This window comes from Hemibagrus wyckioides, unplaced genomic scaffold, assembly GCF_019097595.1.
Source record: "Hemibagrus wyckioides isolate EC202008001 unplaced genomic scaffold, SWU_Hwy_1.0 Contig1, whole genome shotgun sequence".
Lineage (NCBI taxonomy): Eukaryota > Metazoa > Chordata > Actinopteri > Siluriformes > Bagridae > Hemibagrus > Hemibagrus wyckioides.
The window spans coordinates 480,268-537,428 of NW_026690769.1; the positions used below are offsets into that span (position 1 = coordinate 480,268).

Consider the following 57,161-nt stretch of genomic DNA (forward strand, 5'->3'; position numbering starts at 1 on the left):
TGTCACTGATACTGTGAAGTGATGATCTGTGTAAAATTATGCTCCAACAGCATCACTTCCTGGGTGTGTCCTTCTAGAGACGTGTAAAGTTCAGCACATACAGCACTATTATACAGAATCCTCACAGAGCTGTGTTCAGAAATGGATCAACTATACAACTTACTGTACATAGTGAGATACATACCACTGATTCTCACTCTAGTTACAGGTAATTCATTTTTATCACTTTGTATTAAGTAATATTTATGTTTTTAGAGTATATTGTAATTTTCTAATTTTCAGGTCAATATCTGGTTTTTAAAATGCCTTACAGTTTTTTTCTTAATGTTCTTTACAACAGGTAGTTTTGCAGATAAAATTGAGCCAACAAATGAAGATACCATCGTTAGGAAGGAAACAGACACTGTTACTCTGAAATGTTCATATGAGTCGAGCAGTGAAAATATTCGGCTTTACTGGTACAAACAATATCCTAACAGCGCACCACAGTTTTTACTGTATAAAGGTGCAAGGTCAAATAGTGCTGATGGGAGCACTCCTGATGATCGTCGATTAGAGTCGAAAACAAGCAGAGACTCTACTGAACTTACTATCAGAGGACTAAAGCTCTCAGATTCTGCACTCTATCATTGTGCTCTTCATGTAGCAGCACAGTGATACAGAGTCACTGAAAGGCTTTACAAAAACCTATAAACCAGTATAAATGAAGATTCTAAAACCACATCAAAGATCCTTCCTTTACCAACCTGTTATCAGAGAACCACAGACACAAACAATGTTTGTGGAAATTCTGTGGTATAACTGAATAAATAAAAAAGTAAGCAAGTAAACTAATAAATAAAAATAAAATGTGTTTAAAAACCACATAAGCCGCACATTCATCACATTAAAGTCACAAATCTACATTGTTATGAACAAACAGTATTTTATAGACACAGATCCATTGTTTTGGATGTTTGGGTGCATATGACATGAAATTAAATTTATTTATCTTTTCTTGCCAGTTTTGTCCATGATTCACTGTAATTAATAGTCATTTAAAACAAACAAACAAACAAACAAACAAACAAACAAATAAATAAAATGGTAGATTCATTTATTCCTTCAGTCTTGTGTGTTTTATGTTTGTACAGATCACTGTTACTTTGTTGGATGTGAGCTAGAGCAATGACCTTTTACAAACCCCTCAGAACAGATGTGAGTTTGATTGTAGAACAATGAGATTCATTGTACAGATACAGTTGTACAAATGAAATGGATAAATAAAGAAACTCCTATAGAGAGTAGAAAGTTCAGTAGAAAGTTCATTGTCACATTAACTGCATGTACATTTGATTAATAAAGCTTAATGTGTCTTTTACTGTATATATACTAAAACATGACTGTGGGATTATGGATGTCTCTGACATTTGAGTTAACTCTATTCTGTTCCCACTAGAACTGTGACATTCAGGATTTCCTGAACAGATTCTTATCAGCCAGTATTTGTTATGTTGCAGCTGCAGGACACTAAGCACCTGTTTATGATGTTTAGAAGGTAAAGTGGGTTTATATGTGATTATATAATATGTTTATGTAGTTTTATTAATGTCAGAGACACGCTGATAGATATTAGGTTACACATCTAATATGTTTAAGATAAAATAACTTACTTTTGAGGAAATACTTGACACAGTTATGTACATTTGTCAATTTCCAACAAACAGTACCACTAATTGACCTCTTATAGCCAGCAATGAATAAAGTCTTAGGGTTTAACAGAAGTCAGACAATAGTATGATGTTAAGGGTGACTTTATGAAACAGCTGAAAGGACAGTGTTCTGTACTGATACATTGTGGCTCTGGTGTAGTGGAATGCCTGTATTGAGTCACATTAGGTGTTTTCAGGGTAAAATAATGAACAAAGCCTGCTACTGCTTTCAGGTCAGCTGTGTTGAGCAAAGCTATCACCCCACTCAAAATACCAGTGACTGCCTTGTCACACTCAGTGGACTTGGTGCCGTCAAATTTATAAATGATAAAACCCACCCCATTTTTCTTTGTGTTTAGAAAATGCTTAAGACTGGTTGTGTGGTGCAGTAATTACAGTTAATAAACCCTGGTGTCCCTCTGCCCCCTGGTGACACATATTCTGATCAACAGTGTCAGCTGCAGGAAGTGTGGAGCTCCACAGGCTATGACAGTAAACTCCTTCAGCTTTATCTTTCAGCAGATTACCATCTCTATCGTGCTGATCTTTAATCTTATTCTGTTAATGCTTCTACTAGGTATGTTCGTTTTAATAGAATAATTACATTTTTTAATATTTCATTCAGTTTGTACATTTTTCTTTTCTCTTTTTTCCACAGGGAACACATCAATGTAAATGACTGAGCATCTTATAGCAGAAGAGCATGTCTTGGAAGATAATTATGTCATTCTGTCCTCCAATTTCACTGCTACTGCAGGTGATTATATACCAGAGTTTTGTGTCTCCATGTATTTGATTCTGGAAAGCAGTCAAAGCTGAGAGATTGTGATTTTTTTTTACATTGATATTTTTCAAATAAATAACGTACTTGTAAACATATTCTGTATTTTAATTTTGTTATTCAGTGTAAAGAATGTAAACTCACTTTTATGCTGATGTATGCCAGGCAGCTGTGGAATTGTGTAAATAATACCTTACTTTGGATAAAATTAAATGAAAGTGTGTTTGAGTTATGGTGTAGTATATGTACTACATGTGTAGCTTCTGAGAAAATCCATCAGATATTACTGTGAATAAACTCTGGAAAACACTCAAACATTATGAAAAAGATTGTGCTTGATAAAGACCCATATTAACAAATCTAGCAGTAAATGCAGTCAGTCTGCCTAAAGTTGTCTAAAACCTGTTTAGTTATGCTGCATTTCTTCAGTAAAGACTTTATCCTGATCAGGGTCACGGTGGCTCCAGAATCTATCATGGACACACTAGGCACAAGGAGGAAACACACCATATCACAGGAGTGGAAAAAGTACTGAGAATCAAGCACATGGACACTAACACACATCATGAAGCCTTGTACATTGTTACTCTTTGTGTATGCCTATTTTTTATGCTGGCTACTGGAACCAGTGCTAGTCTATAGCATTAATGATGAAAAGAAACTTGTAATCAGTTATTTGTTAGCTGAATTTGTACATATTGTAAGACTTTTTCAAATTTAGATGGTGTTCATACCTTCTGAGACAAATGGGACTCATTTAGTCAAGTATTTGTTTACTCCAGCATAGTGAAACATTTTATGTAGGGAGTGCTTTATCAAGGGGAGGCTCATAGCATTAATTACATTGTGTAGCATGTAGCACTACAGAATAACTTAAATTAATTTAAATATATGGTTGAATGCAGTTATTAAATACAGACACAATATGAGATTAATAAAGGGTGTCTTATTCTAGTGAACTGCTTAAAATTATCATTAAATTTAGCAAAAATCAGCCTTAACAGATTTAAACATGACATAAAATATATTATGAACATTCATTGCTTGTTTCAGTCAATTAACTTAAACAATGGATTTATTACATATGATACCAGAACTGACATGACTATGAGTAAGTAAAAGTGGGTGGAGCTAGATGTGGTAAGATACAGTTTAGAAAGTTTCACAGAGATCCTGCCATTTATACCTACTGCAAGAGAGACACAACAGTCATGTTACTCTTCTTTATTTTCATAGTTGTTAAAAACATTGGTAAGTCATTTATATTATACACAAACTTTAGGTGAATGCTGGAAATGAACTGATACTTAATCTGATACCTAAACATGATTAATTAACTTACACAATGAAAGTAGAAATGTTTATGTTGTTGTAATGTTTTACAGCAGGTGCTGTTGACAGCAGCATTACACCAGACCAAACCATCATATCTTCAAGTGAAGGCAGCAACATCACACTGACCTGCACATATGATGACTCAGCAGACTATCTCCACTGGTATCGACAAAAACCTCAATCAGAACCAGAATATCTCCTGCTGATTCATAAATCCTCAGATGGTGTCACTAAATCTGAACATGACCCACGACTATCCACCAAAGTTCATAAAAAGGACAAGAAAGTAGATCTGGAGATCTTTCCTGCTGCAGTATCAGACTCTGCACTGTACTACTGCACCATGAAGCCCACAGTGACACAAAACTCAAACAGACTGTACAAAAAGTCAAGCTGCATTTGTTTTTTTTTTCTCAGCAGGGGGAGATGTTTACCTGTTTCATTCAAATACACTTTTCTTTCTTAATTCTCAGACTTTGACGTTCATTTGCTTGAATATCAACAATGATCGTCTTGGATATGTTGCTAATGCTTATTGGTTGAATAACCAGAGAAGAATAGATCCGTTAAAAATAAATGTTAATATTTAATAAAAAAAATATTTTTGCTAATGCTCATGGTGTTATTTTGTTATTCTCCTGATGTAATAAAATATAACACAAGGTTTACTAACAATATGTATTTAAGTATTTTAAGGTGCTGATTTTTAATGTAACACTAGTGAACTGAAGACTTCACTCTTCATTATTTGGCAGATTATAAAATAGCACTTGAAATCACAAGTTGTGGTTGAAATGGAAATGGTTGCTCCACTCCAGACTCTCACTGTGCTGCCACATGTTCACTCAGTCTCCACAGCACTAAGGGCAGTTCTCATAGCCAGTGGTGGCAGCTTTATTAATATTAATTCTAAAATATGAATTCTTTGATGAACAGTTATTTCTGTGTTTATTGTGCTTGAGATCTGACATGTTCAACATATGTTTCTGTGCAGGTTTACTTTGGTCTTGAGTCTTGAATAATAAGAATGTCCACTAGTTTGATTTCCCAGTGTGTTTTTGACATTGATTGAAATACTTCAGCACTTAATTGCTGTGGGTTTTGGGAATATGTCTGTTACCCTCTGAGACCCTGCATCTGTGGAACCTGTAAAAGAAAAACCTGTCTGTTTAGGAAACTCAGTCAGATTTTTGTTTCAGGCCCCAAGTCACAGATGATCCTAATTATATTTGATAATAAATCTGTACTACTGTTAATAATTAGGGGTGAATCAATACTTTTCTGTGAACTGCAAAGTGCAGCTGCTGTGCCTGGATCCATCAGCTAAACTAATTTTTTCACAGTGGCTTTATTAAGCAGATGTCTATATCAATTACATTAAAATCAAAGTCAGATCAGAGTCAAATGACAACATAAAATAGACAAAGAAAGAAAAGAGGCTGGTTTGTTCATTACCTCAGTGAAATACAGTATAACAGGTTTATCACAACAAACAAATGTATTTTGGTTTCAAATATTATCTTGTGATTAATAATCAAGTATTTAAGTAAATTTAAGGTAATTTTGTGTCTTTACTTCCCTGTTAGGACAAGATGTAGGACAAGACATTCTTAATGGCCAATTCAGTGGAGTTGAGTTTTATAGCTGCTTTCAAACATGAAAATGACAAATTCAGCAGTATTTAAAGAGAAATATATGGGGGTTATGAAGACATACTTTTGTATGAATATTTCTTCTGTATTCTCAAATAAACCTTATTCTTTTAATGGTTCTAACAATAAGCCACCTTCTGCTGTACAAATGACACACAGAGGAAGGTAAATAAACAAAACAAATTTCTACACACAAAACCAATAAATACCACTGCTAAGTACATTTAATCCAGTAAAACTGTCTTAGATAGAATTTCACAGAACAATGAGGCAATAGAACAATCTGTAAAATTACAAATGGAAAGTAACACTATGCAAAAGACACTGTGACAACCGTGTGACCCAGTGATGGGTTTAGTTTACACACCACCAAAACCAGGGTCAAACAGTGCAGTCACAAACACCAACTACTAAAGAAAGGACTTTATTGAATGTCCATCTCATTTTATTAATGAGAGAGAGAGAGAGAGAGAGAGAGAGAGAGAGATCCAAAAACAAGTGATGTAACTAACAATGTCAAAATATCACAGGAAAATTGAGTAAATGGTATGAGTGAATCCATGGCTTAGGACCTTAATACAAAAACATTTCTACAGATTTTTATGAACAGTATACAGTATAGAACAGTTATCATGAATATACATAAATACAAGTAGGTGGAGCTAGAGGTGGAGATGTACATCAAATAGTAACACTGACATTCATTTCTAAAGCTAGAGGTTTGAACTAAACACTCAGGAAAACAATGTTGTTCCTCTTCGTGGTGTTTTTCACACTTGCTGATGTTGGTAAGTCATATACACTGCACACAAAATATTATTTTTTCTAAATAAGAAAAGGCAGCAGGAAGCAACATCTCACTGTCCTGCACATATACTGGATCAGTTAACAGACTCCACTGGTATCAACAAAAACCTGGATCAAGACCCAAGTTTCTGCTGCTGATTGATGAAAGCAGTGAATATGTCACTGAGGCTCAACCACCTCATCCAGGATTGTCCATACAACTTAAAAAAGAGCAAGATAAAACGAATGAGAAAGTGGATCTGATCATCTCCTCTGCTGCTGTATCAGACTCTGCTCTATACTACTGTGCTCTGCAGCCCACAGTGACAGGAAATCCAGCTGCACTGTACAAAAACCTTCACACAGTTTTGTTATACTGAAAGAAGTTCTCCCAATGCTTTAGAGAAAGGTACATGTCCTTTTGGGGGATTCTGTCAGGGTCATGGTTGATATGGTATGAACTTTGTTCACATGAGGTAGGAAAACACCCTTTGGAGAGCTCCATATACAAACCATATACTTACCCTTTCACACACTCATTCACACAAAAGCATTATTTCTCCTAGAAAAATGTCCTACTGTCATGTTTTTGGAGGTGATGTAAAACTGCACACAAACTGACAGTAACCTGAACTCCTGCTTTCAGTATGTGTTTACTTAAATGTGCTCTGGACAGGTTTCCCATATGAGGCTGAATGTAAAGCCAGGATGTTTCAGTAAGAATCAACAATCTGACAACAACATTGGTGACACTGTCATGTGATGCTGTGGGGTGGAGCAATTTTGAAGCTTTATGGTGTTAACATATTAGATTACAGAAAGATCTCCACTATTTTCACTGAGCTAAGACCAGTCATCATGTTCACTGTTATATTCATGTATCTGTGGCTTTCACTAGGTGAGTTAACATTGACTTTTTGTTATTGTGGAAATATTAACTATATTATATTAAATATTAGTCTATGTGGTGATGCAGTGTGAAAATGTAGAGTGTGGGTCTGACTTAAGTATTTCCTGTTGATTATTTAAAGTTTAAAAACATTATGTTCTCTTCTCTATGACAGGTGACTCCATGGCAGATTCAATAGAGCCAGATTTCCCTCATAAAGCTGTAGATGAAGGTGATGATGTTACTCTGTCCTGCACATATAAACCAAGCTATACTACAGGAAACAACCTGCATTTTGTATAATAACCATTGTCCATTGACAGATATCAAAAAAAAGACGGTCATTTCATGTACTCTTGGGGGCCCCTGGTGGCTACGGGGCCCTAAGCAGCCGCTTAGTTCGCTTATGCCTTGGGCATAACCACTTCCTGACTCAGTATCTAACAGTCAATATTACTAATGTAATGTTGTATAATATTTAGGAATGATCATAAAATTATCTAAACTTCCGCGGATTTCTGCAGGACTTGAAGAGCTGGACACTGGGTGAGATCGCCTGTGCTGCGGGTCTGTCAGTGTGTGTGTGTGTGTGTGTCTAAATAGTGCCCTTTGCACTTGGAAATCACTGGTTACTATGGTTACCGCGTCCTGCGGGGAGATAGAGCTCCTTCTGACAACACTCAGCCCCTCACGGTAGGACGATCTTTATCCTTTAATGTCACACTGATTTTACAATAAATATACAATAAACAATAAATATACAATATAATATAACATAATATACAATACAATGTAATATTTACCCCAGTAGTAGGACACCTTTAAGAACCCTGGCTACTGTTTAAAACTTAAACATGCTAAGTCTTGTGATTGGGCAGCTTGCTAGCTAGTGTAAATAATAAATTATAGATTAATGTTATCTACTGAGAGAGCTTGTCTGTTTGTTGTAATTATTACACAGTTGTTTGGTTCAGTTGATGTAAATATAATATTTAGTTAGCCTGCTAGCAAACTTGCCTACTGGTGCTAATGCTAAACTCCTGAACCAAGCTGATGAGCTCGGCTAACGAGAATTTATTTCCACATTATAATATTTACCCCATCAAACAGGTCACTTTTCCCAACCCTGAGTACTGGTTTCACACTAAATCATGATTAGACTAGTGATTATCCAGTTAGCGCCCCAAAGGACTTGGTTACAGATGTATGTTATCTAGCTAGCGAACCTCGCTAATCATTTCATTTACACAATATCATATAGAGTGTAAAGCTTGCTGAACTCGGGTGAAGGTTTTAATAATTATTCCGTATAATATTTAGATAGATTTCGGATGATGGACTGGGACAGGAGGTTTTTGAGACTTTAATCAGTCACCATGTACGGTGAATTTACACAAGCTAATGCTAACTAATGCTAATATTTGTCTGTTTATTCTCAGCTTAACTAGTTTACAAACTCACAGGTTCATTAACGTTTCGGCGTTAAAACAGAAATTTTTGTTTTTTTACTTCTCCCCTTTTTTTTAAAAAAAAAAAAATCAAAATCCTCTATTTCTGGGTGTGGGTGAAAAAAACACTGGTTTATCTACACTGTTAGCAAGCCTGGATAATTAACTTGGTAGCATCATTAAGATAAATATCGTAATGAGTAATGCAAACCTTTTAACCGGTAAACAAACCTTTCCTTTATTTTACTCAAGCTGTTTTTACTGTAAGGAACGTGACAGAATGTTAGATGTGTTATTATGAAACTGTGATGAGAAGAAGCACTTATGATGGGGCGGCGGGAGGAAATGTACAGTACATCATCTTTTTTGGAGAACAGGACATGTTTAGGCTTACATCCTGCTTCGTGTTAAGGTGTAAATTAAGTAGCCATCTAGAACACCATAAGTGAATTACAGAGATTTTTTTGTTTTTTACGTTTTAACAGGATGCAGTTGGCGTACAGCTGGCCTCCGTGGCTCCGATTCGGTTCCTGAGGACTCCTTCTCATCGGGACTCCATCAAAGCAGAGCTCTCCGGGTCCTGTGTAAGCTTTTGAATGCCTGTGTAACATGACAGCTGTTTAAATCTGAAAGACTTTGATAATAGAGAACTCCATTAGGACTCCATTATGGAAAGTTAATTTCTTTTTGTAACTTTTCTGCTCTCTGCAGGCCTACCAGTACAACCTCGTGGACGTGTTTTACGAGCTGCTTCTCTGCGGATACTTCACGAAGGGCTTAACGCCTCAGCCAGTAAGCGTCTTATCGGGAGATTTAAAAGCGATGCTTGAATGTAGTTTGAGAACAGGATCTATTTTATTTCATTTTCTTTTCCCATATTTTAAACCCTGGCATTAACAGAGCTTGTCGTCTCCCTTTCCTAAAGCTTCAGGGAGGACTCTCGGAGCGCCTGCTTGCGCTCATCAAGTGGGTTGTAGACGTTCGGGAGCCTGGAGCAAAGATCTACTTCACAGTGCTTATTGTAAGTGTTCAAATATCTTCTGATGCCACGATACACAAATGGTCAGCATTGTATCTCTAAGACAGTGACATTACACTGGATTTGTGTTTGTGTCATTTGTTGATAGGATCAGCTTACAGGCCTTTTTGTGGTACTGTTCTCTCAGCCCCTGGAGCTCTACACCGACCCGCCAGCTTTAGCCAGCACGGTTAGGCATCTCCTCGGGCAGCATGTCGAGAAGAAGATGGTGAAGACTTTGGAGAGGCTCTTGGCAATGTCCTTCCCTTACTTCTACACCTTCCCAGTACCCCCCAACACACACACACACACAAAAACACAATTTATTGCACAAGTTCCCATTCCATACTTTGTTACAGTTCATATTTTGTCCCTACATTGCTCAAGCGCTCCACAGATGAGTATAAATTGATTTTGTAACATTTCAATTGTCACATTTTAAAATATCTCTCTTCTTTTTCCCCTTGACAGGTCTGCACAACGATCCCAGGACTTTAGGACCAGAATTGCACAGTCAGTTGTAGCCTGTGTAGCATTTTATCATTCTCACTAGAAATAATTGCTTTCTCGTTACATTTCCAGGTTTAGTGTTAATGAATTATCTGTGTTTGTCTTTCATCTAATTTCATTTCAACCATTATTAACCCTCCTCTCATCATCCTCCTATCCTAACTCTAATAAAGTATTTCATTTGCATCTATTACAGCCTCGGTCAGATCATTTCTATACATCAAGATATGTGTATATATATAAAATGTTGATTTTCAACTCAACTCAAATGCATGACATTAGGTTTAAACTTTAATTCATGATAAAGGCACATGGTTACTTTTTGTTTATTCAGTACACTGTTACTCTGAAATGTTCATATAAGTGAAGCAGAGACAACATTCTGCTTTATTGGTACAAACAATATCCTATAATTATATATCCTGTAATTTATTTTCCATTCATACATTTATTTATTCTTTCATGTGTTTATTATACCTGTGTGTATAAATGTATGTTACTTTACCAAATGTGAACTAAGATCCAGAACAAAATGTGAGCACTCCAGACCATAATTCCATTGTATAGTTACAAGAAGTTAAAATGGATGAATAAGGAAAGTGTTAGTCAAATTTGCTTTCCTTTTATTGATCATAATGAAATTCATCAAGATTGAGTGAAAATGAAATGAAAATGGAAATTGTGTATTAACATTTGTATTTTCAGTTAAATGGATGTACAATGTCTGCCAAATTTTAAATGGATCAGCAAAAATCCATTCACAGTTGCATTTCCCAGGTCTTAAGTGTTACGACCCTGACCTGTGGAAACAGTACTTACTCTTCCCTGCACCACCTTCCATTCACAAACCTGTGCTCCACCTCAGTCCTGCCTCCACATATGGCTTTCATGGAGGAGGTGAGAGGAAGAAGCCCTTTCTCTCCAAAAAAACATGGCAGCATCTTAACAAATTCGGGAACAATATTTTTTTGGACTGATGGTTAATCATTATTCATAGTTTCATGTTTGGTGAAGGTCAAACAGAGTTTATCACAACAAACACCTCATACCAAGTGTCATGTTGGTGGAGGGGTGAGGATTCGGTTGTTTTGCAGCCACAGGCTCTAGAAAACTTTTAATCATTTGGACATTGATGATCTCCACTTTATATTAGAATATTCTTGAGACAAATGTAAGACTATCTGTCCATGAGCTTATGTTGTGCTGAAACTGGGTCATATTAAAGGACAATAATCACAAGCACACCAGCAAATTTGTCTCTTTAAGGATGCTGAATCTGAGGACTTGTTTTTGTCTAGGTTAATGTCAGAAATACAGATAAAAAAGAAAAAGACGGGTTATTCTTGTGTTCTGATACGCTGAAATGCTGTAATGATTCCAAATGAATCTGTGAATTGAAACTGTGAACTATTCCCAGCGTGGTGAGCAATACTTTTGTTTTAAAATATATTGATGGTTCTTGATGTAAATAATGTATATGTCTATTTAAATTCAGCTCCTGCAGATGGCAGTACATGACATGAAAATACTCTAGAACTGAACCTGATTGGACCTGGACACAACAGAACCATGTGGAGTGTTAAAGTAGCCATGAACATTAAACCTGAACAAAGCTTCAGCACAGATACATGGTGTGTGGAGTGCAGTCCGACTGAAACACTTGAATTACTGCAGAATCTTGAGCTTAATACAAGATGCTTATGTATTTGTGCACATGCTCTCAAACACAGGTTTTCTGTGTTTCTGTTTTTTACCATGTTCATAGGTAAGCTTATATTTTATTTATCCCCATATATCATGTTTAAATGTTTTATAACTAGTAAAGAAATGTTTCCATGTGTGAGTGTTTTAGATTGTAAGCATGTACTGTATGTATACTGTATAATATAAAATGATAATATTCTGAAATAAATGTCCTCTTCAGGTGAGAGCACACAGGACAGCATTACTCCAACATCTTCTGCTGTCTATGGTAAAGAGGAGCAAGCAGTTACACTCTCCTGTGATTATAAATACACTGTTTCTATGAACAATCTACAGTGGTATCGACAATATTCCAATGCAGCACCAGAATTCCTCGTTCTGTTGACGGAATCGGGAGGGAATCAGACAGGTGATACTCCTCATCCTCATTTGTCTGCTAAAGTTCATAAGAGTCTGAAGCGTGTGGATTTGGAGATCTCGCCTGCTTCAGTATCAGACTCTGCACTGTACTACTGCGCCTTGCAGCCCACAGTGACAGGAAAGTCAACTTCACTGTCCAAAAACCTACAGAGACCTCAAACATGAAAGTGTTAAAGAATCACAATAAGAAGAAAAGACTGGAAGCTATGCATAACATCAGCATTCTGATTATTGATCCAATAGAAATATATGTATATAACCATATATGAATACTTTATTTGAATTGAATAGACAAAACATTCTAAGTGAATCCAAATACAGATAGAAAAGTTAGGTGTGTGTTTGAAGAAGCCACATGTTCACTCCCTCTGCAGTATTAAGTGCAGTTCTCATAAACAATAGTGGCAGGTTTGATGGTTTATTTACTTAATGACAGTGTAAAGATCACATGCTGGAATTTGATTCTGTTCTAGGAATAAAAATGTGGATATTGTAAACTCTTTTGATAAGCAGCTGATCTGATTTATTTTTATTTTATTTTATGTTTGTTTGTTTATTTTACTGAGCATGCTATTTAATGTGTTCATCATGTGTGTCTTTGCAGGGTGTTTAATATATTTTTGAGAATTACAGGATACCTGAAAGTATGTATAACTAAGAATAAGAATTGTGGAAAATAAAAACACAGTTTCCATCACACAATCCGGAAATAAATAAGCTCTACTGAAATAGTGCTCCATAATCAATTCTTGAGGTAGATGAGCTACAACAGCTAAAGACCACATCGGGTTTCATTCCTGTTCACCAAGAACAGAAATCTAAGACTACAGTAACAACCCTGTAAATGACATAATTTGGCCCAATGGCAAGAGCTGCTTACTTGGTTCACACTTAGCGTCTGGATTCCAAAAAGGTTCAAATCCCACAGGAGCCTCGCTTTATTGTTAACTTGACTTTGTGTAACCGAGTTCCTTTTACTCGGACCCCAGTCCATATGAGCAAGAAGGTCATACAGTTACAGAGTACAGTGAACCTTCATTGGTGCACATCAAGGTAACAGGGATGACCTGGCTCGTTGGTCTAGGGGTATGATTCTCGCTTAGGGTGCGAGAGGTCCCGGGTTCAAATCCCGGACGAGCCCTGGTTTTAAATGGAATAGAGTGGTTGGGATAAAACTAATGGAAACTTGCACTGCTGGCTTGGTTCTCGCTTGGAAGCTTGTTTCTCCAGAGGTCCAAGAAGGTTCAAATCCCACTGTAATTACCTCTGAAAATTAAAGCTCCAACCTGGAGCCTATCTCTGGAATATAGGGAGCGGGATGGAGAATGTCTCACTTTGTGGAGACATGAACCTCTGAAATATTAATATAATAGAGTACAGAAAGACCTCAGAATATTGTCATTTTACTAACACCATTCATCATGATCACTGTTATATTCATGTGTCTGTGGCTTTCATTAGGTAAGTTAACATTGACCTTTTCAGAAAGGAGGGTAAAAGGTAAAACCCTATGCCACCACGTCTGTCTGCTAAAGTTGATGATAAAACTAAACAAGTGGATCTGATCATCTCCTCTGCTGCTTTTAATGTTTGATAATATACAATTAGAAGGTAATTTATTCATAATCACACTCTCTGGTATCACCCAGATGAGGATGGGTTCACATTTGAGTCTTCCTCATATCGTCTCACAGAGTTTTTTCTTGCCGCTGTTGCCTCAGAGTTGCTCATTAGGGGTAAAGTTAATTTTCAACTTTGTAATTTCTATTCTGAATTTCTGTATTTCTGTAAAGCTGCATTGAGACAGTGTCTATTGTTAAAAGTGATATGAATGAAAATGAAGTGAACTGAATTTAATTACCTTTTGGGAACAGACACAGCAAATTTACTTATGAGAGATTGGATCCAGTTTCCTATGATTTTTGTCATAGGAAATTATCATAATTATTTATAAATGTACAAATAATTAAAAAAAAACACACAAACAGATAAAGGCTTATAGTATGGTATAGATGATGAATCTTAAAATACAACACAGCCATATTAATGACTCTACACTACAACTGCATCACTTCCTGGGTGTGTCCTTCTAGAGACGTGTAAAGTTCAGCACATACAGCACTTTTATACAGAATCCTCACAGAGCTGTGTTCAGAAATGGATCAACTATACAACTTACTGTACATAGTGAGATACATACCACTGATTCTCACTCTAGTTACAGGTCATTTTCAATCAGTTATTAATTATTACAATGATATTTAATCAGTTAAATAATTGCATTAATTAATAAGCATGTTTGTATTAATCTAGTAATTTCTTGATTCCTTAAGTCAATATTGGAATTACAAAAAAGACTTCACTGACATGTTTCTTTATATTTTTGTCACACCAGGTAGCTTTGCAGATAAAATTGAGCCAACAGATGCAAACATTGTCAGGAAAGAAGCAGAGACTGTTACTCTGAAATGTTCATATGAGGCAAGCAGTGAATACATTTATCTTTACTGGTACAAACAATATCCTAACAGCGCACCACAATATTTACTGTATAAAGGCGCAAGGTCAAATGCAGGTACTGGGAGCACTCCTGATGATCATCGACTAGAGTCGAAAACAAGCAGAGACTCTACTGAACTTACTATCAGAGGTCTAAAGCTCTCAGATTCTGCACTCTATCATTGTGCTCTTAGAGTAGCAGCACAGTGATACAGAGTCACTGAAAGGCTTTACAAAAACATCAACATGGTATATTAAGTTTCTAAAACCACAGAAGACGAAAGAGACTCACTTTACCAACTTATCAGTTAACCACAGATACAAACAACATTTGTGTAAACATTTGCAGCTGGAGCTAATAGCCTGAAAAGAAAATGAGGGATTAACACAACTATAAATAAAAAAATCTACATCTACATTAATTTATTAAATGTTTATTCTGCATGTTCATTTGAACAGATGTGAGTTTGATCATACAGATAAAAAAAAAAAAATAATAAAAAATTAGTGACAAGGTTTGATTGCACATAAGGGTAATGTCTATAATCTTAAACATAATTATTTGATGGAGGGATGATGACTCTTGCCTTTTGAGCTTGTCCTCTGTTTTCTTATTTGTACTGTGATTTAAACGTTCCAACTTAAGGTGGACTGCTGACACTAAATTTCCCCTAAGTCTGAATGAGTGTGTGAATGTGTCTGTGCATTTTGTCCTGCATTAGACTGCTGTATCATCCAGGGTGTATTCCTGCATCATCCCTAGTGTTGCTGGGAGAAGCTCCAGATTCACCTGCCCAGGACAAAGCATGAATGAATGAATGAAGGTGTGTATATATAATGTATATAGACAGTTGTGGAAGTGTGACCAGGATAAAGTAGGTACTAAAAATAAACTCTGATTGAATGACCATTCATTAGGTTGCAGCTGCAGCTTATGGATCTGGGGCTTGGTTTTACTGTAGTTTTAGCATACTAAGATTTGCTAATTGTCTAGTAGATGAGAAAGAGTTGCTGTGTGAGGTAAAGCAGAGTTGTCATGAATATGAATAAATATGATGTTTATTTCAAAAGATAAACACAAACTAACTAAACACTCAGGATAACAATGTTATTATGCCCACTTGGTTTTCTTCACTATTGCTGATATTGCTAAGTCCTTTAGTTTGCAAGTTACAAACCAAAAGAACAAGTATTTTAATTAAGTTGCTTAATAATAAATTGTTGTCAATAAATTCTAATAAATTGGTGTATTTATAGTAAAGGCTGTTGACAACAATTCATCCACCCAGAATACACTGTTTAATGTAATCACAATCATCTTTAAGTAACCAAACATAACTATAAAATAAATACATCAGTTTCTGATTGCCAGTGAAATGTAGTTAGAGTGAGAATGTTCTTTTAGCTGATTGTTTATAACAGACGTGTTCTTGAACATTAATGAGGAAAGGCTCAGGTGCACAGTTTATTCTCCTTTTGTTGGAGGAAATTGTTGGAGGAAAAGTTTCTGTTCCTCTGCAGCTCTTTTTCTCTATAGACAATATTCTGTTTGTGAGACCTGTATGATTGTAATTAACACCAGTGCAATCATAGCTCCAGTTTTGTTCTTTGGTCACTACACTTAATTAACCCTACTGAATAAAATCAGATGGAAAAATATTTGAAGTGAACTGGAACAGCGATTTAGTCCAGGGACTCTATGGAACTCTGTATGGGAAGGTTATACAAAGAAATGCAAAAAATACTAAATATATACATTATATAATATTAATTATAGTTCAGAAGTTTATTTATTAATGTCATTAATAAATAAATTACCTTCAATTACCTTAAAAACCAAGTCTTTCTTATTTCTCCACAAGATGGTGTAGTGAGTTATCTTATTGTGGGTCAGGTGCTAGGACTCTGCTCACATCCTCCAAAGATGTAGACTCTGTTATAAATACTTCTTTGCAGAATAATATGAAGTCTAATAAACATGCTTTATCACAACAAACAAATAAATGCCACAAGTCAAGACACTACTTATAAAATATAAAAACTAAAATATTTACTATTTTATATTTGTATAAAATTGAATAAATACAATAATAGAATAATTTCTTTGTTTACTATGTAAACAGTTTCAGTAGAGTTTCCCAAACAAGGCAGAATGTTTCAGTAAAGATCAACAATCTGTCAGTAACACTGGAGACACTGTCATGTGATGCTGGGGGGTGGAGCTTCGTGAACATTTATCATGTTAATATTTCAGAGTACAAAAAGAGTTCAGAAGCTTTTAGCTTTCATTCAGTTAAAATCATTCATCATGTTCACTGTTATATTCATGTGTCTGTGGCTTTCACTAGGTGAGTTAACATTGACCTTTTGTTAGTTTATATATTATGTGTTGTTTATTAATTCTGAGCTGTTAGAAATCATGATTTCTGTATGTAATTCTGGCTTGATTCTGGCATAAAGTTTTGAATTTTTCTTATTATTAAAATATGTGTTGATTTCGTGATTAATTAGTCCAAGGCAAAATATGAGTTTGACTTTTGCAGTTTAGGCTTTATTATGTAAAGTTTAAAAACATTATGTTCTCTTCTCTATGACATGTGACTCCATGGCAGATTCAATAAAGCCACTTTTCCCTCATAAAGGTGTAGATGAAGGTGATGATGTTACTCTGTCCTGCAGCTACAAAGACTTCAGTGATACTGTACAGAATCTGCAGTGGTACAGGCAATATCCAAAATCTAAACCTGAGTTCCTTCTTTATATTTATCACAATGGAGATCTAAGTCCCAACACTCCCCCAAGAATGTCTGTTAAAGTTCATGATGATAAACAAGTGGATCTGATCATCTCCTCTGCTGCTGTATCAGACTCTGCTCTATACTACTGTGCTTTATGATTACACTTTACACTTTATCTGTTGTAAATACAACTTGCACATACCTATCTATCTATCTATCTATCTATCTATCTATCTATCTATCTATCTATCTATCTATCTATCTATCTATCTATCTATCTATCTATCTATCTATCTATCTATCTATCTATCTATCTATCTATCTATCTATCTATCTATAGATGTTAAAGGACGCCAGCCTTCTAAGGAAGTCCAGGCGGCTCTGTCCTCTCCTGCACAGAGTGTCTGTGTTGGCAGGCCAGTCCATTTTATCATCCAGCTGTACTCCAAGGTATCTGTAGGGCTTGGCAAACTCCACACAGGCACCGTTGATGGTCACAGGCTCGGTTGAGGCCTGGGCCTCCTGAAGTCCATCACCATCTCCATGGTCTTTGTTGTGTTGAGGTGCAGATGGTTACAGTCACACCATGCAACGAAGTCCTGTATCAGTTTTCTGTCCTCCTCCTCCTCATAGCAAGGTTGGGGATTTTTCAGGGTGGATCTGGGACTTGGTTCCACAAGGTTTAAAGCTGTAGTTTTTTTTCATTCTAGGCTGTGCTAATGGTGTAGTAGATGAGTGAAATATTACATTTCAGTATGTAATAAATATGAATAAATATGAGTGGGCAGAGCTACATTTGGAGACATCTGAGACAGAAAATCAAATATTATTATGGTTAATGTAACTGTGTGAAGTGAAATATTGGAGCTGAAATTAATGAATGGATATGAGATTAAAGTGCAGACTTTCAGTTTACTCTCACTTTACTAAACACACTCTAAGTGAAAACCAATGCACTAGAGATGTTAGAAGATGGTGTAGTGAGTTATCTTATTGTGGGCCAAATACTAGAACCCTGCTCACATGCCCAAATATGTAGACTTCTGTGATTATACATAATTCTTTGCAAAATAATATAGACTCTATCTGTTGTTCAATCCTACATACATAGTGCTAGACCTATATGTAGAATTTACATACAATTTCATTAAAAATGTTTGTCTTATATTTGTAATATATTTGTCTCCAGCAAGGACAAGCACATTACAGCTGCATTGAATAAAATGGGCTCTGGACAGATTCTCTCATCATAGGATAAGAAACTTTACCCTTTCTTTATAAACACAGTTTCATGTTTAAATGACCAATCAGCAGATATGAGATCAAGTCAACTAGTTTTACACAGCGGTTTTATTAAGCAATGAGTTAAATGACAATAAAGAATAATAGATAACAGAATGAAAAGAGCCTGGTTTGTTCCTCACCAAATAAAATACCACCTCATGAAAATGTAATCCTATTTAATAAACATGCTTTCAAATACCTTATTGTCCAGACACCACTTATAAAATATAAACAATAATAAAATCAAATATTTACTCATTTTAATTATTAGTATTATTTTTTCCTGCTGTCAGTTTTTGTTTGTTTATTATGTAAAGAGTTTCAGCACAGTTTTCCAAACAAGGCTTAATGTAAAGCCAGGATGTTTCACTGTCATCAACACTGGAGACACTGTCATGTGATGCTGGGGGGTGGAGCTTCCTGAACATTTATCATGGTAATATATTAGAGTACAGAAAGAGCTTTTTCATTCAGCTAAAACCAGTCATCATGTTCACTGTTATATTCATGTGTCTGTGGCTTTCACTAGGTGAGTTAACACCTTTTGTTAGTTTAGATATTATGTATTGTTTATTAATTGTCTGGTGTTATAGAAAGCATGATTTCTGTGTGTAACTCTGGCTTGATTGTGTTAAACTTTATGTTCTCTTCTCTATGACAGGTGACTCCAGGGCAGATTCAATAAAGCCACTTTTCACCCATGAAGTTGTAGATGAAGGTGATGATGTTTCTCTGTCCTGTGAATATGAAACAAGTGCTATAGGATTCTCCCTGCACTGGTACAGACAATATCCAAAATCTAAACCTGAGTTCCTTCTTTATATTCACCAATATGGAGCTCTAAGTGCTAACATTCCCCCAAGAATGAATGCTACACTTAAAGATAAGAAAGTGGATCTGATCATCTCCTCTGCTGCTGTATCAGACTCTGCACTATATTACTGTGCTCTGGCGCCCACAGTGACAGGAAATCCAGCTGCACTGTACAAAAACATTGACACAGTTTTCTTTCTCTCTCAAAATGTATATTTTTAATTTAGTTTATATTACTGGTAAATGTTGTATTATTTAGAGACAGCTCATTTCTTGATGGGTTGCCAGTCTTTCACAGTGCATCATGCACACACATTCACACTCTCCTTCACTCTTAGGGGCAATTTCTAATTAAATTAGAAGTGCACTAAAGACAAGCTATGGCTCCACATATATAACATTGAACTATATATAGCATCTAGGATAATTCACTCAGACCAGTGATGAGGTAATGAGGAAATCTCCAGAACTAAGGAATGAGTTTGAGGCTTTGCAGGATATAAGAATTAGACCTCTCATGCTTTGTTGCTTCTGTTGGGATGGAGTATATCTGTGTAATTTAACACTGCAGTGTTTTGTCGATTCATTTTATATGTTGTGTGTACTTTAATCTGTTTGTGTTAAAGCATTACACAGGAAACCTGCACTTCACATAGAATTATCTCTTCAGATGGTATAACCACTACAGACCAATTCCTGGTATTTTTACACAAGTGACTAGAACTGCCTTATATATTAGTCCAGCATTTTTTTTTTCTCTTGTGCACAGTGTCCAGTTTGAGTTCAGTTCAATTCAATTCAGTTTTAACTCTGAACACTGTTACAAACCCAGAGACCACAGATATTAGGTATGCTCTTGTCATGTAATGTTTCTGAAACAACCAATACAGTTTAGTTATTGAGGTTTATCACTGTTTTCAACAACTCTTTAAAACAATAACATGCCCAAATACAAACTCAGCAACATTTAACATAGAAATACATTGGGAATTATAAATCCATCACACTACCCAGTGCTGTAAATGCAATTTTATATGATCTAATATAAAATTATTAATAGAGAACATGTGGATGACGTGGATGACCAGAAAAAAATGAACCATGTCAAGCATGTCATATAAACATACATACATATATAAATATGTATAGGGATGTAGTTTCTTTACAGTTTATATGATTCATTGTAACAAATGTTTATTCATCTATTCAGACAGTCATTATGCATGTACACACAACTGCATGTTACTTTGCTGCATTTAAGCTAAGACAATGTCCTGATAATATTTGACCTGATTATAATACTAGTACTCATGCTTTACTGACAACATATTTTCATCCACTAACATTTTTAAGCTGCAGTTGCAGGACAGTAAGCAGCTGCTTATATTGTTTATGAGGTAGAGAGGGTTTGTATGCACTTATCATGTATGTATACATGATTACACCTACATAACTATAACTGCTGTTGGTAGTGTCAGGAATCACTGGGACAGTTCCACTGGAGAGGTGCTGACAGGTGGATCAGCAGAGCCTGCTTTTCTGTTTGTTTTCCCTTGCACTTTGTGCCACACCCTTCCTATTGTTCTGTCTTCCCACCTTGTCACTGTCAAATGTTACTTATCCACCCTGTTATACCAGCTGTTATTAATATCAATAAATCTATATTAACATGACGTACTAATTTCTATTTGAATGTTTTTAAGTGATTCATATTGTATGTGTATATTCATGTGTAAACAAGATTCAGACAAATACATCTGAAATGCATTTAAATACAAATAGTTTAATAAGAGAAGCTCTGAAGAAGCATACTACAGAATATATGAGCAAAGAATTGTGTTTAATAGAGAAAATGTATTCAGTCATAGATTTATTAACTGCTGTTTATATTCTTATTGTATTATCTGACTGCAAATGAAAGACAAAAGAACAATAATTCCTGACTGTAGTTATTCAGCTGTAGTGGAATAATGTTGTATTGTGATGGTGACAGTTCACTGATACTGTGTGAAGTGGTGATCTGTATACAGTTACAGCACAACAGCATCACTTCCTGGGTGTGTCCTTCTAGAGACGTGTAAAGTTCAGCACATACAGCACTATTATACAGAATCCTCACAGAGCTGTGTTCAGAAATGGATCAACTATACAACTTACTGTACATAGTGAGATACATACCACTGATTCTCACTCTAGTTACAGGTAATTTTCATCAGTTTATCAATTAATTAATGGAATTAACTAATATTCATAGAATTAATTCATTTATTTTTAATGTCAGTGTTTTTGGTGTTACACAAAAAAAGATTTTTAGAATGTTTCGATATTTGTATTATGTCTTTATTAATAATTGTTCAATACAACAGGCAGTTCTGCTGATAAAATTTGGCGAAGGACAAAGATGTCAACATTGTGGGGAAGGAAACAGACACTGTTACTCTGAGATGTTCATATGAATCAAGCAGTGATAGCATTTGGCTTTACTGGTACAGACAATATCCTAACAGCACACCACAGTTTTTACTGTATAAAGGTGCAAAGTCAGCAAGTTCAGCTCAGCACAACCCCTCTGGCTCTCGATTCAATGCAGAAACATCCCCAGACTCTACTGAACTCACTATCAAACATCTGCAGATCTCAGATTCTGCACTCTATCACTGTGCTCTTACAGTAGTAGCACAGTGATACAGAGTCACTGAGAGACTGTACAAAAACCTATGAAATAATTCATTTGAAGTTCAACGTTTAATATCAAAGATACTTCCTTGAGCAACTTATCAGTTAACCACAGACACAAAAGACATTTGTGGTAACATATGCAGCTGAAGAAAGAGAATAAAATAAAGAGACACTGTGTCACTTGTTGCTGGTGTGTACTGTTTAAAATTTAATTCATTGTACTTTGCTGCAGTTTTTCCCCATGATTAATTCGAATGAATTTTCATTCATGTATATGTACAAACACAAATTAGGATTTGTCATGTATTCTAAGAGGCACAATATTGTACAACTTGTTTGGGGATTCACAACATTCAGAAGTGTCTAATTTAAGAGGTGTAGTATAATCTAGGGAAGGAGAATAATATTTTCAAAGGTGTCCCAAAGTAACATTGTCAACCTTGCAGAAAATATCCCAATGGCATTTTCCCCATTGTTCTCTTAAAGGTTTTGTGGTGGACAGGGAGTCAGGGAATCAAACCTGAGGTAAATTTTATGCAGTGTGCTTGATGATGATGATACTTATGTATTTTGATTTAAAAAGCACTTGTCTGGTGCCTCCATTGTCTTGGACTTCCAAATGTCATCAAAATGCAGACAAAAGCCATAAATATCATTAAAATAAGTTCAGGTGCTCTAACTGGCAGACTGTTACAGATTTGCAGTTGCAGGTCACCATGTCAACATGACAGATGAAGAATATCAATATTGTATTTATACTACACACTTATACTGATCAATGCGTACTGTATCAGTGGCCGAGCAGAAGATACTGAATCAGAAGCAGTAGGTACTGATAAAGTCATTGAAAAGTAAGGAACAGGTGTGCAGCGGTGGGGCAGTAGGGTGCATACAACGTTAACAAAAAAACATGGGAACATAATTAAACCCTGCCAGACCGCCCTCTGGTGTCCTGGCAGGGAACTGTCCAGCAGTCCATGACAGTAAATGCAGTCAGTCTGCCTAAAGATTTCTAAAACCTGGTTAGTTATGCTGCATTTCTCATTCTATAAATGTCACACTTTGATCAGTTTAATTATGTCTGTGATGGACCTGTATTGCCAGAGAGAAGAGCTTACACACTCTGTACAGATGGCAGTAGATAAAGTTTTAAAATGTTTTACTGACCTAAACAGAAGACAGGAAATTTTGCCAACAGAACATAATTCCCAGGCTACAACACAAACATGTTAATATGACTAATTATGTATTTACATGTGTATCATTACATAACTGAATTCCACAATGGGTTCATTCATTAATCTTCCTAATCAGAGTCACTGTGGCTCCAGAATCTATCATGGACACACTAGGCATAAGGAGGGAATACACCAGTGGTGGGCTGTCAGTGCCAGCAAGGCCTTCTCTGCTGGCCTAAACAGCAGTGATCTGAATCACTGACTTGCATTTTAATATATTTAATATATTTTTCCATGAAAGTGTACTAAATTATTCCCAATTGTCTATTCTCTACATTTCATAGCTTTTCTCTTGGTTGCGCTGCTTCCAGTAGTGTATATTTATGATAAGAGTATTTATCCAGTCATATTTCAGTCACTGGCTGACATCATGTGTTGCCAGGGTGAAAGAAATCTGCCTTAAGGCCTTCAGAATCAATAGTGCAGGCGCCCATAGCTTAAAATAAATGGCAATGGAATTGTTAAATTAACCAATCAGATTTCGAGTTGGTGTCACTGGGGCCATCTATCAGGCATACAATTACGTCAGCAATTTCCCGTCCTTTAATTGGATAATCAGAGAATATATACTTTGCTATTTAAAGGTTGATTAGTATCTATTGCCGTGGCGTCATAATGATGGTATAGAGGTGGATTAATTCAGGAAGGACACCAGTGAAGGCCTAGGTGTGAAATGCACAGCCCACCACTGGAATATACCATATCACAGGTGTGGAAAAAGTACTGAGATTGTACATGTACATGAAGCTTTGCACATTGTCACTATTTGTGTAAGTATTTTCATCTCTACTGAAACCAGTGCTACTTAATGAAAAGAAATTAATTTATATTTAGTTAATGTTGATTGTTTGCATGAAATGAACCAAGGTCCTGCCACTTAATATTGGCTTCCTTTCATTCCTTTCTGTTCTTTGGGCACATCCCCAAGAACACTGCTTGTTGATGTCTCCTTTCCAACAAAATGGAGTTAGTGAAATTATTACAATAGTCATCAACTGAAAAGTTTAGCATGAGCCCATAGAACAGGAAGATGTACATTTGCAGGGTACAATGAAATTGCATCAGTGCACAAGTTCCCTGTCCAGGGCAATCTGGCTCATTGGTCTAGAGTTATGATTCTCACTTTGGGTGTGAGAGATCCCAGATGAGCCCTTCCTATATTGTTAAAATGTTACATGGAATAGCCTGAGTGGGACAAAACTAATGGAAACTTGGAGTGCCGGCTGCTTGGTTCTCATTTGGAAGCTTGTTTATCGAGAGGTCCCAGGAGGTGCAAATCCCATGGTGTATTTCACCAAATAACCTCTGAAAATCAAAGCTCCAACCGTGAGCCTATCCCAGGAATGCTGGGAGTAGGGTGGGTCCTTGGATTGAAGCCTCTTATAGGACACCATGCATGAACCGGGGCCTTTTCGTGTTAGGCGAACGTGATAACCACTACACTACAGAAACTACAAAGAAGCTATTCGGGCTCTCATCTTCAAAATAAATCAATTAAACCAAAAAAGAAAACAAAAAAAAGACAATATCAAGACTTTTGTTCGCCAGTGCAAATGAGCAGAAAACGTGAAAACAGTCACGCTACAGAAACTATGTGGGAGTGGGGCCGGATCTCAGTTTCAGCTTGTTCCCAAGGCACGGGTGCTACAGAGCGCAAAACTCGAGTCTAATTCGACGCAAAGCACAAGCCCCTGACCGCCAAAGGATGTTTCTGCCCGGTTTCGAACCGGGGACCTTTCGCGTGTGAGGCGAACGTGATAACCACTACACTACAGAAACAGAAGCGAAGGAAAGTGTTTCCTTTTGGCGGGGGAACCGCAAAGTAAGTAAATAAATAAATAATCGATCAACGCAAAGGCTTAAGCGTTCCTTCAACCGAGTAATGAGCGTGCGGCCTCAGGCGTTGGTGGTATAGTGGTGAGCATAGCTGCCTTCCAAGCAGTTGACCCGGGTTCGATTCCCGGCCAACGCACTACATTTAAGCCGCATGTTTGAGCGTGGCAAATGTACGAGGGCCGCCCTTGAAAAGGCAAACGGAACAGGAAAGTCCGCCAGCTGCGTTTAGCAGGCTTTGGCAAGAGTGTGACGAAGGCTTCTCTGCTTGTGAGAGGTCTTTCCACAAGTGATTTCCACTTGTGTTCTAAGTGGTTGCTTGCTGCCTGAGGCCAAAAAAAAACAGCCCTACTTGTTGCTCGACTCAAACAAGCAAACACTTGTTCATGCACTAAAGCCCATTTGAAGCTAGGCACCACATAGTGGAGAAACTGCTCTAGTCACCTTCAGGGTCCTGATTAGGACAAGTGGGCTCTTACTGGAGCAAAGCTCAAGGCTTGTTTCTGCCCGGTCTCGAAAGTCAAAACGGAACGGCAAAGTCCACCAGTTGCATTTGACAGGCTTTGGCCAGAGTTCTTTGGTGAGAGCTCTTTCCGATTTCCAATTGCGGTGTAAGTGATGGCTTGCGGCCTGCAGCTAAAGCCCCTAACCGCTGCTTGATTTGAAGTAGACACTTGTTCATTTTCTATGCACTAAAGCGCATTTCAAACTAGGCATCACATTGTGGAGAAACTGCTCCAGTCACCTTCAGGGTGCCGATTAGGATGAGTGGACACATACTGAAGCAAAGCTCAAAAGCCTTGGGTTGTTTCTGCCTGGTTTCGAACCGGGGGCCTTTCGTGTGTTAGGCGAACGTGAAAATATACAGAAGCAGCTCGGGCTCTCATCTTCAAAATAAATCAATTATTACAGCTGGCATTATTGATATTAGAGAAATACGCTGACCAGCTGCTGTTCAGAGCAGTTCTGTATCTAAGCAGGTGTTCAGTGTAATCTATAGAGTGTACAGATTTGCTGGGTTTCCTTTATAATTGCTAAAATGGTCACTCTGACATCTCTTGGTGGGGACATGTTTTTTAAAATGGCAAGGTTATAGCTAGGTAGAACCTAGGGAAAGTTTTGTAGACTCAAGAATATAAATAGCATAAATAGAGGAAAAGAAAGATATGTTTCTTGATGAACACAAGATGGCGAACTTGGTTATCTTATGGTCTGACAAGTACAAGAGCACCTTCTGTAATATAGGCTCTGCCTGTTCTTCTATCATTCATACTGCACAAATATTTAACCCTTGCCATTGTTAATCTCAGGAGCTAAACTAATTTCAGACATATAAAACAACTGTTCACTTTAGACTAAAGTGTTTTTTCTGATTCAACATTAAAGTCCATGGAGAAAAAAGGGGGATTTGTTCATCTCCTCTGCAACTGTATCAGACTCTGCACTATGCTACTCTGCTCTAACTCTAACCCACAGTGACAGGAAATCCAGCTGCACTGTACAAAAATTTTGACAGTTCTGTTATATTGAAAGTTTTACTGAATTGAAGATACATGTTTTAAGGTTTTTCTTCTTGATAAATAACCTGAACAGGCTGTGCTGGTTCAGCACCATCAATGTTTTGGATAGCAGAGGAGCACATGGCTGCGGTGTGGAGCGAGTGAAGCATGGCAAAGCTGTTGGAGACCGAAGAAGACATCCCTAAGCCATTGCACTCGTCACTGCTCCACCGTACCTGGACCCCTTTCAGCCCCTTTCAGCCATCAACCAAGGCTGTGTAACCATGTTTTCCCTATTTTGCTCCTTTTTCTATTTTCACTGAATTTTGTACTCAAAGATTCTTTTTTTCCCTATGTGCACCAAATAAATACACTGTGAATTTTAACCTTCGCTGTCTCATGTATGTCTGTTAAGCCCTCACTGCCTGAGTAGTGTGGGAGATAATTTTGTAAATGAGGATATATGTATGCGGTGTGTGTTTGATGTAGTGTGAAATAATCGGGGGACAGCAGGAGTGAGTTCTCAGGTAAGGTTTACTCGTTAGGTCGTTTGAGCTTAAGAACAATATAAGGTTTAACACGGCATGTTGGCCTGTCACGGGCCTTGCACACAGGCTGCAAGGGCTTTGAAGAACAAATAGTTGTATGAATGATGTCAGTCTGGCAGGCCTTCTCTGCGGTACCAGGCTTTCCAAACTTGGACCAATCAATGGCAGAGATGCACCCTAGATTAATATGGTCAATCTTCGCTCCGCTGGTACCTGGAGTGGCAGTGATCTCATCATGAAGTAAACGCAGCGCGTGCTGGATGGCAATGGTGGTACCAGGCGAAATATCTAGAGTACATACGTAGAAGACAGTGGATAAATCAGAAAAGCCGTGAAGTGTAGAGTGTAATAAAAGAAAGGGTGTTGGCCCCTGAAGGACTGAGAACTTACCCATGCTGTCTCCTGAAGAAGAATGAGGTGTTGGCAAGAGTGAGGCCGAAGACAATCCCACTGGTGGGGGCGGAAACGCCCAATTTGTTAATATAATGATGTAGGGAAGTTTTAATTATAATGGTATTTGAAAAGTTGTAAATTCAAAGATAATGGTGTAAAAAAGAGTCTAAAAGGTCTAAAAAAGAAAGATGGGTGGGATTGTCTAGGCAAAGAACCAGTGACGTGTTGCATTGGGAAGATAAGGGAAATGTATATAAAGGCTGTAGTTGGAGTTCCCCGAAGAGAGGTTGTTGGGACGTTCATGCGTGAGCATCTCAATTCTTGTGTCAGCGCTGATTACAAAATAAAATCTCTTATCTGCATTCATCTGCATTCTAGTCTGCTTGATTGGCTTATTTAGTTTTGAGGCCTTACTAACTATGAGTCTCACTTAGACTGAGCTGTCGGGTCAGTGTGGAGCTGGAGTCAGATTTTAGTAGTGAGTACAGTAGAATTTTTATTCCACAGTAGCTACAACCTGTATTCTCTAATAAGTTAAAGTCATAAAGTTTCTTCCTCATGTCATCTCAAAGGTTTCCTCCATGTAACTGTTTCCTTTCGGTTACTCATGATTGATTTAAATCTACAATTGCAAAGTATTTCATTAAATTAAAGTTTCTGACTCTGTTCACGTTCATTACATTAAAGTATCTATAATTATGTTATGAACCTGTTTACCCAAATAAGTAGCTAAAAAAATTTAACAACCATGAAACCAGGACAACAGAGAAACTAGTTTCACCAAGAAAAGATAACATGGGACATGCCAAAGAAATGAACAAGTGGGCCAGAAATAAAACCAGATTAGTGACCAAAAAACACATTTCCTCTTGAATCCGTTCATTTATCAGCATCTACATACTATATTCTGATTGTACACATGGATATATCGCCAACATACTGCATAATCTATTGAAAGACATACTGCAAAGAAATATACATTTTTAAGTGCTTATATATTTTTTTCACATTTTGTACTGTTACAACCTGGACCTGAAATGAACTTAACTGGGATTACACAGTATATCATGATTATATATATAATACTGTATATTAAATCATGTTTGTTGACTTATTTTGCCACCTATTGGGATAATAGAGATAAGATAGTGTTTTTCCCCCTGAATGTTTTCATTCAATTACTTTCAGAAATGATCATGATTTATAACAAAATTCATTTTTGTGGGCCATATTAGCCAATATCAAGCTATGAACATGGACTTCGAGCAGTGACAGACTGTAAAATTACATCCAAATTCTAACAGCAACATACTGTTTTTCCAAACAGTACGATACAGTAACATACTTGTAAAATCTTAAGCAGGTTACCATAGAATTTAACAGTAATATACAGTATTTTCTTTTTGTGGTATAGACCAGTCAAACACATGCACTGTAAAAAGTAATTGTTGAATCTACTCAAGAAAAACTTGTAAATTTAACTGACTTTAGAAAATTTGTTGATTTAAATTGATTAGACTGTGTAGTGTGAACTAAACTTAAGAGTACTTAAGAGTATTTATTTATTTATTTATAGGTTCTGGGTATTTTTCCCCTTTGCGCTATAAAATAACCTGGAAACCAGTAAGATTTAAGCTTATTGCCAATCAGCTGCTGCTACATCACAATCCACCATATTTGTATGAACAGAGCTTGATATATTTACTGGCCTTTGGTTAAGTTTCAGCATAGGACGAAACAATTACTATTACAATTATTATTACTATCACAATTAGAATTACTCTTCTAATTTCTTAAACACGCTTTTGTCTCATGCATGCGCAATGTGACAGAACACAGGTGTTTGGAGAAGACATTGACGAAGAAGAACTCAAAGAACAGCACGTTTTAGGGATGTAGTAGAATGACTAGGTATGCTCACAATGATCTGTTTATAAACATCAGTGTCTCTTACAACTTAAATACAATTTTATTTGCTAGTTGTGTGGAAAGAGGAAAAGACATAAAAAGGCACACTGAAGTAGTTTTATGTCAAATGCGACCAGTGCTACGTTGCAAAAATCGACTTTTACTGAACACTTGTTTTATTACATTTCTAAGCTATTTTAATCGGTTGTAAGTTCATGGTTTATCATTAATGATATGTAAAAACCTGTGCGGCCTTTATGAACATTCTTTCTAGAACGTTTGATCCGCACGTGTGGTTCACATGGAAATGAACAACATGATGCCTGAATTAAGATAGCTTAATTAACAAGCATGTACCATATTTTGTGTTTTTTATTTAGTGTATGCTTATTTTGGGGACTTAAATTCATGCAGTGGAAGTGTAGGTTTTGCTTGTTTTCGTGTGAAAAGTGGGCTCAGCTGTTGAAACACTACAGAATAAAACATGGAAGCTACACTAGAAGTACTCCAATTCCATGTCTCTACACAGATTGTCTGTGCTCATTCAAATCATTTAATGCAATAAGTGTACACTTAACAAAACATCATTCACATCAGGCACATGGTAGCCTATCCAGTCCATGTGATAACATCCCTTTGATATTTCACTGCCCACTTTGCAGTTTTGAGGAGCCCTGCACAGAGTCTATTTTTTTTCTCATTTGCGGCAGCATCTCAAAAATCATAGAACTGTGCAGTTTCCCTACAACAATTGCAATTTTGAGAGCAATATCTACTCTACATTTAATTCCCATAAATGTAGAGAGCATGGAGCATTTGATCAGAGGCAGTTAAAATCTGACGTTCTCTTGTATGTTGCTACACACAGTGTAGATAATGTGCAACAAGAACAGCCCTTGAGCGCTGATCCTGTAGATGAACTTTTGGAGATAAATGATATAGAGATTGAAAACTTTGATGAATTGCGTCCTCAGTTGGAGCCTCACTCTTTCTCAAATTATAGCCTCACTCTCTCAAAATGCAGGTGATTTTGCATGTTTCTGATTTGGCTGCACAGGAAATAATTCAACATATAAATCAAATTTTACTTCTTTCATCTTGACAATGACCAAAGATGGTGAGCCTCTTTCCACAATAAGCAGAGGAGCATCATATTTTCAGAGTGAATTTCTGATTGCCATGCCAGTTGAATACAAGCTTGATTCAGAGTCAGTCTCTTATGTGCCAGTTCTGCAAATGTTGCAGAAAATGCTAAACTGGGCTGACATTCTATATAGGGTTCTTTGCAATGATCGATTAGTTAATGAATTTAAGACTTACAGAGATGGCACTCAAGATTCAAGATTCAAGAAGCTTTATTGTCATTTCAACCACATATAGCTGACGCAGTACATAGTGAAATGAAATAACGTTTCAACAGGACCTGGTGCTACAGAAACATACAACATAAAGATCAAACACAAAAAAAACACAGAGCTAGGACAGAAGTTTGTCTTAGCCACATAAAGTGCACAGTGTGCAGCTAGGTGCAAACAGATCGAAGACAAGACAGTGCAAAAATAATAAATACAAACAAAAGGCAACACAAAAACACAGGACACTTAGTGCCGAAAAGAAAGAAAAGAACATGTGTAATGGAATATAAGTGAAATAAAATAAGATAAAAAGAAATTATGTAAAAAATATTGTGCAAAATAAATTCAACAGCAGCAGTTGAGGTAGTGCAAATAGAAATAAACATAAGTATAACTATAGCAGCGTATGACAGGTAGTGGTAGTGCCACAAGTAATGAACAATTTAAATTATGTGTGTGTGTATGTGTGTGTGTGAGTGTATCCATCCAGGTGAGAGAGAGAGAGAGAGTGTGTGTGTGTGTGTATGTGTGTGAGACAGACAGAGAGTTTTGTACAGTTCAGTCTTGAGTGTGTGTGTGTGTTTATGTGTGTGTGTGAGAGAGAGTTGTTCTACAGTTCAGTCCTGGGTGTTGAGGAGGCTGATGGCTTGAGGAAAGAAACTGTTCAACAGTCTGGTTGTGAGGGCCCGAATGCTCCGGTACCTCTTTCCAGATGGCAGGAGGGTGAAGAGTGTGTGTGAGGGGTGTGTGGGGTCATCCACAATGCAGTTAGCTTTGCAGATGCAGCGTGTGGTGTAAATGTCCGTGATAGAGGGGAGAGAGATTCCGATGATCTTCTCAGCTGTCCTTACTATCCGCTGAAGGGTCTTGCGATCCGAGATGGTGCAGTTCCCAAACCAGGCAGTGATGCAGCTGCTCAGGACGCTCTCGATGGTCCCTCTGTAGAACACAGTCAGGATGAGGGGAGGGAGATGGGCTTAACTCAGCCTCCTCAGGAAGTAGAGGCGCTGCTGGGCTTTCTTGGTGATGGAGCTGGTGTTGAGTGACCAGGTGAAGTTCTCTGCCAGATGAACACCAAGGAATTTGGTGCTCTTGACGATCTCCACCGAGGATCCATCGATGAACAGCGAAGAATGGTCACTCTGTGCTCTCCTGAAGTCAACCACCATCTCTTTAGTCTTGTCAACGTTCAGGGAGAGGTTATTGGCTCTGCACCAGGCTGTTAGATGTTGCACCTCCTCTCTGTAAGCAGACTCATTGCTCTTACTGATGAGACCCACCACAGTTGTGTCATCGGCGAACTTGACAGTGTGGTTGGATCTGTGCATTGCTGCACAGTCGTGAGTCAGCAGAGTGAACAGCAGTGGACTGAGCACACAGCCCTGAGGAGCTCCAGTGCTCAGTGTGGTGGTGCTGGAGATGCTGTTCCTGATCCGGACAGACTGAGGTCTCCCAGTCAGGAAATCCAGGATCCAGTTGCAGAGAGAGGTGTTCAGGCCCAGCAGGCTCAGCTTCTCAATCAGCCACTGAGGGATGATTGTGTTGAATGCTGAACTGAAATTTATGAACAGCATTCGAACGTAGGAGTCTTTACAGTCCAGGTGTGTGAGGGCAAGATGGAGGGTTGTGGTGATGGTGTCATCCGTGGAGCGGTTAGGACGATACGCAAACTGCAAGGGGTCCAGTGAGGGTGGTAGCTGTGACTTGATGTGCCTCAGGACGAGCCTCTCGAAGCATTTCATCACAATTGGTGTGAGTGCGACGGGATGATAGTCATTGAGGCAGGAAACCGTAGACTTCTTAGGCACAGGGACGATGGTCGTTGTCTTGAGGCACATTGGGATGATGGAGCTGCTCAGCAAGATGTTGAAGATGTCAGTGAAGACATATGCCAGCTGCTCCTCACACTCCCTCAGCACTCTGCCAGGAATGTTGTCTGGTCCAGCAGACTTCCGTGGGTTAACTCTGCATAGAGTTCTCTTCACATCAGCTGTGGTGAGACAGAGCACCTGGTCGTTTGGAGGAGGGATGGTCTTCCTCGCTGTTGTGTTGTTCTGTGCCTCAAACCGAGCGTAGAAGTCGTTCAGCGCATCTGGAAGGGAGTCGTCACTGTCACAGGCAGGTGGTGATGTTCTGTAGTTGGTGATCGCCTGGATGCCCTGCCACATGTGCCGGGAGTCTCCGCTGTTCTGGAAGTGGCCATGGATTCTCTCAGTATCAAGAAAATGACTTTTTCAACACTGAGACCTTCAGGATTGTCCTAGGTCTTTATTTTGATGAATTTGAGCTTGCCAATCCCCTTGGCACTTCTCAAAAGAAACATAAAATATTTGCTCTCTATTGGGTTCTAGCCAACCTTTCCTCAAAAGATCTTTCATCACTTCAGTCAATTCAGCTAGCATTTTTATGCAGAGCTAGTGCAATTTAACATCATGGTTACAAAGACATCTTGCACCCACTTGTTAGGGACCTTGAAACTCTTGAAAAGCATGGTGTATATATTGAACAGTTAGGAGACTGTTTGAAAGGAAGTTTGCTTTTTGTTTCATCTGATAATCTGGGTGCACATTCTTTTGCAGGACTACAGGAGAGTTTCAGTGTTGAGCACCCATGTCGGTTCTGCTTTGCAAAGAGGAGTGAAATCCAGGAGAAGGAGGTCTGGTCGGGAACATGGTGTGAAAGGTGGCTGTGTGTTAAGTGAAAGGTTGGAACATTTTCACACAGTTGGTGGTTTTCCACCTGACATAATGCACAACCTTATGGAGGGTGTCATCCCTATTGAAATGTCCTTGTGCATTAATGATTTGGTATCAAGGAAATTAATATCTCTTGAATCCCTGACTCAAGCTATCAAGCAGTTACCTTACAAATTCTCAGACAAAGTTTATCAGCCTCAGATCATCCCAGGCACATTTGCCTCATAAGGTACCACTGGGGGTAATGCCCATGAGAATTGGGCATTTATTAGACTTCTGCCCCTCATGGTGGCCCTTGATATTCTGTCCTCACAGCATCATCTGTGAGCAATGATGGAATCAAGTATAATCCAGATATGGTTGTATCTGTTGGTACTTTTCCAGGCCTGTCTGATTTCAGACAGTTTTTTCAAAATTCTTGTCATCAACAGTGCTGTTCTGTTTGTGTGTAAAGATCTGACATGTTGGTACATTCAGCACCTGCGTTCTTTTGAACTTTGCTGTCATGTGCTATCACTGACAATCACCAAACTCTCAGAACTCTTATAAACTTCGGGGAAGGACCTGTGTTACACTCCAACATTATATCATATGCTGAATGAATGATAATTCAGGCTTAAAGAGACTTGAAATTATTGAAAAATTATTTACTCTCATTCTTACTTGGAAGACAAAAAGGCTTATTTTTGAAATGATTTCTGATTGCTGATGTCTGACTACTATGTAAGAAGATAGCAAGCATTGCTTCTCAAACTTCAGGAGGACACAAAAGCATCATATAATTTCATTCAGCTTCAAGTGTTTGAATAGTATCAATGGGTTTATTAAGAAACAAACTGAAATGTAATTCATTTTCTTTAAATGGTCATATCCTGCATGCACTCCTGAGAGAGCAGCAGTTAAATGCTATTCTATGTGAAGGGTTGATCCAGTGAAATGGATTATATATTGAAGTTGATTTCTCAACAAACCAATTTATTTGCCTTAAATGCTTGGACTGTATGGCAGATGTCACATTAAATTATTAATTATTTTGTGTACTTTTTAAAGTACATTTAAACAAGGATGAGTGAAACTTTTCAAATCATTTTTTTCAAAGGATGGGTTTAGAATTATGCAATTGGACAACTGTTTTTCTGTTGAAGCTATTACTTTAATTTAAGAAAACCAACCCAATTCTTTAACCTTTGTAGAGAGAATAAATATGGAGACAAGTACTGTACTCTGAGTTATAGTTTGTGAAAATGACATAAGAAAAATCATACTTCCTGCGAAACCACAGACAGTTGACTCCCTGATGGAGCAACTTGAAGAAAAGCTTCAGTATGAAGATCCAGAATTCAGCAATTCCCTTGTGAATCTTACCTACATTGCTGACTTGCCAGATAAGCCCACATGGAACTGTGATGACAACAACCCCTAACACAGCTGACACTGAAGTCCTGTCTGTGGCTTCTGATGATCATTCATCTCATAGTCTATGGACTGCATGGCCAGAATATTTTGAGTTCCCTACTTTTCCTGTTGACGTTGAATACAGATTACATCAGGGAAATCTACAATACATGCGAGATAAAACATATCTACAAGTGTCAGGAGAGCTCATCTAAGGGGCGGAATAGGTGGTATGATAGCCTCAGATGGAAAATGGGTAACTACCACTCAAAACTGCATCAAGCTGGATGTTTGGAGATATCCATAAATGGTTGGAAAAGAAGGGGACAGCAGCCTCAGAGAAACATCACAAGAGGTTTGAAATCAACTTTCTACCGAACTTCCCTGATGGTGAAGATGAAGCCAGCATGGAGTCTAAAAGGAAGGAGATGGTGGAAGACATGAAGAAACGTCATGTTAATTCTGCACTAGCCCAGAACATGAATTCTACATTTGCCTTGTGTAGAAAGGAACTGATAGAGAAGGAACCTGCAGTGAAGAATACAGTGGAAAGGTGGCCAGCCCTTTTCACACAGAGTCAGGTGAATAAATATTCTTGGTTTTATGGATCATTAAAGAAATAGTTCACCCAAAATTAAAACTGTCATTTACTCAGATAGTTTCAAACCTGTATAAATGTTTTAGTTCTTCTGAACACAAAAGAACGTATTTGTAAGAATTTCAGTAACCAAACAGATCTCATCCCCCATTTACTTCCATAGTATTTATTTTTCCTATTACGGTAGTAAATGGGGGATGAGATCTGTTTGGTTACTGACATTCTCACAAACATCTTCCTTTGCGTTCGGCTGGACAAAGACATTTATACAGGTTTGGAAAAACCAGAGGGCAAGTGAATGATGACAGAATTTTATCCAAACTTAAGAAGATTTTGCACCAGATTAAAAATGATGTAAGCTCCTCACACACATCACAATTTTTTTTTATATTAAAACAACTGTTGCTTTTGCTGTTGTTCTTTGCTTTGTGTTGTGTTAGTGCCATGAGCGCTATTAAATAATAATTTTCATAACTTTGCAGAAATCCAACATCAACGTGAGACGAACAGCCGTTCTCTATGGATTACCATTCCTTCTTGGAGAGGACCCCACCGATTTTTACAAGACCTGTTTTGTAAGTAGTTTCGACAGGCAAACTGCTCTTTAAACAGTTTTGAGATCTAAACAGTACGGAAACTGAAACACAGAAGGGGTAGAGCAGGGGTAGGTCCTAGAGAGCCGCAATCCTGCAGAGTTCAGCTCCAACCCTAATCAAACACATCTGAACAAGCTAATCAAGGTTTTCAGGATTACTAAGGCTACAGGCAAGCAAATCTTTTTTTCAGGGTTGGAGCTGAAATCTGCAGGACTGCTCTCTAGGACCGAACTTGCCTACACCTGGGGTAGAGAAAAGAAAGTAAAGATAAATTAAGGAAAAAAGACAGTAAGAAGACATTTTATAATACATAAAGAAAAGAAAGAAAAACAATAGTAAGAAGGACAATAAACAGGAGGTTGGAAATTTAGACAGGTAGGAAGAATAAAGGACAGATGCAACAGAGATGAAGTCAGTAAAAGAGGTAAGAAAGTACAGTAAAATAAATATAAAATACAGAAAGGAGATTAGATTGAAAGAAAGAAAAATTTTTTAAAAATTCAGTCAATTCTCCTCCATAATTATGTATTTTGATAACTTTTCAAATATCAAATTGTGAGTTTTAGAATAGGTTTTAATTTATATAGCTGGCCTTCCGTTTGATTTATTGTCTTTTCATGCAGTGGTTTGAATGTCTGTATTCGTTCCTGCATCCACTGCTGTGTCCTGATTGAAAAGGCCTGTACATTTAGACATATTGTAGTGTTATTAATTTTGTTTCACATTTTACTGTGAGTATATGCTCTTAAAAGATGTTTTGTGTCTTACTTTGACCTTATTTTTGCTATATGCCCTGTTTTTAGGACTGTGATGACAATGAAGAAATGTCCGAAATTGCAATTGGAATTTTGACTGGTGATTCCCGAGCACTCTGCAACTGCAACATTACCCTACTCCCTGCATCTTGATGCCAAAACAACAGCTATCATTTTGGAAGGTACCATGGTTGTGGATGATGTGGAAAATCTTCCACAAGCAATGTGTCTGCTCTTTGGACTGATTTATGATCTAAACTTAGAGTATCCTGCAGCTCTGAAGAGCACATTTGATTTCATACAGAGAGTGATTTTGTCTCTTGGCCACAAGTCACTCAAACCTAAAATCCAATCACTAAAAAATCGCCTGATGCAGTAATAGTAAAATCATTGCTATGATGTGATTTTTCCCCCATGGTAAACCATTCCTGAGTTGAGCTAGAGTAAATAGAGCTGTCTTTAAGAGAACTCTAAAGGAATTTTTTCAGTACTACATTGATAGTTCAGTGATTTCCAATTGTTGAAAAAGAAAAATATCTATGAGGATGTTTTGAACAATGTCAAGTTTACCTAATGTTAAATTGGTCTTAGAATAGTTTTATTAGAAGACAATTTTAAAGAGAACTGAATTAGGAAAGCTGTACTAAACTTACAGACAATGTTCAGTGTTTGCAAGCTCTGCTTTTGACCACTTTGTAAAGAATTTTATTGTCCTTTATTTTATGAGTGCAGTATGTGCTTTTATTGTCTAAAATGTTTTAACTATGTGAGATATTAAACAATATAAAAACAAAAGGGAATGCTGTTATATCAGCACCCTGAGATCTGGTCGGAGGTAATCACAGCCGATATGTGTTTTGAGCAGAGTTGTGGTAAAAAATCTTGGTTTTAAATGTTTGATTTTATAGTGGAAAATTTATGGGAAGTAGCTAAGTAGAGTTTGGTCACATTATACCATTATACTCCCAAAGCAACTGCACTGTAAAAAATACAACGTTGACTCAACTTAAAATTTTAAGGCAACTTGCTGCACAGCATTTTTGAGTTAACTCAACTTTTAACCCAAGTAGTTGACTTACTCAATTTACTAAGTAAGGTCACAGGTCTCCTAACTAATATTCTTTTGTTAAGTTGATAGAGTTTTGATAGTTTAAAAGGTTTAGTAATTTAATAAATGTGAACTTATGTTTTTTGACATCCCTGATTTAAAAAATGTATTTGGATTTACTGAAGCAGGTACTTTGTTTTTAATTAACATTTAACATAAGGTTATGAAAAAAGCTATAACTGCATGCTTGAAAATTTGAAAATTTCAGCTCAGTGGCTAGCTAAGACCTGAAGCAACAGATTTGATCAAATTCACCAGCTTTAGCATGATTAACTGTATACATTAAAAAATGCTGGGTTATTTTTTCTACCCAAATGCTGGGTTGCCTCTGTTGGGTCATTTTTCTGGGTTATTTACAGAGAATTGGGTACTTTTTGTGTAACCCAGCCGCTGGGTTTGGGTTGGGTTAGCTAGTGACTGCTGACACATCACAGACAAGACCGCCCCTCCCCCAAAGTTCAGCGGTGTATTCAACAGCTGTGTCAACTTCGTGTCTTCTCTTTTGGGCTCCAACACCGCTGACGGTTCATCTCCCTCATGCATTTAAGCGAAAATAATGCTAAATACAAGGTCTGTATACACATTTTCTCCCACTTAAGTCACATATGACAGAAAAAATTATCATTGTGTTTGTAACATTTATTACTGTTACCGTGTTAACGTTACACTCGAACTTTCAGCCTGGTCTGAGCTATATAGCTTGATAGTTTAGCTGACTCTAGCTGACAATAGCTATTAACGTTACCCTCTCCCCATTTACTCCGTGATCAAAATTCTCCCGCATTTCTCCCGAGTTATGACAATATTATTATAACTATTATTATTATTATAACTAGCTTCCATGATTTTAATGTTGACAAGATGTCTTTGTGTTCTGTGTCGTTTTGTCTTTCAGATCAGGCAATAGATGAAGAAAGCTTTCTGCTTTTAGATGAGGGGACCATCAACTGCATAATCCCAAAAATTGGCCCAAGGCTAAAGTTCATGAAATACTTCAGAGAATTTGTAAGTAGTTACGGTCACTGCAGATGGAAAGGGCTTAATTTTCCCCACTTTTTGCACTATTATTTTAGCAGATCATTTTTTAAACGTTCCCAAGGCATATGTTTGCTTTTGGTGTAAAAGGCAAATTCCTGGGGATGTCAGGAGTATCTTTAAACATTTACAAGCAGTACACCATATAAACAGTTCATCAACATATTTCCAATGTAGTGAAAATGGTTGTGGCAGAACTTTTTCTTACATCAGGTCTTACAGAAGACACCTAGTGAGCAGCATGAAAACCAAGTTGAACAGATTCTTGATGAGCCTCTCGAACAGCTGGCCCAGCCTGATGATGAACTTAATGCCGAAGAGGAGTTAGGACAGGAAGTTGAGGATGAATGGGATGAACTACAGCAAGAGGACATTATCGAATGGGTGACCCTTTTTTTTTTTTAGCTAATCTGAAGTCTAGATCTGCCCAAACATTTTCTAACTTAAACTTTGTGGTACAACAGACCTCTAGTTTAATCTTCGATATTGTGAGCAGACTACAATTGCAGACTATGTCGTTATTTAGTCAGTTTGGTCTTGATCAAAGCCCAAAAGTAGAAGAGCTCATGCTCTTGCAGCTGAGCCTTTCAGAGAACTGGAAACAGACTATAAACAGATGCAGTATTTTGCTAAATCAGGAAACTTTATTCAGCCAGTTGAGGAGTTTTTGCCTGGGGTTTCCTATGTACAGCAATGGGATTCCACCACTGGCACTGTCCGACAAGTTGCAGTTCCTGATTCCTATCAGCGTATTCCACTACAGTGCCTTCTTGTCAAGCTACTTGAAATTCCTGGTATTTTGAAGGCCATGATAGAATGGCAGCAGAGAGAGGGTGATGCACTTCAGGATGTCTTTGATGGGGAGTTTTGTAAAACGTATCCACTATTCTTGAGGTTTCAGTTCTGCTACTGCTGTATAGTGATGACTGTGAAACTGTCAATCCCCTTGGATCGAAGACTGGGATTCACAAGTTAGGATTTATATATTTCATCATGAAGAGCTTGCCACCAGACCTGCTATCAAGTTTACGGTCACACTTCCTTCTAGCAGTTTTCAAATCAGATAATGCAATTCAACCTATGGTCTTGATGCAGTGCTGTGCCCTATTGTTGAAGAGATCAGGTGTCTTGAGAGGGATGGCATCACTGTTGATACCCCCGAATTTCATGGTGTTGTTAAGTTCACAGTTGTCCAGGTAGTGGGAGACAATCTGGGCTTGAATGCCATTCTTGGCTAAACTGAAAGCTTCCAGGTATGGGGGTGCAAATCACCTAGGATCTTTTCTGGGCCAGAAAATCCCAAAAGCGATTCAATTTCCTGCAGAGACAGAACAACAGACATCTCCCTCAGTCTCTGAGTCCCAGAGACTCAGAGCACAAGTACCTACAGCAGAACAAAAAAACCACTAGAAACATCAGGGTCTCTCTGACGTTTAAGATAAATATCGTAATGAGTAATGCAAACCTTTTAACCGGTAAACAAACCTTTCCTTTATTTTACTCAAGCTGTTTTTACTGTAAGGAACGTGACAGAATGTTAGATGTGTTATTATGAAACTGCGATGAGAAGAAGCACTTATGATGGGGCGGCGGGAGGAAATGTACAGTACATCATCTTTTTTGGAGAACAGGACATGTTTAGACTTACATCCTGCTTCGTGTTAAGGTGTAAATTAAGTAGCCATCTAGAACACCATAAGTGAATTACAGAGATTTTTTTGTTTTTTACGTTTTAACAGGATGCAGTTGGCGTACAGCTGGCCTCCGTGGCTCCGATTCGGTTCCTGAGGACTCCTTCTAATCGGGACTCCATCAAAGCAGAGCTCTCCGGGTCCTGTGTAAGCTTATGAATGCCTGTGTAACATGACAGCTGTTTAAATCTGAAAGACTTTGATAATAGAGAACTCCATTAGGGCTCCATTATGTAAAGTTAATTTCTTTTTGTAACTTTTCTGCTCTCTGCAGGCCTACCACTACAACCTCGTGGACGTGTTTTACGAGCTGCTTCTCTGCGGATACTTCACGAAGGGCTTAACGCCTCAGCCAGTAAGCGTCTTATCGGGAGATTTAAAAGCGATGCTTGAATGCAGTTTGAGAACAGGATCTATTTTATTTCATTTTGTTTTCCCATATTTTAAACCCTGGAATTAACAGAGCTTGTCGTCTCCCTTTCCTAAAGCTTCAGGGAGGACTCTCGGAGCGCCTGCTTGCGCTCATCAAGTGGGATGTAGACGTTCGGGAGCCTGGAGCAAAGATCTACTTCACAGTGCTTATTGTAAGTGTTCAAATATCTTCTGATGCCACGATACACAAATGGTCAGCATTGTATCTCTAAGACAGTGACATTACACTGGATTTGTGTTTGTGTAATTTGTTGATAGGATCAGCTTACAGACCTTTTTGTGGTACTGTTCTCTCAGCCCCTGGAGCTCTACACCGACCCGCCAGCTTTAGCCAGCACGGTTAGGCATCTCCTCGGGCAGCATGTCGAGAAGAAGATGGTGAAGACTTTGGAGAGGCTCTTGGCAATGTCCTTCCCTTACTTCTACACCTTCCCAGTACCCACCAACACAACACACACACACAAACACACAATTTATTGCACAAGTTCCCATTCCATACTTTGTTACAGTTCATATTTTGTCCCTACATTGCTCAAGCGCTCCACAGATGAGTATAAATTGATTTTGTAACATTTCAATTGTCACATTTTAAAATATCTCTCTTCTTTTTCCCCTTGACAGGTCTGCACAACGATCCCAGGACTTTAGGACCAGAATTGCACAGTCAGTTGTAGCCTGTGTAGCATTTTATCATTCTCACTAGAAATAATTGCTTTCTCGTTACATTTCCAGGTTTAGTGTTAATGAATTATCTGTGTTTGTCATTTCAACCAATATTAACCCTCCTCTCATCATCCTCCTATCCTAACTCTAATAAAGTATTTCATTTGCATCTATTACAGCCTCGGTCAGATCATTTCTATACATCAAGATATGTGTATATATATAAAATGTTGATTTTCAACTCAACTCCAATACATGACATTAGGTTTAAACTTTAATTCATGATATAGGCACATGGTTACTTTTTGTTTATTCAGTACACTGTTACTCTGAAATGTTCATATAAGTGAAGCAGATATAACATTCTGCTTTATTGGTACAAACAATATCCTATAATTATATATCCTGTAATTTTTTTCCATTCATACATTTATTTATTCTTTCATGTGTTTATTATACCTGTGTGTATAAATGTATGTTACTTTACCAAATGTGAACTAAGATCCAGAACAAAATGTGAGCACTCCAGACCATAATTCCATTGTATAGTTACAAGAAGTTAAAATGGATGAATAAGGAAAGTGTTAGTCAAATTTGCTTTCCTTTTATTGATCATAATGAAATTCATCAAGATTGAGTGAAAATGAAATGAAAATGGAAATTGTGTATTAACATTTGTATTTTCAGTTAAATGGATGTACAATGTACAAAAATCCATTCACAGTTGCATTTCCCAGGTCTTAAGTGTTACGACCCTGACCTGTGGAAACAGCACTTACTCTTCCCTGCACCACCTTCCATTCACAAACCTGTGCTCCACCTCAGTCCTGCCTCCACATATGGCTTTCATGGAAGAGGTGAGAGGAAGAAGCCCTTTCTCTCCAAAAAACATGGCAGCATCTTAACAAATTTGGGAACAATATTTTTTTGGACTGATGGTTAATCATTATTCATAGTTTCATGTTTGGTGAAGGTCAAACAGAGTTTATCACAACAAACACCTCATACCAAGTGTCATGTTGGTGGAGGGGTGAGGATTCGGTTGTTTTGCAGCCACAGGCTCTAGAAAACTTTTTAATCATTTGGACATTGATGATCTCCACTTTATATTAGAATATTCTTGAGACAAATGTAAGACTGTCCATGAGCTTATGTTGTGCTGAAACTGGGTCATATTAAAGGACAATAATCACAAGCACACCAGCAAATTTGTCTCTTTAAGGATGCTGAATCTGAGAACTTGTTTTTGTCTAGGTTAATGTCAGAAATACAGATAAAAAAGAAAAAGACGGGTTATTCTTGTGTTCTGATACGCTGAAATGCTGTAATGATTCCAAATGAATCTGTGAATTGAAACTGTGAACTATTCCCAGCGTGGTGAGCAATACTTTTGTTTTAAATATATTGATGGTTCTTGATGTAAATAATGTATATGTCTATTTAAATTCAGCTCCTGCAGATGGCAGTACATGACATGAAAATACTCTAGAACTGAACCTGATTGGACCTGGACACAACAGAACCATGTGGAGTGTTAAAGTAGCCATGAACATTAAACCTGAACAAAGCTTCAGCACAGATACATGGTGTGTGGAGTGCAGTCCGACTGAAACACTTGAATTACTGCAGAATCTTGAGCTTAATACAAGATGCTTATGTATTTGTGCACATGCTCTCAAACACCACCTTGTTAGGGGTTTTATATTGTTATAATTTGGTGTTTTGTTTAGACTTTAAGGGTGTACTATAAATCTGCTGAAGAATTTAATTCCACAATAAGAATTGTTTGTAATTGCAACAATATATTTTGTAGATTAGAAAAGGTTTAAGTTCATAGAAATAGGAAATACAGGAAGTAAATATATGAATCTTTTACTCATTATATTCTTTTAGAACATGTGTGTGTATTTTACATAAAGTGGCAAATCCTGCACTCTGATTGGTTAAAACAGAGGGAAGCTACAGTTGAGGCTTTGTACACAAGAAATGTTTAGATGCTTCACTGAAGACAGAGTAGAAGGAAACTTGACATTTACTGTAACATAAAAAGGAAACTTTCAGAAGAACAGAGGAAATTAAAACATGATGGTTTTCTGTGTTTCTGTTTTTTACCATGTTCATAGGTAAGCTTATATTTTATATATCCCCATATATCATGTTTAAATGTTTTATAACTAGTAAAGAAATGTTTCCATGTGTGAGTGTTTTAGATTGTAAGCATGTACTGTATGTATACTGTATAATATAAAATGATAATATTCTGAAATAAATGTCCTCTTCAGGTGAGAGCACACAGGACAGCATTACTCCAACATCTTCTGCTGTCTATGGTAAAGAGGAGCAAGCAGTTACACTCTCCTGTGATTATAAATACACTGTTTCTATGAACAGTCTACAGTGGTATCGACAATATTCCAATGCAGCACCAGAATTCCTCGTTCTGTTGACGGAATCGGGAGGGAATCAGACAGGTGATACTCCTCATCCTCATTTGTCTGCTAAAGTTCATAAGAGTCTGAAGCGTGTGGATTTGGCGATCTCGCCTGCTTCAGTATCAGACTCTGCACTGTACTACTGCGCCTTGCAGCCCACAGTGACAGGAAAGTCAACTTCACTGTCCAAAAACCTACAGAGACCTCAAACATGAAAGTGTTAAAGAATCACAATAAGAAGAAAAGACTGGAAGCTATGCATAACATCAGCATTCTGATTATTGATCCAATAGAAATGTATGTATATAACCATATATGAATACTTTATTTGAAGTGAATAGACAAAACATTCTAAGTGAATCCAAATACAGATAGAAAAGTTAGGTGTGTGTTTGAAGAAGCCACATGTTCACTCCCTCTGCAGTATTAAGTGCAGTTCTCATAAACAATAGTGGCAGGTTTGATGGTTTATTTACTTAATGACAGTGTAAAGATCACATGCTGGAATTTGATTCTGTTCTAGGAATAAAAATGTGGATATTGTAAACTCTTTTGACAAGCAGCTGATTTGATTTATTTTTATTTATTTGTTTGTTTGTTTGTTTGTTTGTTTGTTTTACTGAGAATGAGATTTAATGTGTTCATCATGTGTGTCTTTGCAGGGTCTTTAATATATTTTTGAGAATTACAGGATACCTGAAAGTATGTATAACTAAGAATAAGAACTCTTACCAAACCATACCCCACCAGCCACCTGAGTTTCTTTAGCAACCAGCTAATTCAATTTTATTAGCAACTGGAATCATTTGTAAACTTACTGCAAATATCACAGAAACTACTTGAAGCCTCATAATATTCACCAAGCTATACTGGAGCAACAGTACAGTTTCCAGCAAAGAAGCTACAATCCTGTAAACTTGACCTATACTGAAACCTCCACCTGACACTAAAGCAAGCTTGTTCTACAAGAATTGATTTTGATCTTCATGTCCACCGAGATTAATGATATATTTGGCCCAATGGCAAGAGCTGCTTACTTGGTTCACACTTAGCGTCTGGATTCCAAAAAGGTTCGAATCCCACAGGAGCCCTCGCTTTATTGTTAACTTGACTTTGTGTAACCGAGTTCCTTTTACTCGGACCCCAGTCCATATGAACAGGAAGGTCATACAGTTACAGAGTACAGTGAACCTCCATTGGCGCACATCAAGGAGCCCAGGGACAACCTGGCTCGTTGGTCTAGGGGTATGATTCTCGCTTTGGGTGCGAGAGGTCCCGAGTTCAAATCCCGGACGAGCCCCGGTTCTATGTAGAATAGAGTGGTTGGGACAAATCTAACGGAAACTTGCCCTGCTGGCTTGGTTCTCACTTGGAAGTTTGTTTTTCCAGAGGTCCAAGGAGGTTCAAATCCCACTGTAATTACCTCTGAAAATTAAAGCTCCAACCTGGAGCCTAACTCTGGAATACAGGGAGTGGGATGGAGAATGTCACCCTTTGTGGAGACATGAACCTCCGAAATATTAATATAATAGAGTACAGAAAGACCTCAGAATATTGTCATTTTACTAACACCATTCATCATGTTCACTGTTATATTCATGTGTCTGTGGCTTTCATTAGGTAAGTTAACATTGATCTTTTCAGAAAGGAGATAATAAATTAATGATTAATTAGCCTGTGTGATGTTAAGAAAAAATAGAATATGAGTTATATAACTCAAAACTATTTGCTGTTTGAAAAAGCAAGGTGTGAAACGGAGCAGCCGGCGTTGACACCAGTTGCCGAAACCTGGGAGCTATTTCAGCACCCGGGTCTGGGGGCTCCGGTACCATGTGAGTTCGTTTTTTTTTTTTTTTTGCAGCCAGGCAGCCAGCTAACAGCAACTCTTAAGCACATTTGCAGAAGGTACAGGAGCCACAACCCCTGTAAAGCCTTTGTGGTGCCAGAGCCCACAACCACTGCCTTGAAAAGGCTCAGCTGGTAGCAGTGGGATTTGAACCCACGCCTCCAAAGAGACTGGAGCCTAAATCCAGCGCCTTAGACCACTCGGCCACGCTACCCAAGGGCTCAGTACTTATAGACCTCTGTGGAGAGCACACTGACATACTGTCTGGGTGTGTGGTACACAGGCTGCACAGATGAGGACAGACAAACTGTGCAGAGGGTGAAAAACAGCTAAAAAAATCATTGGCTGCCCTCTGCCCTCCTTGGATGACATGTCCAGGTCCCGCTGCTTCAGCAAAATCAAGGCCATCACAGGAGACTCCTCACATCCTGCTCATCACTTGTTTGACCTGTTGCCATCTGGGTGGCACTTCAGGTCAACAAAGTCTCACACCACCAGACTTACAAACAGCTTCTTCCCCTGGGCCATTCGGACTGCAAACAATCACTGAACACACACACACACATTCTACCTAATAAAATGTGCAATTCCACTGTGCACTTTAATCTGTCTTTGAATTGAGTACAAGTTATAACTTAATATTGGCTTTGCACAAATTAGATTTCAAGCAAATATATAACTGGGAACATTTTGTTGCAGCTTTATGAATGTTCTGCTTATATTGCAGTAGCCCTTTAAAAAAGGGTACAAGTATGCATATGTATGAAAGGAGAGTCCATAACCTGAGGTACTGAGATATTGAGAAGGGTTCAGTATTTATATTAACATATTTTTACATATGTTTCTTTATTGACATGCACAACCAATTATTACAACATTATTACAACAATACTAATTCTAACAAAATCCTGAATATGTACAATATGGCTATATTTGTGGACACCTAACCATCACACCAGTATGTGGGCATTCTCCAAACTGCTGCACAATTGTAGGATGTCTTTATATTCTTACAAAAACATGTTCCAGCTCAATGAAGATGTTTATTACAAGTTTGGTGTGGAATAAAATGAGTTACCTGCACACAGCCCTGATCTCAAACCCGCTGAACACTTTTGGATGAATTAGAATTCTGACTGCACCCCAAGCCACACAGCCTGATGTTTTAGGGCTGTATGGACACATGGACATACAGTATCTCACAAAAGTAAGTACACCCCTCACGGCTTTGTAAATATTTTATTATATCTTTTCATGTGACAACACTGAAGAAACGACACTCTGCTCCAATGTAAAGTAGTGAGTGTACAGCCTGTATAACAGTGTAAATTTGCTGTCCCCTCAAAATAACTCAACACACAGCCATTAATGTCTAAACCGTTGGCAACAAAAGTGACTACACCCCTAAGTGGAAATGTCCAAATTGGGCCCAAAGTGTCAATATTTTGTGTGGCCACCATTATTTACCAGCATTGCCTTAACCCTCTTGGGTATGGAGTTCACCAGAGCTACAAGTTGCCATATATTTACAAAAATGTGAGGGGTGTACTCACTTTTGTGAGATACTGTATACTGCCACTTACTGAACAATCATCTAATTTTTAATATTATTAGTGTATATTTTGCAACAAGTTTGAAGTAATATCTAAATAAAGCTAGTCTAAGTAGATTGGGTGAGCAAATGGCTGTGTGTGTGTGTGTGTGTGTGTGTGAAAGAGAGAGAGAGAGAGAGAAAGAGAAACAATTATTTTTTTCAATTATATTTCTGCACATATATAAATTTGGTAAGTTAATAAACAATTTTTTTTGGTGTTAAGGTTTTTCTCTTCAGTGAACACAAGATGGCGCAGTCACTTATCTTAATGTTGGTCAAGAACCAGAGCACCACACAACCTGCTCACATTCTCTGAGACATAGAGTATACTTGTTCTTCTATCATACATACTGCTGATATAATATCCTAACCCCTGCCCTGGTTACTTTTAGTGCCTAAGATAATTTCAGAGATATCATTCTGATTAAACAACACAACTGTCCACTTAACACTAAACTGTCATAAGAATAAATTCTCATCTAATGTCATTTCTTTGGCACCTGCTGTGTCAGAAACATTAAAAACTAGAAACTTATATGTGAATGTGCCTTTATTCTTCTTTCTCTTCTTCTGATGCTATTGTGAGTACAGGAAAGTTTTATTTTTCAGATTTAACTGTTAGAGCTGAGAAATAAGGGATTAATTCAATCTTAATTACCAAGGGAAACTACTAATTTCTTCCTCATTCTTAAATAAATCATATTCTCTTCCACTTAGTGTTTCTAACATTAATCTGCCTGCTGGTGTTTACACAAAGTTTCTCTAATTTAGAGATATCACTAACTTATGTAAAATAACATAAATACATTAATTTCCTACTTTCAGTATGTGTTTACTTAAATGTGCTCTGGACAGGTTCCCCATATGAGGCTGAATGTAAAGCCAGGATGTTTCAGTAAGAATCAACAATCTGACAACAACATTGGTGACACTGTCATGTGATGCTGTGGGGTGGAGCAATTTTGAAGCTTTATGGTGTTAACATATTAGATTACAGAAAGATCTCCACTATTTTCACTGAGCTAAGACCAGTCATCATGTTCACTGTTATATTCATGTATCTGTGGCTTTCACTAGGTGAGTTAACATTGACTTTTTGTTATTACAGAAATATTAACTATATTATATTAAATATTAGTCTGTGTGGTGATGCAGTGTGAAAATGCAGAGTGTGGGTCTGACTTAAGTATTTCCTGTTGATTATTTAAAGATTAAAAACATTATGATCTCTTCTCTATGACAGGTGACTCCATGGCAGATTCAATAGAGCCAGATTTCCCTCATAAAGCTGTAGATGAAGGTGATGATGTTGTTCTGTCCTGCAAATACAAATCAAGCTTTACAGGAAACAACCTGCACTGGTACAAGCAATATCCAAAATCTAAACCTGAGTTCCTTCTTATTGTTGACCAAAAAGGAGATCTAATTTCCAACACTGACCCAAGAATGTCTGCTAAAGCTGATGATAAAACTAAACAAGTGGATCTGATCATCTCCTCTGCTGCTGTATCAGACTCTGCTCTATACTACTGTGCTCTGCAGCCCACAGTGACAGGAAATCCAGCTGCACTGTACAAAAACTTTCACACAGTTTTGTTATATTGAAAGCAGTTCTGCTGATGATGTTGAGCTGCTATTTACATGCTATTTTTGGCGAATTCTGTCTCTCTTGCAATTTATAAAGGGTTCATAAATATGTTATAGTTTGACAAATGTTGGATTATTAGGAGATAGCTAATTGTTTTTTAAGCTTCATTAACCACTTTATCCTGTTCAGAGATCTATAGCTTTTCTTGGCAACACTGGAAATGAGGGAAACCTGAGCTCAATCTCGAACTGGGGACCATGGAACTGTGAGGCAGCAATACTATCTGATGTCTTTGTCTGACAGTTCATCAGTGACTGAAAAGTAAAAATTAGTTAAATATTTTTCATTCATTAATGGTATAATATTTGGTTTAGAGAGGGATTATTAATATAACTTTTAAAAGTAGCTTTTCCTTATTTTGGTATTCAATCTTCTTGGGGATTTCTTTAGATGCTCTGATGAGTCTACATGCAGAAAGAAGAAGAAGAGGCTTAAAGCCATGTAAAAGCAACAATCCACAGGTTAAAAAATACATGACTGTTGGCATCACAGTGATGACAGTTTTTATGGTGCATCACATAGGATCTTATCTGAGCCAGAAAATCCCAGAAGTGTCTCAATTTCATGTAGAGATAGGAGAGCAGACCCCTCTCTCCCATCCTCATCATTACATTCAGGGAAATATTGATAGCATCATGTGAAACTATTCAGCTGTTTAATATTAAACTGCACTCCGTGTCAGAGCAGAAGACTCTATGGAAGATAATGAAAACCACTAGAAAGATGATTAGGGTCTATCTATCCACCATTGAGGATCCTTACCAGAAAATATATACAACTTTGTGGATGTTGCCTCCGAGCCTCTTCCAGACACTTTACTCAGATAGTCAGGTATACATCTTTATACACTGATGATACTATTCCATATTCCTTGATAACCTGGAAATAAAAAGTAAAAGATTGGTTCAATCATCACAGCAGAATTTTACAATATACAATATACCAGTATAGGCCGTGCATTTCAGACCTAGTCATTTGTATTGATGTGCTCTGTGTAGAAAAAAAAGAGTAATGTAATTAACAAATGAATCAAATAGGAAAACGATTTCATTATTTTCATTGTCTGTACTGCTTATCCAATCTATCCTCAGGTCACAGGGAGCCTGTACCTAACTCAGGAATCAAGGCAGGATACACCCTGGATGGAGTGCCAGCCAATCGCAGGGCACACACACAACGGGCAATTTAGAGACTCCAATCAGCCTAGATAATAATAACTTTAGCTAGCTTAGTAAATGACAGTGTAAAGTTTACATGCCTGAAATACCCAAAAATGTTACACCATTCCATTTGATGAACAGTTATTTCTTTGTTTATTGTGCTTGAGATCTGATGTGTTTAACATATGTTTCTGTGCAGGTTTACTTTGGTCTTGAGTCTTGAATAATAAGAATGTCCTCTAGTTTGATTTCCCAGTGTGTTTTTGACATTGATTGAAATACTTCAGCACTTAATTGCTGTGGGTTTTGGGAATATGTCTGTTACCCTCTGAGACCCTGCATCTGTGGAACCTGTAAAAGAAAGCAAGTCTGTTTAGGAAACTTCTAAGTGAGATTTTTGTTTCAGGCCCCAAGACACAGATCCTAATTATATTTGATAATAAATCTGTACTACTGATAATAATTAGGGGTGAATCAATACTACACTGTGAACTCACAAACAATGCCCCAATGTATATATATTAAATTTACAACAACATAACATTTAATTATTATTTAATATTTACAGAATAGATTGATTGTTTTCATTAATAGAAATGATATGCTGTCAGTATTTGTTTACTATGTGCTTAGGACAGGTTCCTCATTCAAGGTTGACTAGAACTCATTCATTATTACAGTGATTTTTTCTATTGTTTTGCACAGTGTTCAGTTTGGGCAAAATAAATAAATAATTTCATGAAGGTTTTTCGGTGTCAAATATTATCTTGTGATTAATAATCAAGTATTTAAGTAAATTTAAGGTAATTGTGTAATTGTGTGTTTACTCCCCTGATAGGACAGGATGTAGGACAGGATGAAGGACAGGACCATGAACATATATCACCAAAACAATTTGGAAATGTTTTTATCTTTTATATAATCTTGCAGAGGCTGTTTGCCTACAGTGTAAACGTTGAATAAAGAGACAAACATGGCGGTAAAAACAGTAAAGCTGCTTACAGACTTGGAAACCTTGCTATCTGAGGCAGAGCACAAACTACAAGGATTAATCACTGACCCTTTCATTCTACACAATTCAACACATCGGACCACTTAAGACTAAACTGTAATAAAAATAAATACAAATCTAATGTCATTTCTGTGACAAACAAAAGCACCTGCTGTGTCAGAAACACTGAACTCATCTGAAACTCTGCCTTTATTGTTCTTTCACTTCAGATGCTATCTTGAGTACAGGAACATTTTATTTTTTCTATTTAACTCCCTGTAACCTTGTGTGTTTGTTAGGACTGAGCATTAAGGGGTTAATTAAAGTAAAAACAAATACTTCTTCCTTATTCTCAAATATAGTGGTTCTAACAATAAGCTCCCTTCTGCTGCACACATGACACACAGAGGAAGGAAAACAGACAAAACCAATTTCAACACAAAACCAATAAATACCACTGCAACATTTAATTCATTAAAACTATCTTAGATAGAATTTTACAGAATGATCAAGAAATGGAAAATGTAGGAACAAGCAAACTTTCACACAGTTTTGTTATATTGAAGCAGCTTTACCAATGCTTTAGAGAAAGTTAAAGTTGTGCTTTTGTGGGATTCTCTCTTTCTCTCTTGTGGTGATTGTCATGTTTTTTGAAGGTGATGCAAAACTGCACACAAACTGACAGTGACCTGAACTCATCATCAAACTGGGGATCCTGAAGCTGTGATGCAGCAACACTACCTGCTGTGTCACTGTGCTATCACACTGTTAAAATCCTTCTGCTTAAAGTGTTTTCTTGTAGTGTGGTGTTGTGTCATTGTTATTATAAAGAAAGATTTCTACCCTCATGGTACAATTCCATATTGACTGATAACAAGTGCACTAAAGACAAGGCTCAGGTCAATCCTCATAGCAGAATTCCACAATGCCAGTGGACTCATGATCCTCTCTGTTCTGTCTGGAGTAATTACACTGCAGATGAAGGGCATTTTATTGTCTAAGTGTCGTAACTTCACATATATAATAGTCAAACTAATCAGTAAACCAATTCCTTGTATTTTTAAACAAGTAACTAGAACCGTCTTATTCTTTAGTGCATTGTTGTCTTCTGCTCTTTTGCAGTGTTCAGTGTGAGAAAGTGTGAAGAACAGAAATGTTTCATAAAAGAATGTTAGTTTAAAATATAATGTTGTGATTCATGATCAAGCATAAGAAAATTTATCTAAAGGGAATTCTGTGTGTTGTGAATACAATTAAATTCTAAGGTCAAATATAAAAATATTAATCCAGAGCATACATGTGTGACTATATGACCTGTTTGCAGGGTTTTATTTATTTATTAGTGTGTTATGTTTTTTCTCTTCAGTGAACACAAGATGGCGCAGTCACTTATCTTATTGTGCCTCAACAACTAGAGCACCACACAACCTGCTCACATTATTTGAGACGATGAAAGCTACTTTTCACAGTAAAACCTTTGTGACGTTCTTCAATCATACAAAAATCAACAAAAGCACCTGCTGTGTGAGAAACACTGAAAACTGGAAACTTATCTGTAAATCTGCCTTTACTCTTCTTTCTCTCCTTCTCTTGATATCATAAGTACAGGAAAGTTTTATTTTTTTTAGATTTAATTGTTAGAGCTGAGCATTAAGGGAATACATTAATTTCCTCCTTTCAGTATGTGTTTACTTAAATGTGCTCTGGACAGGTTTCCCATATGAGGCTGAATGTAAATCCAGGATGTTTCAGTAAGAATCAACAATCTGACAACAACATTGGTGACACTGTCATGTGATGCTGTGGGGTGGAGCAATTTTGAAGCTTTATGGTGTTAACATATTAGATTACAGAAAGATCTCCACTATTTTCACTGAGCTAAGACCAGTCATCATGTTCACTGTTATATTCATGTATCTGTGGCTTTCACTAGGTGAGTTAACATTGACTTTTTGTTATTGCAGAAATATTAACTACATTATATTAAATATTAGTCTGTGTGGTGATGCAGTGTGAAAATGTAGAGTGTGGGTCTGACATAAGTATTTCCTGTTGATTATTTAAAGATTAAAAACATTATGTTCTCTTCTCTATGACAGGTGACTCCATGGCAGATTCAATAAAGCCACTTCTCCCTCATAAAGCTGTAGATGAAGGTGACAATGTTACTCTGTCCTGCACATATAAAAAAAGTGGTGTAACAGACTACCTGCACTGGTACAGACAATATCCAAAATCTAAACCTGAGTTCCTTCTTAATGTTGACCAAAAAGGAAATCTAATTTCCAACACTGACCCAAGAATGACTGCTAACGTTAAAGATGAACAAGTGGATCTGATCATCTCCTCTGCTGCTGTATCAGACTCTGCTCTATACTACTGTGCTCTGAGGCCCACAGTGACAGGAAATCCAGCTGCACTGTACAAAAACTTTCACACAGTTTTGTTATATGGAAATCTATTATCTACTGATGATTTTGAATTTACATGCCATGTTTGGAGGAATTCTGTCTCTAATGTGATTTATAAAGAGTATATTTATAAATCACATTAGATTTTTGACACATGTATTATTAGGAGACAGTATGTTCATTCAGACACAAATCTATCAGTTGTGAGCCTCAGTGATTAATCTCTGCTCCTCTGCTGGTCTGATCATGGAGACAGTCTTGGATGCACATTACAGAGTATTGTGACTAGCTCTGTACCAAGCTGTTTCTCGTGTTTCTTTGTCTGATTGCTGTTGTGGTTTTGATCTCATTTTGTTTCATCGGTTTTCTGAGTCAGTCTAGTGTTTTTCGGATTAGTTTGCATCGCAGTTCGTCTTTACGGTTCTCTGACCTTTCTGCCGGTCCCTGATTACATTTACCTTGCCTGTGGTTTTGCATTATATTAATAAACTGCACATGGATCCTACTCACCCGGTGTCTGGAGGTTTGTTACAGCCATGCAGCCCACAGAGACACAAAACTCAAACAGACTGTACAAAAGTCAAGCTTGATTTTTTTCTCAGCAGGGGGAGATGTTTATCTGTTTCATTCAAATACAGGTTTCTTTCTTAATTCTCAAAATTCGCTGTTTATTTGCTTTAAATATCAACAATGATCCTCTTACATATGTTGTTTATACTTATTGGATGAACAATCAGAGAAGAAATCCTTTAAAAATAAATGTTAATCTTTAATCAAAAATAATTATTTCTGCTAAGGTTCATGCTGTTATTCCCCTGATGCAATAAAAATGTAAAACAAAGTTAAATATCAATGTCTTTAAATAATTTAAATTGCTGAGTTTTAATGTAACACTAGTGAACTAAAGACTTCACTCTTCATTATTTGGCAGCTTATAAAATAGCACTTGATCCAGCACTGATATTAAGTGAAACACTTGAATGACCACAGATACTTAAAAGAGCATTGAGCTTAATACAAGACGCTTATAAATTGTATTAGGGGTTTTATATTATTATAATTTTATGGGGAATTTTTAAAATTGTATCAGTCACTGCAGTGCCCGTGGAAGAATTGTTTGATTAAAAAAAGGTTATTGAAGTAATGCATTACTTCAAGCCAAGTATATGCAAGTGTAATTAAGTAACAATACAGTAACACTTCATTAGTAATTATTAATGTGATATAATCAGTTCTAATGTATAGAAAGTATAGAACGCCTTACAGTGTTGTAATTGCAACAATATATTTTGTAGATTAGAAAATGTTTACTTTATAGAAATAGGAAGTGTAGTAAATAAATATACAAATCTTTTAACCATTATATTCTTTTAGAACATGTGTGTGTATTTTACATAATGTGGCACATCCTGCACTCTGATTGGTTAAAACAGAGGGAAGCTACAGTTGAGGCTTTGTACACAAGAAATGCTTAGATGCTTCACTGAAGACAGAGTAGAAGGAAACTTGACATTTACAATAACATAAAAAGGAAACTTAAAGAAGAATTGAGGAAATTAAAGCATGATGGTTTTCTCTACAGTTCTATCTTGAATTGAATTTACTCTCCTTTTCCCTTTCCCAACTTATCAGCTAACAACAGACAAAATACAGTGGTGGTAACATATGCAACTGAAAAGAAAAATGAATACACAACTAAACACTGCAGTAAATTTGTACATTTTTAAGTATATTTTGTCTGATGCTAACAGAACATTTAGTGTCAGTTGTTGATATAGAATTAAAATAGAATTGACCTTTTCTGTCCAGTTGTCCTGATGATTCATTGTAACCAGTTTACTCTCATTCTTTCCTTCCTTTCTTCATGCTTATATTGTTTATAATGTAGATGTGGGCTCGTGTATAATTTGCAATGTGTGATAATTATAGAAATAATTAAAGATGATTAAAAATCAATGAATTCATTATCACAAGAAAAGATTCAATAAAACATGTGAATTAATGGTCTTTTCAGAATAGTGCATTTTACTGTTGATGGAATATATTAAATACTGTTATATGTTATATACTGCAGACAAAAGAAATAAAATGAAAAGAGAAAAAAATGTAATCCCAATTATAGTAGTAGTTCTCCTAGACATCAGAGACACATTTCAAATACACAACACTGGCAATTATTTCTAAAGCTAGAGACCTGAACTAAACACTCAGGATAACAATGTTACTCCTCTTCTTGCTTTTCTTTACTGTTGCTGCCCAACCACACTGTACAAAAAGCACTACACATGACTGGAGCAGAGCCATGCTTTTCTCACAAGATGGAGCTATTTACATGTTTACATTCACTTCTGAAATGCCTGACTGTGAGGACAGTTAGAAGCTGAAGCAAGCTCAAGTTAAACAGCTGAAGCTTTACAAATTCAGGAGTTCAGGAGAGTAATGTTATGTAATGTTCTGTAAAGTAGTATTTGTTGTTATACTTTGTGAATGAAAATGACTTCTCGTTGTGGTTGTTGTGTGTAGCACAGCTTCTACATTTTCTGGTAGTTTGCAATTTGCACTTGCATCTGCGTTTTGTGAAATTAATTAAATAAATGTCCTGCTTGAACTTGAATACAATGTGGAAAGATTCCCCACAAACAGCAATGCTTCAGTAAGAATCAACAATCTGTCAGTAACATTGGTGTCATGTGATGCTGTGGGGTGGAGCTTCATGAACATTTATGATCATATCAGAGTACATAAAGACCTCAGAATATTTACATTCAGCTAAAACCATTCATCATGTTTACTGTTATATTCGTGTCTCTGTGGCTTTCACTAGGTGAGTAAATTGCCTTGTTTATTGCATAAATATTAAATCTTAAATTAATGGTTAAATAGTCTGTGTGGTAATGAGAAAAAGCAGAATGTGAGATTTATGTAACACTGGCTTGATCCACACATAGGTTACTGACATTATGTTCTTTCCTCTATGACAGGTGACTCCATGGCAGATTCAATAGAGCCAGTTTTCCCTCATAATGTTGTACATGAAGGTGAAAATGTTACTCTGTCTTGCAAATACAAATTCAGCGGAGTTTCAGTAA

The 57,161-nt window shown here is 37.2% G+C and overlaps 5 non-coding genes across 5 annotated transcripts; 3 read left to right on the plus strand and 2 right to left on the minus strand.

Annotated features, from left to right (window-relative positions):
• Nucleotides 1–13,303: 13,303 nt before the first annotated feature.
• On the plus strand, nt 13,304–13,375 carry trnap-agg (transfer RNA proline (anticodon AGG)). Its single transcript has one exon. It is a non-coding gene; the product is annotated as a tRNA-Pro (tRNA).
• Nucleotides 13,376–25,191: 11,816 nt separating this feature from the next.
• trnav-cac (transfer RNA valine (anticodon CAC)) lies at nt 25,192–25,264 on the minus strand. The gene has a single exon. It is a non-coding gene; the product is annotated as a tRNA-Val (tRNA).
• Nucleotides 25,265–25,385: 121 nt separating this feature from the next.
• Nucleotides 25,386–25,457, plus strand: trnag-ucc (transfer RNA glycine (anticodon UCC)). Its single transcript has one exon. It is a non-coding gene; the product is annotated as a tRNA-Gly (tRNA).
• A 20,193-nt stretch (nt 25,458–45,650) lies between these two features.
• On the plus strand, nt 45,651–45,722 carry trnap-ugg (transfer RNA proline (anticodon UGG)). The gene has a single exon. It is a non-coding gene; the product is annotated as a tRNA-Pro (tRNA).
• A 678-nt stretch (nt 45,723–46,400) lies between these two features.
• On the minus strand, nt 46,401–46,482 carry trnal-uag (transfer RNA leucine (anticodon UAG)). The gene has a single exon. It is a non-coding gene; the product is annotated as a tRNA-Leu (tRNA).
• Between the last annotated feature and the right edge of the window lie 10,679 nt (nt 46,483–57,161).